This window comes from Pelodiscus sinensis, chromosome 8 (genome assembly GCF_049634645.1).
Source record: "Pelodiscus sinensis isolate JC-2024 chromosome 8, ASM4963464v1, whole genome shotgun sequence".
Classification (NCBI taxonomy): domain Eukaryota; kingdom Metazoa; phylum Chordata; order Testudines; family Trionychidae; genus Pelodiscus; species Pelodiscus sinensis.
This window is the reverse complement of record NC_134718.1, coordinates 17,287,464-17,350,942: the sequence shown is the minus strand read 5'-3', so window position 1 is coordinate 17,350,942 and position 63,479 is coordinate 17,287,464. Positions and strand designations below refer to the sequence as shown.

Below are 63,479 nucleotides of genomic sequence, written 5' to 3'. Positions count from 1 at the left end.
CCTTCTTTGGGTAATAAAATTACAAAAAAAAAATCCCTTAATTTTAGAACTGTGTTCCTTAACAAAGCATGAAGGGAAGGGATTTCTCTCTAAGCAAAGCACCCTGTCAAAATGATTTTTTGGTATATGATATTTATTGAGTCAGCGCCTGCTTTCATGTACACCGGTGGAAAGATGAAGTGAGGTCTCTTCATGTGCAGCTATTCCAGATTTTCATCTCTGTGAGTACAGCATGTGTCCTATTATGTATGTGAATGAAGAGCATCGCCAGTGAGTGAACTTTGGGTGCAGGGGAGGGAAGCCTCCAACCCTGCCCTGCCACCTGGGATCCCCATGGGAGCCAAGCCCCCCCACTGTAGGGGCAGGCCATGCCCACCCATTGATAGGCACATGGCCCCCACCTTCCCAGGGATCAGGAATAGTCCACGGATTCACCAAGGGCAAGTCATGCCTGACCAACCTGATTGCCTTCTGGCTCTGTGGATACAGGGAAGGCAATGGACATCTGACTGTTGGTTCCAAGCAGAGTGCCCCAAGAGTCAGTTCTGGGCCAGTTTTGTTCAACATCTTTATCAATGACCTGGGTGAGGGGACAGATTGCACCCTCAGCCAGTTCACGGATGACACTAAGCTAGGGGGAGAGGAGGGTAGGGACAGTGTCCAGAGTGACCTAGACAAATTAGAGGATTGAGCCAAAAGAAATATGATGAGGTTCTACAAGGACAAGTGCAGAGTCCTGAACTTGGGACGGAAGAATCCCAGGCATTGTTACAGGCTGGGGACTGACCAGCTAAGTAGTAGTTCTGCTGAAAAGGACCTGGGGATTACAGTGGATGAGAAGCTGGATATGAGTCAACAGTGTGTCCTTGTAGCCAAGAAGGCTAATGACATATTGGGCTGCATGAGTAGGAGCATTGCCAGTAGATCTAGGGGAGTGATTATTCTCTTTTATTCAGCACTGATGAAGCCACATCTGGAGTATTGTGTCCAGTTCTGGGCCCCCCCACTATAGAATGGATGTGAACACATTGGAGAGGGTCCAGCGGAGGGCAACCAAAATGATTAGGGGGCTGGAGCACGTGACCTACAAGGAGAGGCTGAGGGATTTGGGCTTATTTAGTCTGCAGAAGAGAAGAGTGAGGGGGGATTTGATAGCAGCCTTCAACTTCCTGAAGGGAGGTTCCAAAGAGGATGGAGAAAGGCTGTTCTAGGTAGTGACAGATGGCAGAACAAGGAGCAATGGAATCAAGTTGCGGTGGGGGAGGTCTAGGTTGGATATTAGGAAAAACTCTTTCCCTAGGAGGGTGGTGAAGCACTGGAATGGGTTACCGAGGGAGGTGGAGGAATCTCCATCCCTAGAGGTTTTTAAGTCTCAGCTTGACAAAGCCCTGGCTGGGATGATTTAGTTGGGATTGGGCAGGGGGCTGGACTCGATGACTCCTGAGGTCTCTTCCAACCTTTGGAGTCTGTGATTCCCACCCCTAGCTGAGTCTGGGGAGGACAGGGGGCGGGTGGTGTGCAGCCCAGAATCATGGGGAAAGCAGGCAGCATGTGGCCCCAGCCTTCCCTCCCCCGAGCACAGGGAGGACCCCTGGTGGCCCTCGCTTGGCCCTAGAGTGCAGGCAGTGCTGGGCCTGAATGTCCCCAGCTCTGCGACAGCTGGCAACATAGCCTGACAGGCAGTCTTGGGAAAGGAGGGGAGCCGCACTGAATGGGTGGACTGGGGGCGGAGTGTGGACCTGGTTAGCTGGGCAGTTGGAGATGGTATTGCCTTCCCCTGCCTCTTATACCTGACACCCATGGAGAAGGGGAGAGCTTCAAGATTTGGTATGGTCAGAGTATTATCTACATAACAGCGGGTCAGTATGACAACACTGTCTTTCTTTTTTGGAAGAGGTATGCAAATAGCGCTCACATTTGCGTACCTTCTTCCATTTTTTCCCCTGGAAGAGGCTTTTCCGCTATTTGACCCCAATTACAAGGGGCCAAATATTGGATACCCCCCTCTTTCCAAAGCCCTCTCTAAACCTCGTTTTATGAGGAAGAAGGGGACTTTCAAAAGGGGGGGGGGAGTAAATGGCTGAAAAGCCTCTTCTGGGAAAAAAAATGGAAGAAGGTATGGAAATGTGAGCACTATTTGCATACCTCTTCCGAAAATGGTGGAGCTAGTTTGCTGTGCTGACTGTGGCCTCACTTCTGAGGAAGTGCAGATGGAGCAAATGCTGCAATGGGCGCTGTTCTACACTGGAGAGCCACACACCATGTATGAACTCCCAGCCTCGTATTTAGTCCATTTCTCCTCATGCAGTCGAGCCACTGTTCTGCTGTGTCCAGGGCCCATTTTGCCCATTGATGGGGCTAAAGGGAAAGTTGAGCCACTCAAAAATGTCAAGTAGCTACAATTTACCAGTGTAAGCCCATGTTCTGGGAAACATTAAGCAATTCCACTGATCTCAGTGGAGTTACAATGGTGTAATATGGAGTAATTTAGCCGCGAATCAGGCCCCCTCTCCATATATTTTTCCAAGAACTGAGAGGTGGCTTACAGTGTATGTGAATGTTTAAATGTGAGATGTCAAACAGCTCTCTGCATAAGTAAGTACAACTTTCACGTCTATTGTGGCGTACGTGCGACACATTACACACAAGAAGGTGTGTGTGCGTTTTATGCCTTGACATTAGACCAAATTCCACTCTCAGTAATAACCAGGCAACTAATATTTATTTTCCAAATGTGACTGTAACCCTAAAGTTTTATGCAAACATGTTCGAAATATCAGACTAGTGAGATAACAAATAACAAATTAACAATAAATACCTGATAGCTCATTAAGGGGTCTGGAGGAAGATATTGCTCAAATAAATATAATGTTTTATTCTATATTTGGACGTTTTTCAAAACACCTGGGGACAAATTCCTCGCTGATGTGATTCCATTGTAATTTGCGGAGAATCTGTCCTGCATTTCCACCATTGGTTGCAATAAGGTTGTATGGATATATCCGAGGGAAGAATTTGGTCCAGATTATTTGGACATCCCCCACCTCTGTAGCTTGTTACAACATGCAGGACAGATGGCATGCTACATGTTAACTGGCCATGCTTCTGTCTTGCAGATTTTTTTCATGTATTTCCATTCCTTCTGGGATTTTTTTTTCCTGGAAAAAGGGAACATATGGCCATCAGTAGCCTATAATGACTCTATTCACAGTCACTAAGTAGGACCAATAGCTTTGTGAAATAGTAATGAAATAATTAAAAGAGAAACCAGTGTTTGTGCAAAGGACCAATTTCTTTCCTTCTCTGGCCTGCCATTTTAATGCCAGGAATTCAAGTTTGCAGCTGTGCCTGCCAAGGCCTAAGGCAGCTAATGCAGAACCATCTGATTGTCTAAGGCAGTCAGGTGGTTTGCTCTTAAGACCCACAGCTGCTCATTGTATGTGTTCATAGATTCTCTGCCACCTACCCCTACTTCTGCCCTGGACACAGCCTTGCAGCCTAGCCCCTACCCTGCGCCGGGCCTTGTTTCAATCCTGTTCTAGCACTCAGCTCTGATTACTGGGTCTGACTTTGACTCAGCCTGACCTCCAGGCCTGGCTCTTACTCTGACCATTAGGCATGACTGCCTCTGGCCCAGTCACCTGTTACTTAGTCCTTTGCAGACTTTTAGGAACTCATTTGCCCTTTTAGTCACCCATATCTCAAAGGGTATGTCTACACTAGCTCCTTAGTTCGAACTAGGGAGGCTAATGTAGGCATTCGAAGTTGCAAATCAAGCCCGGGATTTAAATATCCCACGCTTGATTTGCATCTTCCCGGCCGGTCACCATTTTTGAAATTTACAAGTCCAGACTAACTGCCCACATCTACATGTGGCAAGGACCCGGTAGTTCGAAATAAAGCCCTAAATCGATCTACCTGTTAAACCTCATTCCAGGAGGAATAAGGGTCTCTGCTGTAGTGACCCTTACTGTGAGACTGAAGCCTGTGTATCTTCTCTTTCATGGTACGTCCACACTACAGTTTGGGGTCTTGAACTTGAGTTGGATTGCCAGCTACCAACACTCACCTGATAGCAAACGCCAGCAGGGCCAGCCCACAACATTTTGGCACCTGAGGCGGGGAGCTCAAATGATGCCCCCATGCCCCCTCGCTTGTGTCAAAACTTTGAAAGGTCTCAATTCTCTGGCTCCTGTGGTGCCCCCCCCCACAGTCTGGCACCTGAGGTGGCTGCCTCAGTTTGCCTCATCGTCAGGCCAGCCCTGACTGCCAGCTTAGACACTCTACAGGTGTTTGGAACACAAATAGTTGTGGCTTCTTTTAGATCAAGTCTTGGTTAACTGACATTTGATTTAAAACAGGATCACAAACTGTCACCAAATAAACCTTTTATTGAACCAGCTTCTCCAGGTGAAAGAGTCACGCTTTCAAGCTACGCTGAAGAAGGGCTCTCTGCAGCTGGAAAGCTTGTCTCTTTCACCAAAAGAAGTTGGTCCAACCCTCCTTCGCTGCATCTTGCTAATGAGGGTAAAACAACACTGCAACCAACAAATGCTGGACCGGCCAGAGGTCATCACCAGGGCCTGCTGGGAAATGCTGGTTGGTCTCAAAACCTGCTGACCTCAGAGTCCAATGTCAGGGGCACAGCTGGCTCCTGTTCTAGTGGCCCTGTGAGTCCTCCCCAATGGCTGTGCTTCCTGTCTGAGCAGGGAGCCGGCTACGTGAGCCTTGCTGGGCCAGCAGTACAGCGGGTGCTTAACATGTACCACACTTGCTGCTGTGTTTGCCCTGCTCCTGCCTCCAGCCCTTGTTCTTGTTTTAAACCCTGTCTGCTCCAGCCTAGTTTTTTCCCTCCCTACCCTGCTCCCCATCCTGACTCTGGTCCTGACCTTTGGTTTCGCTTCTACAGCTTGGACTTGGCTTTGCTCGGAGCCTAGTTTTTGACTCCTGGATCTATGCTTGCCGCTACTCCAAACTGCCATTGCAGACAGCAGGCGAGGCCCTAAGCCACCTGTGTGCCAAGAGCTTATACCCAGAACCCGATCTCCCATGTATGGGGTCTCTAATCCCCCCCAACCGGCATTAAACAAAACTTATTTCATATTAGAAGATTTACCCAGTGTCGCTTGGGTCCTTAATTCAAATATGTTTTGTTTCACTTCATGTAAATCATTGCTCTGGGGTAAGGCTGGGGATGAGGGGATCAGTAGGCAGACTGCCCTGGGAAGAGAGGACATCCCCAGCCATCTCTCACCTACAGCATCTTGGGGCCAGGTTAAAAGCACCTGTCCATGGCTGCTGCAGTTGCAGTGGGCACAGCTGGGGGAGAGTTGCATTTTCCTCAGCTGAAGGACAGACACAGACAAACTAACACACAAACAGACAAACTCTCTGAAATAGCTGTCCCTTTCTCCACCCCTGACCCCTGCTTGCCCAATGGGGTTATAGGTGTCTCGATCCCCATCTCAATCTCCGTGCGCTCCCCTGATTATTCTGCAGTATAATTCCCTCCTGCCAGATCCCTTTCATTTATGAGAAACAATTGAAATCCACACACATCCCATTGTCCTGGCACAACCAAGCCTGGACCTTGCTTTAAGTTATGATAAAAGGAAGCTGCATGTTGATTTTGGCGGTCCTAGCTCTTATCGTTTAGGAGGAGTTTTTGAGCAAACGGACTCACAGATGGACAGACAGACAGATGCGCATTTATAAATGATATAGTAAGAAGATTGTGTAGGAGAGCTCATCTGTGTAAAACTATTGAACACTGGCATCCCTGAGTGCTGACTATGAAAATGTGTATTGCTGATGTATTTTTTCCTTGTAAATCTAAAAGGGGTTAAATAATTTTAAAGGTTAGCATTAAATATCATTCAAGAATCTAGTGTAGAGAAATCTACACGTTTAATAATGCTGAATTGCAGAATATTTGGCAGATTGCAGAGCCATTCAGAAGCAATATTTAATGACTGAAATCTACATTCGCTAATTAAAGAAGAGAAAATCTGGCACAAAATCATCTTACTCTTTTAAATTGAATTAATGCTGATGAGAGCTCCCAGATTGAAAGCCCTGCAAAGTCCTGTCTCAATTACCGGAACAGGTGGAGCATGATCCTGCACAGGATAATTCAGGACTATGAGGTATGTCTACACTGTGGCGCTATTTCGGGATACTTCTGGTATCCATGTTTTTGAAACAAGCCCGTTATTTCAAAATATAACGGGCTCACTATTCCGACGTCCCTGTAAATCTTGTTCCACGAGGAACAAAGGACATTTTGGAATAGCACTTTATTTCAAAATTTGGCTATGTGTAGACAGTTCTACACAGAGCCAAATGACAAAATAAGCTATTTCGAAATCAATTTGAAATAAGTGACGCAATTTGTGTAGCTCAAATGGTGTAGTTTATTTTGAGCTAAGGCTGCAGTGTAGATGTACCCTAAATGTTGTGGTGGAAGGCACAGAGAAATATCCCACTGGTCCATACTTAACTGCACTCGAGTAGTGCACAGACTAAGGGTGAAATCCTGCCCTATTTGAAGCTGAAGGGTTTTGCCACTGACTTCAGTGGATCCAGGATTTCACCCTATTTTTTTTTTAAATTGTTGAAACCTTTAAGACCTTTTAGAAATACTCATGGAGGTTGTGGGCAATGCACACGTTACATTTTTACAAAACCTTATGTCTGCCATGAATGTGATCCTGTATGCCTGACAGCTGCTGCTGCTGTTCAAAAACAGCATTTCCAAATGGCTGGTTTCTTTGGGATACACCATGCTGAGGTGTAGCATCTGCTGCTGCCAACATGACTCCATTTGTCAGATCCAGTTGCAGGCTGGAATGAGTTTCCAAGGTGTAGTGGTTCCTAATTGTACTGAAGGGATGTGGATTGTGCAGTAAGTGGATGCATGTCTGAGGATGAAAGCAAAACACACCAACAGGTACAGCCAGTCCCAAACTTACGAATGAGTTACGTATCAAACATTAGGTTGTAACTCGATCTGTTTGTAAGTTGGATTACGTTCACTTACGTACTGTTCGAAAGTGTGGATTTCGTTTGTAACTCGGGTTCCAGCTGTATAGGAAGTTGGTCGTAAATACGAAAGGTCATAAGTTGATGCCTTTGTAACTCGGGGGCCGGCTGTACTTAACTTTTCAATTGTGCTATGGAGCGGGTCTGAGAGTACAGTAAATTCAGACACCATCCCTGGAATATCAAGGCAAACAGGGGCTCAAATTGCAGCCGGGGAGGTGTAGGTTAGACCTCAGGAACAACCTCCTAGCTGTCAGGATTGTTAAGCACCGGAATAAATTACCTAGGGAGGTTGTGGAATCTCCATCTCTGGAGATTTTTAAGAGCAGGTTATACAGACACCTGTCAGGGATGGTCTAGATCAGGGGTGAGGAACCTAAGGCTCAGGGGCCAGATGCAGACCCCAGCTTGCCTGGATCCAGTCCCTGGGCTCAGGGCTCCTCCCCCCAGCACTGGGGAGCCTGCCTGGCACTCCAGGCTTTCTATTGCGACAGCTCCCCCTCTAGACTGCCGCTTTTTGCCGACAAAGTGCCGAGTCGGCAGAACGTGACATCAATTTTTATGCCAATTAGGCACGGGATATTTAAATCCCTGCCTCATTTGCAATGTTGTCCTGCCTAATCGGCATCCCTCTGCCGACAGAGGGATGCAGTCTCGACATATTTCTTTGTTTCCAGCCCCATCTCAGCCATTAGCTAAATGTGTTGCCCCTTTTCAAGCGAGCTAACTAATTTCCTGTTCAAAGCTCCAGGGATTATTCAGTACTACAAGGAGGAGGACAGCGAATTAAAGAGTGTATAGAACTGATTTCTGGCACTTTAGTGCCACCTACTGGTTTGAAATTATAACGGCAGAGCTACTCTTTTAATGATTTTTGACAGCTTTTACTGATGAAACAGGATCAGTCAAATACAGAGCCATGCCAACTATCTGCTTTTGTTAATAGGTTTATTTTCCAACATATTTTCCCATAACACAACCAGTTCATCTGCTACTGTTGATTATCTTTAAAAATAAAATAACAATAAACATCGGCATTCAGTGATTTGCGATTGCTCTCAAAGGAAAGAGTAAAGCTATTGGAATTAAACTTTCGTCCCCTCCTACAGAATGCTGTCAACGTGATTTGGCTCTGTCGAACAGGTGCAGTGTCTTCATGCTATTTGTTCCCCAATACATGATTTTAACTGTATATTACAATTTAGTTTTAATACATGTTAAAATAGTTGAGCCATCCATTATAAAGAGCAAGAATACAGTTTTATTGACCTTACAAGAATATGATCATTTCAGCAAATAAGGATTTTAGGTAGGTGTAGTTTCTTTTCATTGTGAGTTAATCTACTGAACAAAGACATTAAAGCTGTGTCTAGACCGGCCAGTTTTTCCAGAAAATCAGCAGCTTTTCCGGAAAACTTGCCAGCTGTCTACACTGGCCGCTTGAATTTCTGCAAAAGCACTGACTTCCTACTGTAAGAAATCAGTGCTTTTTGCGGAAATACTATGCTGCTCCCGTTTGGGCAAAAGTTTTTTTCTGAAAATTTTCGTGATCGTCACTTTTTTGCGGAAAAGCATGTCTAGATTGGCCATGGACGCTTTTCCACAAAAAGTGCTTTTGCGGAAAAGCATCCTGCCAATCTAGATGCTCTTTTCCAAAAATGCTTTTAATGGAAAACTTTTCCGTTAAAAGCATTTCCGGAAAATCGTGCCAGTGTAGACGTAGCCTAACTGGATAAGCAGTTATATTCAACACCCAAATGACACCAAAAGCTAAGTATCAGTCACTTACAAGCCCACTCTATTAGCCTCATTTAGCATGGACACTATAATTGACTAGTTTTTTCTTTCTCCTCCTCTCCTGCTTTAAATTTGGGGGTCTCTGTACTTCTCTATGCCTCTTTTATAATGGAGATTGCCTATCTCCTAGAACTGGAAAGGACCTTGAAAGGTCTTTGAGTCTAGTCCCCTGCCTTCTCAGCAGGATTAAGTACTGTCCCTGATGAATTTTTGCCCCAAATGGCCTCTGCAAGGATTGAACTCACAACCCTGTGTTTAGCAGGCCAATGCTCAAACCACTGAGCTATCCCTCCCCCCTGAAGAAGTAGGTTGTGCCCACAAAAGCCCATTGTACTATATATTTTTTTGTTAGTCTCAAAGGGCACTTTTATACTAAAGAGGTATTTTGAATTAATTCCCCTTATTTCGAAATAATAAAGTGTGTCCACTCAGGCTGCGTCTAGACTGCAAGCCTCTTTTGAAAGAGGCTTTTTCGAAAGATACTTTCGAAAAAGCTTCTTTCGAAAAAGAGCATCTAGACTGCAGCCTCTTCTTTCGAAAAAGTGAGCTGCTTTTTCGAAAGAGAGCACCCAGGCAGTCTGGATGCTCTCTTTCGAAAAAGCCCTGTTTGCATTCAAGAATGCTTTTTTTTGAAAGAGCACCTTCAAAAAAAGGCGTTCTTCCTCGTGAAATGAGGAGTACCGCCGTAGAAAGAAAAGCCGCGTTCTTTCGATTTAATTTTGAAAGAATGCGGCTGTAGTCTAGATGCAGGTGGAGGTTTTTCAAAAAAAGGCTACTTTTTTTGAAAAAAGCCTGCAGTCTAGACACAGCCTCAGGTTTGAAATAGCTATTTCGAAATAGGGTTAACGTGGATGCTTAGCTGCTGGTATTTCAAAATAATTACTTCCAAGAGTCATTCAAAGTAATTACTCCCCAATGCTCCCTGGGGCTCTAAGTAGAGGTAGCCCGTCCACATTAAGGGTGTATCTAGACAGCAAAGTTATTAGGTGTGGATAGGATCTTCTAGGTTTTAGTTCATGAGATTTCCCCCACCAGGGGGTGCAAATGTATTAGTCATTCAGGGGAAAATCCTGTTGTTTTTCTTCTGAACATGCTGAGTCTGATTCTCCACTGCCTTACACCTGATAGAGTCATTTATACAATTATCAATTCCTTATAAACATGATTATAAATGTGATTCTAAAATTCTTACCACTGGTGTAAGGGTGTGGAGTATTCTGATTTGATTGTATTTCAGGCTCACTTTGCACTTACTATAGAAGGTTCAAGCCAATTTAGAATCAGGCTTCTTCTGGTTATTACGAGCCCATTTTACTGCAGCTGAAGAAGGTAAATGAGATCCTGTGTCACATCCAATGCTGCATCCTATGTTTGTGGCTGCATGACGTCAGGGATCTTGATCCTAATTTCCCAGTTGGCTCTACTTCCGTTATTGAATAAACCCCAAATACTCTGGGCATTGAATTTCTTAGGTGTTTGATATTTGAATGTCTATTTTGCAGTTTATGCCCTTCTCCATTAGTGACACAATCTGTTATCTTGGTTTGTAGATATTTCCCTTGTCTGGTCTATCCTGACGTAAAACTCTGGACTAAACCATAGAACTGTTTAATTTAGCACCTCTAAGATTTGTGATTGTGGTGGGAGTTGTGATTATTCCTGTAATGTTCAGCATTGTCATTTGACGCTATGGTAATGATGAATCGTAGCATAAAATAATTTAAAATACTAAAAAAAGGGAACAGCATTTTTAAATGTGTAATTCAGTTGATTCAAACAGTAGGCCCAATCCTATAATTAGTTCTCAAATTCTGCTATTCTGTCAGAGAAAGGACTGCAAGTTTAGATATGGGAAATGTTTTTCTGTATTCTCACTGATATTACTGAAAATATCTTTCTCATAAAGGTTTCTACCCTGCTATGACAAGATCACCCCCTGCTTCATCCTTTATTAAAGACACAATCATGTGTTTATAATATCATAAGCTATTATCATTTTGTCTTTTGTGATGTCACAGATTCAGCATTATAATTTTACTACAGATAAACTGGAAGACCATCCTTTATTAACACAATTAAAATATACTATGAATACCACCTGAGGTTTAAAGTACTGTAAGATCCGTGGGGAGATATATTTGTAAATTCCTCTTTAACACAGTGTATTTCTATTAAGAGAAAGCATGATAGTGATGTATGGCCAGCGTGTTGTTTTGGTAGCATCAATAGTTACCTTTATTTGCTGCCAACTTGTCAGTTGAGTAACCAGTAATTAGGTTCTCAATGAAATCCCTGGTATTTATACAAGATCACAAAACAAACAACATCTGCTCTGCTCTGACTGCTTAGCATAGATTAAGACGCAGTCAGATGTCTTACTGTAATGCTGCCTATGTAAATTAGTGTTGAGTGACAGAGCATTGAACCCTGGATTTGATTCTACATCACTATCTCCTCACAGTCTAAGGCTACGTCTAGACTGGCCCCTTCTCCGGAAGAGGCATGCAAAGCAGGCAAGTCAAAATAGGGAAATCCGCGGGGGATTTAAATATCCCCCGCGGGATTTAAATAAACATGGCTGCCGCTTTTTTTCCGGCTTGGGGAAAAGCCGGAAAAGAGCGTCTAGACTGGCGCGATCCTCCGGAATAAAGCCCTTTTCCGGAGGGTCTCTTATTCCTACTTGCAAGTGAAATGGTCTGTTAGAGGGCTTTCCCTTTACCCACTCCCTCGGTTCTTGTCATGCAGCCAGAAAGCAGAAGACTTGGAATTCCAAACGGCAGGCAATGAGATGTTAATTGGGGTTAGTTTCAAGCAAGCGTATCCATAGCTCTGATGCCTCAGAGCTTTGTTCCCCAATGTCCCAACCATCCCCCTGCTTAGCAGGCACAGCTATACCTGTAGTGCCCGGTCTTGGTTTCTTAACCGTTTATGGTCATGTTCTGTTTTGGGGCATTATGAGTCTGGGGCCTCTTTTATATCCCCCCCCCCCAATTCCTTTGGCTTCAGTGTTTCTTATATCCCCCCCTCCTATACCAAATATCTTGCCCCTCCCAGTTGGCTGCTTGACAATGCCTTGAGATAGTAGCTGAGGGGGTCCTTAAGTTGCTCTTAAATTACGTCCACCACACCTAGTAACATGTTAACTGTTCTGATCTGTTTCCATTATACTAACGAACCCATGTGGCTAGGCAGAGTCAACAGGCAGTGTCTTTGATCTTTGTTCACACACATTAGTAAGGATATAAGTGTATAAAAAATCAGATGGGTAAAGACACCCAAAATTCTATCTCAGGCCTGAATCCAGCATTGTCATCACTAACTTCCTAACATGGAAAAACTTAAAAAGCGCCAAATAGTCTTAGTGCTGCTGGGCTATTCATTGGTTTTTAAGTTTTTCCAGTTACAGACTAACACTGCTACCCCTCTGAATCTCCTACCACGGTCTATTAAAAGCAAAGACTGCTAATTATCATTATCATTCTTAACCACACACTTTAATTGTCCTCTGATCAGAGGCTGAGAAAACTAGCTACTTCTGACCTTTTGACAATGAACATTTTCTGTGGATATGAGTCCTCCATGCCCACAAGGACCCTCTGGATAAATCCTGAAGTCTTTTCTCAGAGTTCATCTAGTCAAATCTCCCTTTGCATAAGGACTGAGAGCATGCGAAAGAAGGACTTTTGGAACAGCATACTTTCCTGTAACCCAAGACCCAGGAGGAAAAATAAAACAAACAAATGAACAATAAACAAACAAAAAAAGTCAGCCCAGCAGTCATGGATGCTTGAAGGTGGCTCCCATTGCAAATCAGCAGAGCAATCTTGAGATGGAGAAAGTGGTTACTACAAAGATACCCAAAATGCTCCCTCCTCCCAAGTGGCTGAGCAGTCTGTCTTTTCAGCACTGTCTTCCAGCCAAGGACTGAAGGCCCACATCCAAGTCCTTCCCCCCTCATGCTACTATTGGACAGCTGACTTGGGCCTAAATGGCACTTCAGTGTCCTACATCCATTTATAACCTTCTAGTGATTGATTCTTTGTTAGGACTTTGCAATGGTCGTTTTCGACTGTGTGTCCCTGGGCCACTAGTTGCAAAGTTGGGGAAATAAAGGCAAAGCATTTGCAAATGCTATTGGGGCCATTATTGGCCCAGGGCAGGCTATTGGAAGCAGCCTGGTGAGGCAGGAAGTACTATCATTACAATAAAGAGTGTGAAATGGGCAGACTGGCTGTCAGAGTCCATTTCACAGTTATCTCTCAATGCCCTTTGAAGGTACAAGTATGTACTTAAGGATCAATGCCATTCATAACAGTGATAAGCCATGCTAGGTTGTACGTTGCTGAGAGATTATTGCACTTCTCAGGGAATTAGAATTTCTTGGCATCTCTGAGGTGTGTGATAATTATCCAGAAGTCTACTGCCTGCTTTAACTAGATCACATCAGTTCGTTTAACTAGATCACACCGGTTTCTAATTTTGAAAGTTGAAAATATATGGTCAGGCCATTGGAATGGCCTTGGTGTTTGAAGGGCTGGTATACTCCTGGTTTGGGACTAATTGTGGTCTCTTATGGGCGAGTTCTATTTTCATAGAGTCAAAACTCTGCTCGTCATGAGCAATCCATTTCTTCCCCCTCTGCCTCCAATTGACGTTGTCTGTCAGGCTAGGCTAAAATGATATTTCCAAGATGAGATTCTCCAAAGGTCATTTGTTTTTAGCTTGCTGTGACAGAGAGATGTCAGATGGCATTTCACTTTGAGTCTCACCCACTGACTGTCATTCTACAAGAAAGGAAAGGCAGCCATTATTGTGGACATTATAGTTAATTTTAATTTATTCCCTCCTGTTCATTTCTTACGCATTTATGCTTTGGCTCACTAATGAGAGAACACTCATTGTAATTATATTGGCATATTTTATTGAATATGTTTTAAAATCAATAACAATGCCCAAAATAGGGCTCATGCCTGAACCATGATGTATGTTTTGTAGAAACACGGGATTATGTCTTCCCTTCTTTTTCACTGTAGGGAGGAAAAAGCAGAGATGCAGGTTTTGGTCACAAGGTTCCAGGAAATACATCACCAGGGTAAACCTGTCACATGCCAGGGAATTTCAACCTGTACTTCTACTATTTACCTTTAAAACTCCATAGATAGAAAAGTACTTTACAAAGGAGACAAACATTGTTATCCCCATTTTAAAGATGGGGAAACTGAGGCACAACTGGAACTCTGCTATGTAATGACATCATATAAAAGCAGTGAGGCCTATAGCTACAAAATAATTTATGAATAAAGCCGACCTAAGCATTTTCAGATGGATGTTGGAAACTCTTTTTTAGTGTCCAGACCTCACCTGCTATTCTAGTTCACTGTGATCATACCATTGACAAAGATCATAGAGGAATTAGCTATAGTGCTGAGCTTTCCTGTAATTAGTCATGTTCCTTTCTCCCAGTGGAGGGTGGGTGCCTCATACAGGGAATGGAGGGGTTAAAACAGCCTTGGAGAGGCTGCACAGAGCCCAGCCAATGGGGAAAGAGCTCATTAAGAACCAATCAGGAAATATCTTGCTGAACAACCCAGATATAAAGGGTTATGAGGCAGACCAGAGACTACTCTCTTCCTGACCTGCCAGGGTGAAGGCCTGCCTGCCTAGGGGAGCACCTTAGGGTACGTCTAGACTACATGCCTCTGGCGACAGAGGCATGTAGATTAGGCTACCGGACATAGTAAAATGAAGCGGCGATTTAAATAATCGCCGCTTCATTTAAATTTACATGGCTGCCACGCGCTGAGCCGACAAACAGCTGATCAGCTGTTTGTTGGCTCAGCGCAATAGTCTGGACGCTCCCCTGTCGACATCAAAGGTATTTGTCGACCACTCAGGTAAACCTCATCCCAGGAGTTATACCTGGGTGGTCGACAAATACCTTTGATGTTGACACCCGCGTGTCCAGACTATCGCGCTGAGCCGACAAACAGCTGATCAGCTGTTTGTCGGCTCAGCACGGCAGCCATGTAAATTTAAATGAAGCGGCGATTATTTAAATCGCCGCTTCATTTTACTATGTCCAGTAGCCTAATCTACATGCCTCTGTCGCCAGAAGCATGTAGTCTAGATGTACCCTAAGATAGAGCAGAGCAGTGTAGTGGGGCTGAGAGAGCTCTTGACTGACCACAGCCAGACTGAGACGGTGCTAGGGCTATGGTGGAAGGGATTCAGGAAACAGGCAGTGGGTGGCATGCCACTGGCCAGTGATGAGAGTGGCTAGTAACCAGACTGCAGGTTGCCTCTGAAGAGAGATGCTAGAGGAAAGCCTGCAGTTGACGGCTGAAGCAAATGTTGGGACTAAGACAACAGGCTACAGAGTAGCTGGAGGGCTATGCCTTGAGAAGGATGCCGTGGTCGGGAGGTGAGGTAGGTCTGGACTGAGGGAGACAGCAGAGTGACGGGAGTTGAGAAGCCACCTAGAAAATGACATAGCTCTGTTCACTGGAGTAACTCCCGGAGCGACTAGACGAAGGCGGTGCTGCAGTGGTGAGCCGTAACCCCAGTTACACTTCCCCATAAATAGAGCTCAGCTGGAGAATTCATTTGAGACCTCTGTTTTCTAGTTCAGTCAATCAAGCGTCTTTTGTAAAATGTTAATTATTCAGGAATTGTCTGAGCTACCTAGTCACAAAACGTGTATGCTGCTATTCAGATGACCTGTAGAAAAGATCAATTATTGACGCGGTATTTAAACAGGAATGGAGGTTCTAGGAATCATAGAGCTGGAAGACACCTCAGGAGGTCATCGAGGCCAGCCCTCTGCCCAAAGCAGAATCACCCCTAACTCAATCACCCCAGCCAGGGCTTTGTCAAGCCGAGACTTAAAAGCCTCTAGGGATGGAGATTCCACTCCCTCCCTAGGGAACCCATTCCAGTGCTTCACCACCCTCCTAGGGAAATAGTTTTTCCTAATATCCAACCGAGACATCCCCCACTGTAACTTGAGACCATTGCTCCTTGTTCCACGAGGCGTACAGATAGTTCGGAATGGTTTGCTAGTTCGAACTATCTAGCCCGTGCCGCGTGTAGCCGCGCGGCACAGGGTTCGAACAAGCCGGCATTTAAAAATGGCGCCGGCCGGCTTATGCAAATGAAGCCCGGGAAATTCAAATCCCGGGCTTCATTTGCAAGTGCGGTATGCCTACATTACCACCCTAGTTCGAACTAGCGGGGTAGTGTAGACATACCCTAAATGTTCAGGTCTTTAGGTCCTCACCTGGCATTTCAATTCTTCCAGCCAAAGAGAGCTGAATGAGAATTCCTTTGGGGGCAATAAAAGCTGCTCCTTAGTTGATTGTAGAGGGCCTTGCTACCATATCAGATACTGGTTGAACCTCTCTAGTCAGCACTCAGTGGACTGGCAAAACCTGTGCTCTGAAATGGTTTTAGTTAGCCAGATGTTCATTTATCATGAGTGTGACCACGTTTCCCACTGTCCCATAAAGATTGTTTACAACCACCAGGCCTGGCTCTCAGTGTTCTGTGCTGTTATTTAGCTCTAATTTACCCTTAAATGTCTCCTAAGAGCCCAATAAGCAGTGGAAGTGCTGCTAGACAATATTGACCTCTCGTGGTCCCACAAGTTCTCTGGTCTGCACCATTCAGGTCCCAAAGGTGCTGGGTGAGAAGTTCAATCCATATATGCTACTGTTTGAGTTTTGCAATTCCCGTGTATAAAAGCCTAGAGGTAGTCTGTGGTTTACTGACATAAGAGGTTCACTTTCCTAGGCCACTTTCCTCCTTTTTGCCTTCTCAGGGAAGATATGGTCTGAATTTGTAAACGATATAGCGTAGCTGTTAAACTGGCTATCTTGTTATTTCACTGTGGGATCAAACAGAAGGAGAATTTGGGCTGCAACGGAGAAAAGCTTTGTTATTATTATTTATTATTATTAATAATAAAAATAAGATTATTGCATTATTATTATTAAAAAGCAAATTATTATTAGTTTGGGTTATTTATATTGCTCCTTAAGTGTTTGTGGTGATAGGTGAACAATGCCAAACCAATAACAATGTTTTCCCCCAATGAGTTCACAATGTAAGGTATCAGGGGACATAGTGCAGAGCAATACAGGCTGAATCCTGCTTTAGAACATCAAGGAATAGCTAGGTTTCTAGATGTTTTTAAAAGTCAAGAGAGAGGCAGCTTAATGTACTTTATTTGGGTGGGTGTTCCAAGTATAGACCATACCAGCAGGACCACTGGCAAAAAGGAATGTAAAGCTGGAAACGGGAAAGGAGAACACGCTTGGTTAGACCATAGCTATGGGGCATAAAAGGAGAGAAGACCCGAGACCTAGGCTGGAAAAGATTCATGGAGAAATTTGAACTTAAGTAGCTAGAGCAGAGATGCAAAAAGAATACTTGGTGAGGTCGGTGGGAAAGGAAGAACATAAGCTAAAATCCTAGAAAATTACTGCAAAGGAAATTATTTTAAGTCCCAGGCATTTTTTTCTGGTGGTGATGAAAGGTTCTACATATTACTCTTTAGTTCTCTATTCCCTGCACTCCCTATAATAGTAATATATAGAGGGGGTGCGCGTGCATGTGTGTTTGTTATAATACACATACCACCAGCATGAACGTTTTAGGTTTATAAAGCTCACACAGCAGCTGAAAGAGTGTTAGCCTTATTGAGAGTGTCCCCAAGCACATAATAAAATTAAGCTATTTCCTGGGATTAGTCCGAGGTTGTTTTTTTTTTGTCTTAATGGAAGTGTCGACTGATGTCTTAAACAACTTATAGAAACTTACCCTTTACAATCAGTCAGTCTTCAAACATTTAGAGCAAAATTTCTGAAACTCTTGAACCTGTTAAGAATCAGGTGGTATTTAAAACAGTAGTCATACCCAATAGCATCACTGAAGAGTATAAGAAGATTAAACTAACATGTATTTCCTGAGGAAATTGGAGCATAGACAACTGATTAACTAGCTAATTTCTTGAAAAGCATCAATACACATGATGTAAAAGTATTAAATTCTACAGCATGAAAGTAAACATAAGAACCAGCTGTGACTGGAATACACTGAATGAAACCTAGGCCATTTAATTTTCTAAAACATCCGTTTCAACATTGTTTGCTACTTGTAAGAGATTTAGTACGAGACAGCTGATGCACCAGTGTTTTTGAGCAACAAGACAAATATTTCAGGAGACAATGTCCAGGTATTTGCTTTCAAGAAATACCACACAGTGAATAGAAATCTTGTAGTGATTCAGGTGATTCTGATAATTTATAAATAATAATACTGGAAGTTATCTCTCATTGAATACAGTGTTTTTTCTCTATCCCAATGGCTCAAAATATATTTTAGAAGAACACGCAGTAAGCCACAATGTATAACTAGAAGAGTAACCAATGATGTTGTTGATACACAATGCAAAGCAACTTTATCTGAGAAACCACTTTACTTAAATGGGTATAGTTATTGATTAAATATAGGAGCATTTTTGGAATAGGAAGTAAATAGAAGATTTAGGGCACATCTATACAGCAAGGCTAAAGTCAAATTAAGCTTTGCAACTTCAGCTATGTCAATGGCATAGGTTAAGTTGAAATACTTAGTTTAGCTTTTAGCACTGTCTACACAGCACCAAGTCCAAGAGTGCACTCTTCCTTTGATTTCCCTTACTCCTCGTAAAAAGAAGGTTACAGGAGTCAAAGTAAGAAGTCCTCCAGCTTGACATTATTTTGAAATAATGGCTTGCTGTGTAGACACGCATTTTATTATTTTCAAATGACGTCAGTTATTCTGAAATAATGCTCTTATGTAGATGTACTCTTAGAGCCTGATCTTGTTCCCAATCGAAGTAATCAGGAGCTTTACCATTGTCTTACAAATTAAGAGTGGGATTAGGTCAGGGATGGGTAATAATTTTTGATGGGGGGGCCACTCCAATAATTTAGAAATTGATTGAGAGCTGCACTCTTCCATGATATTAATGGAGGAGGTGCGGGGTCTGGGATGGAGATTGTGTGCAGAAGGGAGCTTGGGTATAAGGGAGAGCATTTGGGTGAAGGAGGCAGTTGTTACCTGGGGCACAGGACTGGGATGTAGGGGGTTGGATTGTGACCTAGGACAGGGAATTGGGGTACAGGAGGGAGTGTAGGAGTTTCAGTTGCGAACTAGGGCAGGAGGGGACTGTGATCTGGGGCAGGGGGTTGGTGTGTCAGATCTGGGAGAGGATATGGGTACAGAACGGGGGCAGAGGATTTGAGTATGTGGAGTAGGGGATGGGATGGGTAAGGGAGGGACTGGAGTGCCAGAGGTGGACTATGCCAGGAGACTTACCAGCCAGCAGCTATCCCTGAATTAGCCTCCCTGCCTGCCCCGTCCCCGCACAGGCTGCAGCCATGCGTTCTGGAACCTCTTGTGTTTTGTGGCAGCCTGTTATTGAAACAGGCAGCTTCCATTAACCGGTTTCTGGCTAGAAACCGGCCAATGGGATTATGCTGGGGAGTGGGAGCAGCTTCTAAGGTTTCCCCTTTCCCCTCTGAACTCACAGTTTTTAAAGAAAAACTGCCACGCAGCTGCAGTTTATGAGTGGCGTGCAGGGGGGCGAGGCAAGTGGGGCACCTGCCTGGGGCTCCTCGCAATGTCCATGGGCCGGATCTGGTGGCTTGGTGGACTGTATATTGCTCAGGCCTGGATTAGGCCCCTATGATTTTATCCATTGCCCACTGAAGTCACTGGAAAGATTCTGTCTTTACTTATTTTGTGAAATGCCCAGCACATCTTTGGACGTGTAAAATAAATTAATAAATGAAATTTCTTCCTAATCTCTGTTCTCTCATTTTATTGCCTCCTTTTCAGCATCTTGTGCAGTCAAAACATTTTCCTCATGTTCTTCCCCCTTCTTCTTGTTAGGAAATTTGAAAGAAGTTTCTCATCAGATCAATAAAGTTCTAGAAGCAGCCTGAGTGCCTGTGTTAATCACAAGTGGTTTCGTTTACTTTTGTAACCAACATAAGGCGACTTAGAATGTTGAGCTGTTGTACTATTTTATTTGTTCATTTCCTTATTTTACAAGGACCTGTTGGGGTTCTCAAAATATTTCCATTGTATCGATGTTAATCTTAATATTCTGGTGGATATCCTCCGTCACCCAACCCTACTTCCCCTCTCATTCACAATAGGGATGTAAAATCCCATTTAAAATGTTAACCAGTTAAACTACGTTTAATTGGTTAACCGGCCTGCTGTGTCTTGCCAAGGGTGGGGGGCTGTTGGAGCACCCCTGTCTGAGGTGCAGTGGGCCTGGCTGGGCTGGAGCATCTCGTGGTGTGCGGTAAGCGAGGGGCTGCTAGAGCTGGGCAGGGCCCATTGCACAGTGCTGTGGAAGGGGGAGCTGCTCTGTCCAGGCCAGGCAGAGCCTGCAGTGTCACGGATCGGGGCTGGCCAGGGCAAGCGCCGGTTAACCAGTTACCCCTTTAAATTCCTAATTCACAATTGCGTAACATCTCTGTGGGTATATCTACACTGCCACCCTAGTTTGAACTAGGGTGGCAGTGTAGACATACCCTGAGGCAACTATCAGAATGACTTACATGGAAACATAATAGCAGGGATGTATTTTAGCATACTTAGAGCAGTCTTCAGTGTGACAAATGCAATATGTTTCTGTAGACTTGCATGGTGTTTGTCCAGTAAAGAGCCATAACGATTGCTTCCGACTGAGAAGTTAAGTCTCAAATATGTATAACCCTTTTATTTCTATGTTCCAAATGCTAAGAGAGAAGTAGAATACTGTTTGCTCTGTGCTGAGCTAACCAGGTTTAAAATGAGCTGAATCTGAAGTTCCTTGTAAATCAGCAGTAGGGAAAAATGCCTCTAAGCAAAGAGGTGGCTCAAATATATGTTCTGTTTTGAGTTGTTGGGCTAAGCTGTGGGTTGGAGGGGAGGAGAAGTGTTCAGTCCAGTGAACCCAATAGGGTTGCTCTCAATTCACGCCGGTGTCAGTGAAATCTAGCCTGCTGTGACAGAAATCCCACTTGCTCCCTTCTTGGTTTTACTTGATGTTATTATGGGAGTGCTTAGAGGCTACCTGTGAACAGTGTTCCACTGTCAAACAGAATAAGAGACAATCCCTGCCTCAAAGAGCTTGCAGTCTAAATAGATAAGACCAAAACAGGATGGGGGGAAATAGATATAGATGGAGTATTGGCTTTGTTTGCTCCCCACAGGGCTTGGAATCAAACACAGAAGGCAAACAGGAGCATAGAACACAGACCTTGAAATAAATGGGATTATTCACATACTTAAAGTTAAGCACATGCTCTAGGGCTTTGCTACATCAAGGCCAGAGTGAAGAGCTCTCCATTACAAATGATAATTTCCTTTGACTAGGAAAGCCAGTGGCAGGAGAATTAAGGCATTCCTGCAAACATCTGTCTGCAAGTATTTGTTTGACTTTCGAAACACGTGTCCTCTTGTGTTTGTGTTCCACTAAAGTTCTAGTGAATTAATTTCTGGCAAAAAACGTTTATGGAAACAGCATGTTTTAAAGCAATTATTGTAGGTGAATTTCAAATTCTTATTTAAATGGATAATCCAATTTTAAGAGTTGTGCTCATCCAACCAGGGATCAGAAACAGGTAAGGTAATTTGGGTGTCCAATTAAAATAGGTCAAATTCCCAGTATTGAGATTTGGAACTAACTCCTTGCGACTTAATGATGTGCTAAGAATTGCTATCAGAAAATACTGAGCAACTGTTTTTGAGAAGATGTTTAGTCTGACTAATTAATATATTGGAGAACATAGACTCTCTTTTCATTTGATTATTGTCAATTTACAATTGGCTAACTTTATTAACTACAAATGGTCTGGTAGCACCATTCATCTGAAGAAGTGGGCTGTGGTCACGAAAGCTCATGATACCATCTACATGGTTTGTTAGTCTATAAAGTGCTACCAGACCATTTTTTTTTCTGTAACTGACTAACTCGGCTACCTCCTGAAGCTTTATTAACTACATGATTTGTTACTCATGTTTTGCCCCGTTGAATTGTTCCCAGCAAGCTGAAGAAAATGGGCAGGTAAACACAATCAAATGTACTTTAATTTGTAGTCTCTGCACGATTTCCTGTCTCTTCCCATTTCTGGGCCAGTGTTTACTTAGAACCACTTGTTTTAGCAGTATCAGCCTTCCTTATGAAAGAATCAAGGAGCATCTGAAGAGCTGTCCTGCATAAGCTAGTGGGAGTTCAGATCCCAGAATTTTTGATATATGTTGTATGTTCATTTTGGTATCCATTTGCTACTGCATGAAAACCAAAGAAACAGAGGACCAATCCTAATTTGTTACAGCGCTTTGATTGTGATATTCAAGTGAAGACAGACACAAGAATCTATTTAAACTGCAGGTCACAAATTGATCCAATGGAGCACACACATTTAAGTGGGTCCACCAAGGGGTTTATGGAATTTTCAACGTATTGCCCATAATTCAGTGTAGAGTTTCTATTGCTTATTCTCAGATTCAGCTTGCTCTGCTGAATTCTCTTACCTTCCCCTGCATGAAGGGGAAAGACAACACCAAAGAGGGACCTCAGTCTTCAGAGACTTCAGGCATGCCTTTTATGTGCAGTCTTGAGGTCCACCAGCAAAATCCCAGGTCTCTTTTATTTCTGGGTGCAGGCCCCTTTGTCTGGATGCTGACCACAAGTTGCGATGCACTGACATTTATACAAATTCCTAATTGGAAATGTCCAAGCCCTTTTCTTATTTAAACTGTTAAATGGTACTGCAAGAGAGGTGAAAAAACCTACTAGGCTGCAGCCAGTTTGTCCCAAAAGGAAAATCCTTAAACCAGTGATTGGTCAGACCCACAGCAGCCCTAAAACTCTGTTCTTATGCTATATAACTAGGGAAGAACTCTTGTGCAAAATGGAGTTATACCTCGGAAAAGGCGGTTTACCTACTCCGGAAAAAGCCTTCTCTTCTGCCGTTTTACTGTCGATTTACTTGCGCAAAAGCAAATTTGAGGTGTGGACGCTCTGCAGGTTTTTGCGCAAAAAACCTTGCAGTGTAGACGTAGCCCCAGACTTTACTTTTATTTATTCTTAAATTGTGTCTCTTGAGCTATATAGAAGGTACTCAGACTGGAAAGGCCAAGTTTGCTCTTTGAGCCCTGGTCTGTGCTAGGGAGTTTATTTTTACATAAGCCCCCGTATTTTGAAATAATAAGCAGAGCATCTACACTACCCAGCCTGTTATTTTGAAATCTGTACTCGGGCTTTCCTCAGGGAATAATGCTTATTTTGAAATAGTTCTTTTTAAATAGTGTTAGTGTGGATGCTCTGCTGCTGCTGTTTTGAAATAACTACTCCCATAGGCTGTGTCTAGACTGGCAAGATTTTGCGCAAAAGCAAAAACTTGCCAACTGTCTACACTGGCCGCTTAAATTTGCGCAAGAGCACTGACGTTCTAATGTAAGAATTCAGTGCTTCTTGCGCAAATACTTTGACACTCCCGCTCAGAGATAAGCCCTCTTGTGCAAGAATACTTGTGCAAGAGGGCCAGTGTAGACAGGCACCTTAATTTTTTGCACAAGAAAGCCCGATGGCTAAAATGGCCATTGGAGCTTTCTTGTGCAAAAGCGCGTCTAGATTGGGCACGGATGCTTTTGCGCAAAAGCACTTTTTGCACAAAAGCATCCGTGCCAATCTAGACGCTCTTTTGCGGAAATACTTTTAACGGAAAAACTTTTCTGTTAAAAGTATTTCCACAAAATCATGCCAGTCTAGACGCAGCCATAGAGTAATTCAAACTAATTACTCCCCAGTGCTTCCTGGGGCTCTAAGTCGAGGCAGTGCATCCACATTAAGGGAGCCTGCCTTGGACTACTTTCAAGGCTCCCCCTTAGTGGGGATACACTATTTTGATTTTGTTATTTCAGGAATTATTATTTCAAATTTAGTTATTTTGAAATAATTTCCTAGTGTAGACATACCCTGAGTATGGACAAATGCTTCATCTCCAATCAAATGCCTATAATGTATATGCTAATTCTTCTAGTATCTTTCTGGAAATTTAGAGTTCATTGTTGTTCTTTAAACTCCTCTCGGATTTAGATAATCTGTGACTATTCTGTTTTCAAGTAACACAAGAAGCCTGAATCTGTAGAAACAAAAATGTTTAACTTGTCCTCAGACTGAAAGGAACTCAGTCTACCCAGATGATAGACCTAGTGATAGTAAGACCAGACAGGTACAATTAGCGGTGAAAGTAACTTAACATTTCTTACAGGTTCTGTCCTATTGCAACTCATATCCCTGCCAGAGCTGTGCACCAGGGCGCACCCGCTTACTATCACCTCTGGGTATGATCCTTCCTATGACCACACTGGAAAATATACATAACTTACTTGGATGTAAACCGTGTGAATCAGATGGGCAGGAAGAAGATTCGGGTTATTTGCTGTAGAAAATTAGCATTGTTTACACTGAGGACCCTTTGGCTCCAATTTGATTTCATTCCTTCATGGTTGCCTTGCCTCTGTTTCCTCAACAAAGGAGTTGTGCAATAACGCGTCACTCCTTTAGTAAGTTATTACCATTCATGTTGGCCTCTAACTCCAAATTTCAGACCTATTGTGGATTCAGACTTTTCAGAGTTTTACCATGTTCAGCTTGGGGTTGTGCAAAGAGGCATGGGACAGTTTATGGAGGGCAGGTGCAGAGCTGCACGTCCCCCTCCACTTACCTCTGTCTGTGCCCGTCGCTGCCCTGCGGAGCTGGGGCCCGCTACCTGGGCATAACCCTGCATGTGGGGCTTGATGGTGGGGCAAGCAGCTGAGTAGGGCACAGGGCCAGCAACAAAGGCCCTTTGTGTGGGAATGGCAGCTGAGCAGAGACAGCAGGTGGGAAACAGCTGGAGGGGGGTGGCCTGTGCGAGGCACAGGGACAGCATCCAGGAACCTGGGCAGTGGGGGCATGTGGCTGGGCTTCCTAAAACATTGGGGTACTGCAGCCCTGCACCACTGCTTCCTGCACCAATGGCTTTGTTCATTAAGATAGTCACCAGCAATCAGATTTGCATCGGGTCTGAATTTTGTTTCACAGGTTCTAGTTTCTGAAGGTTCTGTGGCCAAGAATTTATTAAAAAATTGGGAGCCTAATTTTTGGTCTAAGTACATAGGCTTATCTTCAGAATTGCCTGGCACTCGGCAACTCACATTCAGGAGCTGAACTTAAGACTCCTAATTTTTAAAATATGGGTCCAATTTAATACTGGCTGTCATCAGAAGCTTCATCCACTCATCCTAGTGTTACTAATGGCCATGCTGCTGCTGCTGCTGCATTTGCTGGCCAGGCCAATAGCAGTGGCTTACATTATAGCAAATGAGTGCCTCCAAAGACATAGCCTACTATCTGGGCTGGATACTTTTCTATGACAGTCAGTCAGACAAGGGAATGAAGCAGGAGCTCATACACTAGCAATCATACTGCATTCAGCAATACAGACCCAAATTCTGATCACACTCCCACTGACAGAACCTGGGAGTAACCACATTCATTTAGATAGCATTGCTTCCCATTTTCACCCAATTAAAAGTTTATTGCTCCTGCTTCACTGAACTGTGAAAAGAATGAAAGTCTAGAAGACAGCAACACAGAGAGAATTTGCAGCAGATCTTGTTAAAACCATGGCTCCCGGACACAGACCCAACCCTGTGCCAGGAAAAAGGAAAAGGTGCCCATTCAGGAAAGGTGTGGCTACATAACGGGAAAAAGCAGCCTGGAAAAAAATCCCAAACGTAATTCTATGTTGGGAGAGACCTCACACAGGGTGTGTCTATACAACACTGTTATTTCAACTTATATCCGATTTTTCTTGACTCATTTGCCTTTTTAATTAGCATTCAGTTTTTTGGATAGTTTTCTCCTTTACAAATACTAATAACCAACCCCTGGATGACTGGTCTGTGTCTCCTCAGTTGTAATGGTACACAGACGAGAAGAGTTCTTGTTTTTATAGGAAGCAAAACTGCCTTTTCCAAGCAAATGACAACCCTTTCTTTTGAGGCCCAAGCTATATTGGCTTACCCAGTCTGTAGAAATTTGAGGAAGTTGAGATATAGATCCAGAGCTGGATCGGAATTTAGAAGAATAAACAAAGTCCTAGATCAAAACAACCATGTGCCTTGAAAAGGTTCAGGTTTGCATCTAGATCTCAATTATAGGTCTTGGACCTTTCTGTAAATGTGAAAGGTTTGAGTATCTTTGTCCCTAACTTTCCCTCTCCTTTCTGTAAAATGGCCTTTGTATTTTCAGCTGTTAGCTTGGACCAAACTGGGAAAGTGCTGAGAGATCATGAGAGATATGTTTTCCCCATGCTTTCTGGCCTGATGAAAAGCATACAACAAAGTTTCATGAATAAACATGTCCTTGTGAGACTTCAAACCAAATTTTGCAGACTCAATCACTGCAGATAATGTGCATGAGCACCCAAAAGTTTGTATTTGTACCCTGCTCTGTATTTATTCAAACTAACTCCAACCCTTTTGAGAGTCCACAACACCTTATGCATTTTCAGGTGTGATGTGTGACTCTTAGACTGTTACCGGCTCATAGCAGGGTTGCCATTTTTCTAGAGGCTTATAGAATATTGTGCAACCTTAAACACAATAAATATTAAAACTCACCCCTCAGAGCTTTCAACATACAGTATATGGATACATAAAAACTAAACAAAGGTTACTGTAGGCACTGTTGAAACTTGTAATCATGCAGGGAGGTAAGGAACACAAAATAAGCTCTGTCCCATATCAAATACCACCCTTCCCACTCCTAAAATTTTATCACAATACACAATGCATCAGATTACTTTAAAAATGCACTGAAGGCCAAATTGTGAGGTCTTTACTGAGCCATGTTCCTTTTGAAACCAATATGAATTTACCTGTGCGTGGGATAACTAAATGCTGGGTAGGCCTTAGAATTTAGTTCTAAGCACATAAACATAAACCTTTGTGTTCCAGGATGGAAATATGTAAGAAAAGTTTTCACAGAGAATACCCTTATGGAAAATACACAGCTTTGTTTAATGATTTATTCTCTAGTGCTGCACCATTCTACCTTTCTGTATCCCACTACTCAACACTCTCCCCCTTCCAATAAATTGTGCATTGGAAATGGCAACTGTGACTGATAAGACTTGTCTTTCCTTTGATTAAAAAACTGTTACTTTAAATGTTTGGAAATTAACCATGAGCTCCTCCTAAGAATCAATTGGATTTGAGTCTCTGTACAAACAATCGCTCTTTCATTCTAATGTGTCATGAAACCGATTTTTGTAAATAGGTCATTCAGAGACACATCTTGTGATAGCTAGTGATGTCTAACTGCCAGCTTTCAGTTGTACAAGCATCATGAACAACATGATGAAACAGAAAAGTCTTAAATTCACATACAGATCATTCACAATACATTTTAATAGCCCTCATTTGGGGATTAACTGGCTATTTTCCCACTCAAAACCTTTGATTCTTCATTACTCACAATTGCGCTCAGTTATTCCAGAATAAACACTGCAGTCAGGGGATTTCAGTGACAACAGGGGAATTACTTCAGATTTACATCCATATTTCAGAACAGAATTTGGCCTAAATTCTCTTCCAGTCTCTGTTCAGTGTTTGAGAAAAAAAATGTAACAAGGTAATGAAGTAAACCGATTACTTGACTGATTGTCATGGTGAATAGAACAAGTGAAGTTAAATAGGAATCTGAAAGATATGCAGTTTGATTTGGTTAAACCAAATAGAGCACAATCCAGTGCTCCTTATCTAGAAAAAAGAATCTGTTGAAGTGACCCAAACCTGACAAAATAGGGATAGTATATTCAGGCCCTAAAATGGCAATCTTCTGTATTACATGAAATTAAAATATACAGATGAACATGCCATTAACAAAACATATAGTATATAAGTCTAGATATTTCTTTAATCTTTTGGTTACCTGAATACAAATTAATACTGGTAGACCTCATGGGACAACCTAACCTCCAACATTCATTTTCTAAACTTAGTTCTTAGCCCAGCAGAAAAAATATACTTCACAGCACACAGTTTATTTGCAGTGACATATAAAATGAGACGGACAACAACCAACACTGGTTTAAGGCAGCTTGTTTGACAAGCAGCTCATGATAGATTGAAAGAGAAATGCAACAGTTATCCACATGACTTTCTTTCAATATTTCATTGCTTGTAGACCACGCAGAACCTTTCCAATGTGGAACCACCTTTAATTAAAGTTAGCGTACGTACATGGTGTCCTCCGCTGGTTTTGCTTTGCGTCATGTGTCTGCATTTATTTAGCTCAAAGCTGTACCGTGTTACTTAGTTTTGTTATCAACCTCTGCTTTCTCAATCTTCTGTCCTGTGAGAAACTGCCAGATTCCTCCTCTGTAGTTCTCATTTCCCAGGGCATAGACAAAGGCATTAACTGTTGGCACAGTCTTGGCAATAATGGCAGGAATCTGTTATAAGACACATGCACACAACACAATTTTAATTTAACGTAAAAATGTTGTAAGAATCAGCAAAAACTGTAGTGAGGATCTAATGAGCTTGTGTAGCTTCACCACTGTCTAGCCCTGAGAAATGCAAGGTTTGCCACTTCCCAAACCACTTCTGTCTGGGTTATTTTTTAAAAGTGAATTTGGTGCTTGGGATGAGTTTTGAGTCAACTAAAGGTGAGACCTTCACCCACATGAAAGGAACGATACAGACTAGAGAAGATGCTCCCAACTGCCTCGCCACGGCTCTCTGGCTAGGAGGGGACCAGCTCCAAAGTGAGGAATCAGTTCGCTGTTTGTACTCAGGATTTTACAGTGGAGACAAAAAACAATGCCCAGTTTCTGATTTAGGCATCACTCTAATGTGAAATCAACTGAGACCACAAACTCATCTTAGATGGGATACTGAACACCAAATATATGGTATTAGCTTTTGCTTACCTACAAGTTGGGGTGGATTTTAACCAGCAAGCTACAGCTGGAAGGCTTCATTTGTTATTACTGAACCTATTCACAATATAAATGTTTTGTTTTGAAATTGAATAATACAATACTTCATGCACTTTTCCTAAACAACCATCCTTTCTATATTTTATTATCCTTCTTGTTTCTACAACTATGAAACAAAGAATCTAGAGAAAACATTAATATCCCCCCTCCAAGTTCAGAACAATATTTATTCAGAGACGGATCTCTGGGAAAAGTAAACCTTTTAAGAGTGACAGAGAGGTAGCCATGTAAGTCTGATCTTGGTAAAACAAAAAAAGCAGTCATATAGCACTTTAAAGACTAACAAGATAGTTTATTAGGTGATTAGCTTTCATGGGGCAGACCCACTTCTTCAGATCAGGTGGGTCTGCCCCATGAAAGCTCATCACCTACTAAACTATCTTGTTAGCCTTTAAAGTGCTACATGACTGCTTCTTTTGTTTTACCTTTTAAAAGTGGTTTTACTAATTAAAGATTCGCTTAAGAAATGAATGCCCCACACTGGAAAACAATGGGACCAAAACCAGCTCTGTAGAGTAATACTACTTGAACTTAGATAAAAAACTAAACAACCGAGTAACACTCAGGCCACAGATCGAGAGCTAAAATCAGCTATTGAAGCAATAAGTGAAGTTTATTAAATTGTTCGCAGTGATGTGGGAGGGGTGGCGGGGGGGAGAGGGGAGGAAGAAAGGGGGCAAGAGAATTGACAGGTCCCTGGGCCAGGTATGAAAGAGGGCCTTGACTCCATGCTCCCGGAAGGGGCAGGATCTTGGATGGAAGGGGCAGGGCTGGAGCCAGTCTGCCCCTGCCCACATGGCAGCCCTTCAACGCTGACCGGGGCTCCAGAGGTGATTTAAAAGTCCCAGGACTCCAGCCACCACCACTGCCGCCGCTGCTACAGTAATGGGGTCAGTGTCTGGGAGTTGTCCCCTTCCTCCTCTTCCCCTGTTGGCGGGCCGGGTTTGCAGTCACTTGTGGTGATCTCACTAATACAATATGTAACTGTCATTGCTATACGTAGCTGCTTTTAATATCATGGCTGAACAATTTGCTATGTAGAAATCATTTGCTTATTTATATATCCTGTGTCCAGCTATTGATTGGTGAAATATCATCACGTGGTAGGAGCATGTCACAACATAGCAAGCACAGTGTGAGGGCTTTTCAACATACCATGCGGAGTTTTGGTGAGATGAAAGTCACATTCTCAACTGCAGCATAGAAGCATAAAAGGGAGTAGGGACCCCAGCAAATGACCAGCGTCTTCACTGGTAAACTTGTATTGAACTGAAAAAACAAAACCCCACGCTCATTCTATTACACAGTTATACGCGGATTTAAACAGCCTGGACAGACTCAGTAACCTCATATTCCTTGCTCAGCATCAGCAGGGGAATTTTAAATAGAAGACACACGTGGTAGAGACTGTCTTCACTTAGGGCTGCCAACCTTCTCATCCCAGAAAACTAAGCACCCTTGTCTCACCCACGGTCCCACCTCTGCTCCACCCCTTCCCCAGGCCCCACCTTCACTTCCTCCATCCCTGTTCCCTCCCTTGATTCCGCCCCCCTCATGTCCTCATTTTTACTGCAAGACCCAAGCAGACATATTGGGGTTTTTGACAGCTTATTATGCTAAGTTCGGGCTTTATTTGTTGCACGACTCTAGAACTGGCAGCAAAATAGTCTGGAAAGGTAGTTAAAAAATGAAGTTTCTAAAAGGTTTTAATGATTCTTTCCCTCCCTTCTTCCCATTTTTCATAGCCAGCTCGGTGTGTTTTGTTCCCTAAAGTAAGTGCAATTTTATGCACGGAATTAGCATCACATATTATCACAACTGTAATGGGTCCATTAAAGGCTCACTCCTGAAGCCCGAATGCAAATCCACAGCGAAACAACCACAGAAATTCACCTCGTCCATATACCTATATACATCAATCTGTAGAAACTGACTCCCACATCTACATGCAGCTACACATGTACACATCTTGCATGCACTGGCATATATACTTTCAAATTATTTATTACCACAATTATTATTTAGTGCCTAGAAATCCCAAAAAACACGGGCACTACAGGAGAGAGGCACAGCAGGTGGGTAGGAGGAGGTGTTAGGAGAGGGTATGGGGAAGGGTGGCTACAGATTATCAGAGTGGAACTAGAGGAGGAGTGGACACAGGAGAAAGGGAAGGGCAGGTGCAGAGGTCAGAGAAGATCGGATGGGGGGCAGGTCCCTAAAGGACTGAGGGGAGTGAGAAGGGCAGGAGCCAAGACAGGAGAGGAGGGTGAGGGATGGGGGGGCAGCAGCAGGCACCAGGGAGCAGATGGGGGAGGAGAGGGTCGGAGACATGGCAGCAGAGGGGAAAAGGGAGAGGTTTATAACTTGGGTGCCATAGTGCCACATTTGTTCAATATCTTTATTAATGACCTGGATGAGGAGATGGATTGCACCCTCAGCAAGTTTGCAGATGACACTAAGCTAGGGGGAGAAGTAGATATGTTGGAGGGCAGGGATAGGGTCCAGAGTGACCTAGACAAATTGGAGCACTGGGACAAAAAAAATCTGATGAGGTTCAATAAGGACAAGTGAAGAGTCCTGCACTTGGGACAGAAGAATCCAAAGCATAGTTACAGGCTGGGGACTGAATGGGTAAGAAGCAGTTCTGCAGAAAAGGATCTGGGGATTACAGTGGATGAGAAGCTGGATATGAGTCAACAGTGTGCCCTTGTAGCCAAGAAGGCTAATGGCATATTAGGGTGCATTAGGAGGAGCATTGCCAGCAGATCCAGAGAAGTGATTATCCCCCTTTATTCAGCTCTGGTGAGGCCACATCTGGAGTATTGTGTCCAGTTCTGGGCTCCCCACTACAGGAAAGATGTGGACGCATTGGAGAGGGTCCAGCGGAGGGCGACCAAAATGATTAGGGGGCTGGAGCGCATAACCTATGTGGAGAGGCTGAGGGAGTTGGGTTTGTTTAGTCTGCAGAAGTGAAGAGTGAGGGGGGATTTGATAGTAGCCTTCAACTTCCTGAAGGGAGGTTCCAAAGAGGATGGAGAGAGGCTGTTCTCAGTAGTGACAGGTGGCAGAACAAGGAGCAATGGTCTCAAGTTACAGTGGGAGAGGTCTAGGTTGGATATTAGGAAAAACCATTTCCCTAGGAGGGTGGTGAAGCACTGGGATGGGTTACCTAGGGAAGTGGTGGAATCTTCACCCCTAGAGGTTTTTAAGTCTCAGCTTGACAAAGCCCTGGCTGGCTTGATTTAGTGGGGGTTGGTCCTGCCTTGGGCAGGGGGTTGGACTTGATGGCCTCCTGAGGTCTCTTCCAGCTCTGTGATTCTATGATCCGAAGAAGCACACATGAACTCAATTCTGAAACACAAGCCAAAACTCACTCTGCTTGTAGGTGGAAAATCTAAATTTAATTGGGCGAGCTTCTTGTGTTATGTTAGTTAATCAGTAAATAACATTTCCTTATTCCATTGTTCCACACCATTCATGATTTTATAGACTTCTAACACATTCCCCCACCCTTTAAAATATAGGGGGATATACCTATCTCATAGAGCTGGAAGGGATCTTGAGAGGTCATTGAGTCCAGCCCTCTGCTCTCAGAGCAGGAGCAAGTACCATCCCTGACAGATTTGCCCCAGCTTCCTAAATGGTCCCCCTCAAAGGCTGAACTCACAATCCTGGGTTTAACAGGCTAGTAGTCAAACCACTGAGCTATCCCTCTTTCTTTTGCCAAGTGTTTTAATCTCTTCTCATATGGAAGCTATTCCTTACTCCTCATTATTTCTATTGCCCTTCTCTGTACCTTTTCCAAATCCAATATATCCTTTTTTCAGATGGGGTGACCAGATCTGCATGCAGTATTCAAGATGTGGGCATGCCATGAATTTACATAGAGGCAATATGATATTTTCTCCCTTCTTATGTATCCTTTTCTTAATGATTCCCAATGGCCTGGTCAGTGGTGCTGACCAGAGGTACTAGGATCCCTTTTTGACTGGATGTTCTGATCCAAACCCAGACAGCTGGTCACCCTATTCTCATTCTGCTCTCAGCTCTCCCCTGGATGTTATTTGGATGACATTGTGTGGATGTGGCTGCCAATTTTAAGAGCCCCCCTGCTGGGACAGCAGTAGCTGTTGGCCCGTGAGGGCTATTTCTAGAGAGTGGACATAGATCATGGGGTGACAGAGCAAGATGAAGCATGCAAGGTCCCTTGAAAGCCCTGCAGAGATGCTAAAGAAGCAAAACAACAGGGTGCAGGGCAATGGAAAGCTTGCAAAATGACAAATGAAGGATGATGTGTGGTTTTTTTAACATCTCTAAGAGGGCATTAGAAACAGGATGAAGCAAATATAACAAATAATACAGAAAATTAAATAAGATCATTGATATCAAGCCAAACACATAGGCTGGGTCTACATTGGCACCCCATTCCAGAAAAGGGATGCTAATGAGACCAGTCGGAATTGCAAATTCCGCGGGGGATTTAAATATCCCCCGCGGCATTTGCATTTACATGGCTGCCGCTTTTTTCCAGCTCGGGGTTTTGCCGGAGAAAAGCGCCAGCCTAGATGCGATTTTCCGGAAAATAACCCCTACTTGAAAGTAGGAATAAGGGATCTTCCGGAAAAGGGGTTATTTTCCGGAAAATCGCGTCTAGGCTGGCGCTTTTCTCCGGCAAAACCCCGAGCCGGAAAAAAGCCGGAAAAAAGCGGCAGCCATGTAAATGCAAATGCCACGGGGGATATTTAAATCCCCCGTGGATTTGCAATTCCGAAGTGTCTCATTAGCATCCCTTTTCCGGAAAGGGATGCCAATGTAGACACAGCCATAGTGTTGCCATTGTCTCTCTATATTGCAGGCCTTTCTGTGGTTCTCATGGCCATAGTATTTGAGTACCTCACATATTAATATCTGTGTGTATATTGAACTGTATTTTAATGCCTATACATTTCCTGCATCATAACTCAGATTACAGAACACCATATACTATTGTACACCATCCTACAACAGACATAAGCTATCAGACTCTTTCATAAGCTCACTGAAAAAATATGGTGATCTTTGTTAAAATAATATGTTGCTTATGTATATATTCTGTATCTTACACAATAATCTGCTAGGACAAACCTTTATCTCAAATTTTAACACGAGAATGAATTTGATAACGGAGGGAGCTCTGTCTAAACTAGCCAGTCAAGTGTAAAGCCCACTGACGGTACCATATGTGCCTGAGAAAACAAGTTACATAAGCACATTACATCATCACAAACCTAGCCTCCAGAACATTTCTGAAGAAACATTTCCTTTGTTTCCACCTCATAAAGATTTTTGATTCATCCTACCCAAGGGTGTACAAGTCACATTTGTAAAGCCAGCCTCTCCGCCTGACCCCATTTGGAAATTGAGTCCTCATAATGTTTCCTTTTCAGTGTTGTGGCCTCAGAGACTTTTCTGTGCTAAGACTTAAGTAAGTAAAAATGAGTTTTCATGAGCAAAGCTGCTTTGGATTGTTATCTATATCCCAAACACCCTTTATTCAGTCTCAGCATGCACGTGTTTTAGCATGTAACCTGGAAAGGACTTTCGCAAGGGAGGGGGTTGTTCCAAAATCTTGGTCAAAGATACTGAGGATGGGAGGGACAGTGTGTTTTTACCCTCATACCTCACACAAGCAAGCTTGCTTTGGGGGGAATTTGGAGAATCCTCCTTACCTTGAACTGTCCACTTTTCTTGAATTTCTGCTCTATAGATTGGTAAGCTGTCAGCATGATGAAGATAGGAATCACAAAATTGAAAATGGCCATCACAAAAAGGAATGTGACGAAATTTCTGGTGGGTAGAAGAAAAAGTCCCCATTAATCATTTTTGGAGGTTGTTTGTTGTTTATAAAATGCACTAATCAGAGTGTACACCAGCACACATGCAATATTTGAAAGAGTAATTAACAATTCTATATATTACCTTACTATAAAATTATATAAGATTGCAGGGAAAAGAAAATCCAGACCTCTTGTAATCTTTTCTCAGGTAAAAGCCTTAAAGTATTTATATACTTATATTGGTAAAAATGCAAAGAAAAAAAAGTTTTAGGGGAAGCAGGCAGGCTTTGTGGCATGTTCTGAAGCTCAGTAAAGTTGCACTTGCATGGACCAGCTGTGGAAATGGACTCTGGCAAGCAGAGATTCTCAGTGAAAACACCCCAGCACCATCTCCTCCTAATTTAGCCTTAGGTCCTATTGGCTCAGGAGTTTCATCTATGGAATACCATCTGTTTGCTGACATCACAGTTCATGTCAAAATGATAATGTACTTAATATTGTGTAATATTAATATCCTCACCCTCCCACCTGGGAGCAGCAGGACTGCCAACACTGGCTGCCCTAGGCATGATAGGGGGGCACCCTGAGGATGGGGAGGGTCCTGGAGCGGCCAGCAAATTGGCCTGGGAGTGCAGGTTGGTTGGCTTGAGTCCCCACCTCTGGGAGCAGCAGAACGGCCAACACTGAAACTGGCTTCTGTGTGGGGAAGGCAGAAACCTTTAGGGTGTCCCTTATCTGGGCTTCCTAATAGGGCAGATGGTGCTGGGGACTCTTACTGGGTGGGGCTTGAGCTCACACTCTTTGGGGCCCCAGGCCTAGCCCCTAAGCCACTGCATCACCTAATGTTTAGGGTGTCCCTTATCTGGCCTTCCTAATGGGGCAGCTGGTGCTGGCTGTGGGGATGCTCCCCGGATGGATGGGCCTTGAATCTAGTACTTAGTGATAGTACCTGGAATCCAGCACTGACTGCTGGTCTTGTCCTGCATTTCACAGAAAACTGAGGGAAAAATACCATGGGGATCCTCACCTGTCTCCTTTGGTATAGTCCAATGTGCAGCAAGTTCTTAGGGGCTCATAGTCATATTCACCCCACCCCAACAGTGGCATGACAGACCAAAATGCAGAGAACACCCACACAAATATGACCATTGTGATAGCTGTGCTCCATTGGATCTTACTTCCTGCAATGCAGAGAAAAAACAGAATCTTAAAATATGAACAAGGACTTTTAACTTTCCCTTTTCTGGGATGGGTAGGCAGAAATAAGAAATGCTATTTCCCATTTAATGCGATTATCCAGCCTTCACTCATTTCTGTGAAACTACTGCACCCCACATGGTGGGCCTCCTGCCTAAGGGCTATAACCAATCCCTATACTAGGATAAATAGCCAGGTTTGGGCAGAAGGCAGATGCCAGTGGTGCTGATGGAAGGAATCCCTCCAGGGGATACAGTGGCATTGGAACTACTCTGGCTCTTAGAGCAACACTGCAGTATCTCAGTTCACTCCTCCTCTAATGTCACTTGGCCTATATGACCAAGCCTTTCTGTGTAGTGACACACAAATGGGGGTGCAGCACCCCCATAAAGGCAGCTCAGATTCTAACCCTCTGCTTCCCTCCCTCTGATTGGTAGTGGAGGGGTGAGTTTTGACTCTAAGAACATCACCTGACGAGTCAGGTACCATCTTCAAGCTAAGGATACTGTTGCTGGGAGGAAAATGCCAAGGTGCAATTTGTTGTGCCTCAGCCCTGGCTCTTCAAAAAAACCCAGTGAATATTACAGCCTCTACTTAGCCTCTTCATGGGCCATTTGCACATTGAGACATGATGGGTCACAGTGAGTGAAGGACATTTCTCTAAATGGTCTCTTCTTGCTTGGATCAACCCATCTTTGCCAAGGTGACTTTTGGTCCTGGTGTCTGTGTGGGGTTGTACAGAGCCAATGTTGTCTAGAATCCAGGTGCAAAGTAATATTAAAAACTCAGGATATGATCCAAAGTGAGTAGTAATTGCTTTGTGCCATATTTTACTGCTTGATGCATAGATGCAGGGACATCAGGCTAATTTAGGCGGAATTACACTGGCATAAAACTGTAATAACACAGTGATACATCAGTACAGGACTTCAGGAAGCAGGAAACTACTCTCTTTTTTGGCATACTTTTATCAGACATCTAGTGCATCACTGCTCAGCTTTCCACAAAACAGGAGGTACATGTGGTACTGTAGTTAAAATGTTCTTTTTTTTTAAAGCATCTCCACTAAAGAGCTTTTCATGTGTTTTAAAAATAAGTTTTAAGAATTTGGTCAGGCTAGATACCTGAAGGAAATAAAAATCCCATACAAACAGAGGGGCCAGAGAGATAAAATGGGATTAAAAAAGTGAGTGTTCAGCACAAAATGGTGTTTTGGTCAGAAATAATAGAATCATAGAACACTAGAACTGGAAGGGTCCTCAAGAGGTTGAGTCCTGTCCCCTGCCCTCGTGGCAGGACCCAGTACCATCTAGACTATCCTTGATAGATGTCTATCTAACCTGCTCTTAAATATCTCCAGAGATGGAGATTTCACAACCTCCCTAGGCAACTTATTCTAGTGTTTAACCACTCTGACAGGAAGTTTTTCCTAATGTCCAACCTAAACCTCCCTTGCTACAGTTTAAGCCCATTCTTGTCCTATCCTCAGAGGCTAAGGAGAACAATTTTTCTCCCACCTCCTTGTGACTCTTGAACACCACTATCAGGTCCCCTCTCAGTCTTCTCCTTTCCCAACTAATCAAGCCCAATTCTTTCAGTCTTCCTTCATAGTTCTCTAGACCTTCCTTCCTTCATGTTCTCTAGACCTTTAATCATTCTTATTGCTCTTCTCGTTACTTTCTCCAATTTCTTGAAATGTGGTACCCAGAACTGGACACAAAACTCCAATTGAGGCCTGATCAGCGCACAGTAGAGCGGAAGAATGACTTCTCATGTCTTGCTCACAACACTCCTGTTAATGCATCCCAGAATCATGTTTGCTTTGTTTGCAACAGCTTCACACTGTGGACTCATATTTAGCGTGTGGTCTACTATGACCCCTAGATCCCTTTCTGCAGTACTCCTTCCTAGACAGTCGCTTCCCATTCTGTATGTGTGAAATTGATTGTCCTTATTAAACTTCATCCTATTTACCTCAGACCATTTCTCTAGTTTGTTCAGATCATTTTGAATTATAAACCTATCCTCCAAGGCAGTTGCAACCCCTCCCAGCTTTGTGTCATCTTCAAATTTAATAAGCATACTCTCTATGCCAATATCTAAATCATTGATGAAGATATGGAACAGAACCGGTCCCAAAGCAGATCCCTGCGGAGCCCCACTTGTTATGCCCTTCCAGCATGATTGTGAACCGTTAATAACTGCTCTTTAAGAATGGTTATCCAGCCAGCTATGCACCCACCTTATAGCCCCATCTAAGTTGTATTTGCCTAGTTTATTGATAAGAATATCATGCAAGACCATATCAAATACTAAAGTCTAGATATACCAGGTCTACTGCTTCTCCCTCATCCACAAGACTCGTTATCCTATCAAAGAAAGCTATCAGATTGGTTTGATATGATTTGTTCTTTACAAATCCATGCTGGCTTTTACCTATCACCTTATTATCTTCACCTTATTATCTTCCAGGTGTTTGCAGATGAATTCCTTAATTACCTGCTCCATTATCTTTCCAGTTTTCTATCTAAACTGACTGGTCTGGAGTTTCCTGGGTTGTTCTTATTTCTTTTTTATAAATGGGCATTATATTTTCCCTTTTCCAGTCTTCTGGAATCTCTCCCAACTTCCATGATTTTTCAAAGATGATGGCTAAAGGCTCAGATACCTACTCTATCAGTTCCTTGAGTATTCTAGGAGGGATTTCATCGGGCCATGGTGACTAGTAGACATCTAACTTTTCTAAGTAATTTTTAACTTGTTCTTTTTTATTTTATCTTCTAAACTAGGGGTGGCCAACCTGTGACTTGAGAGCTGCATGCGGCTCTTCACCGCAGTGTGGCTTGAGAAGCGTCCCCCCCCCCCCCCGGCTTGCAAAGCTGCCTCTGGCCCCCGGTGCTCACCAGATGCTCCCTGTGCTGAGCTGTCTGGTGTGGCAAAGCAAAATGGCGCCAGCAAGATGGCCGCCGGGAGCTTGATGTGGCCAAAAAGTCAGACTGGAGTTTTCATTTAAAGGGGCAGCATCCTTTTTTTTTATGGCTCAACTAAATGCAGTGGGTGGTGGGTAGTGAGCGGCGGGAAGTTTTTTTTGATCAACAGTTTTTTCCCCTCGACTCTTTGCGCTATGTCTACCACTATTTTGGCTCTTTGCCTGTGACAGTTTGGCCACCCCTGTTCTAAACCTACCTCCTTCTCACTAGCATTCACTATGTTAGGCATTCCTTCATCAGACTTCTCGGTAAACACCAAAACAAAGAAGTCATTAAGCACCTCTGCCATTTACAAGTTTCCTGTTATTATTTCTCCCTTCTCACTGAGCAATGGGCCAACCCTGTCCTTGGTCTTCCTCTTGCTTCTAATGTATTTGTAAAATGTCTTCTTGTTACCCTTTATGTCTCTAGCTAGATTGAGCTCATTTTGTTCCCTTGCCTTTCTAAACTTGCCGCTGCATACCTGTATTGTTTGCTTATATTCATCGTTTGTAATTTGTCCTAGTTTCCACTTTTTATATTACTGCTTTTTATTTTTAAATCATATAAGATCTCCTGAGTAAGACAAGATGGTATTTTGCCATACTTTCTATCTTTCCTATGCAGTGGAATATCTTGCTTTTGGACCCTTAATAATGTCCCTTTGAAAAACTGCTAACTCTCTTCAGTTGTTTTTCCTTTTATTCTTGCTTCCCATGGGACCTTACTTACCAGCTCTCTGAGCTTACCAAAACTGGCCTTCCTGAAATCCATTGTCTCTATTTTGCTGTTCTCCATTCTACCATTCCTTAGAATCACAAACTCTGTGATTTCATGATCACTTTCACCCAAGCTGCCTTCCACTTTCAAATTCTCAATCAGTTTCTCCCTATCTATTAAAATCAAATCTAGAACAGCTCCCCCTAGTAGCTTTTTGAACCTTCTGAAATATAAAGTTATCTTTAATGCAGTCCAAGAACTTACTGGATAGTCAGTGCCCCACTGAGTTAGTTTCCCAACATATGTCTGGATAGTTGAAGTCCCCCATCACCGGCAAATCCTGCGCTTTGGATGATTTTGTTAAGTTTTTTTTAAAAAAGCGTCATCCACCTCTTCTACTTGGGTAGGTGGCCTGTAGTAGACCCCCTAACATGACATCACCCTTGTTTTTTACCCCTTTTAGCCTAACCCAGAGACTCTCAACACATCGGTCTCCTGTGTCCATCTCCACCTCAGTCCAAGTGTATACATTTTTAATATATAAGGCAACACATCCTTCCTTTTTCCCCCACCTATCCTTCCTGAGTAAGCTGTACCCTTCTATACCAATATTCCAATCGTGTATTATCCCACCACGTCTCTGTGATACCAGCGATGTCATAGTTGTGTTTATTTATTAGTATTTCCAGTTCTTCCTGCTTATTACTCATACTTCTTGCAAATGTGATTTTATAAATAACATTTTGGGCTATTTCTTTACTGTAGGTCAAATATTCTAGAGCTCACTTTATTCTTGCTCACTTTATAAATTATATTTTTTCTAGATGCAGACATAACCTGTGATCTGAAGTTATGTTTTTTGGAGGGGGGAGGGGATTGTGCATCATTACCTATAATAAAGTTTCTTCCAGATAAATTATTCTGTCTTCGGTAAGTATAATTGTGCAGCCTGGGCTAGAGATGGGTTATGAGAAAATTGATAGAGGTACTTGCCCTTCATAATTTTATAGTAAAAACTGATTACTCATGCCTTTGTGCCTAGTACCATAAAAATCAGAGGAATGGGTTAATAAATTAAATTAATGGTTGGTAAATTTAGACTACATAGGGAGTATTTTTTCAGAGAAGGCAGGCAGTCCATGGAATTTGCTGCGGTGCAGGTCAATGAGTCAAATACTCTGGCTGCTTTTAAAAAGGGATGGATAATTTTCTTATAAAGATTACCATTTATAGTTATGCTGAGGTAAGGATAATCAAATCACATGCTACAGGGCATAAACTAATCTTCACTGAGGCTGGAAAGCAACCTTCTCTTCCTCAGTTGGCTAGGAACATTCTGGGCTATTTTCACCTTTGTTCGAAGAACCACGAATTGAACACTGCCAGAGGTCTATTATTGGACCTTTTATCTCATTTAGTAATCTTGAGTTCCTATGTTTTTATGACACATGGCATTCTGGGAGTATAAGCTGGAGACTAGGGATGTTGTTATTAAAAAACATATCACAGTAACCTCAAGCAGTGGCCCCCAAAACATGACAGATCCCCCATTACTGTAGCATACTGTCGTACTTTATTTCTACTCCCTCTTCTTCTTTTAAACACATGTATTGGGCAGGAAGCTTTCACAAGAAGGGGAAAGCGAGGTTTGAGTGGGCTTCAAACCAGTGAAACTCTGAAGACTGACAAACAATTTCAAACAACTCCCAAGTTGACTTTTAAGGAGCAGTTTAGGATGTAGATCAGTGTACTACCTGATTAATGCCAAGAAAGGTCCCCAGTCATATAAATAATGGCTTGCTATTATGTTAAAAAGAGTCTCCCATACAATTTTCCCTTTTAGCCTATGACAAATTGCATTCACCAGAAGGACGTGTGTTTACAAATGGGAGATATATGGGACTAGACAATCTATTAATTTGTTTTTCCTTATGAACAAAATTGCTTCCTCCATAACCAAATCAAGGAAAACAAGCTCATCATTTAACAAGCAAATTCCCACTAATTGTATTGAATGGTAACATACTTACTGAAAAATGTATTGAGGATATAATTATTTGTGCAAGTGATAAGGTAGAGTGAGAGAAGATCTTGTGTGGAAAAGCTGGGCAGTTCTCTTGAAATTTAGAAAAAAGCCCTTAGTATCAGATGCACCCTACTCCCCTCCAGAGGCAATACATTTAATACTTTTATGATCCCATTGGTTTTAGAAAGAAAACATTTGGCCTGAATCAACCTCTCCCTCCGGAATTGGACTGAGGTTATTATATAATATATTATATATATCCCATATAATATCTAATATGGGATACAATACCCCACACCCTCCCCAATGGTCAGCTTTCTCCTTATGCATGAGAGACATGTTTTTCCTCTTTCCGTCAATAAAAAGTGACATGTTTGCAGAGTTTCACCGCAGTGAAATAAATCAACGATAAAAGCTTTTACCCGTCCCTGAACTGGCAGTGTACCCAAATGAAACTGAAGCAAAATACAGGACTATGTAGCACTTTAAAGACTAACAAGATGGTTTATTAGATGATGAGCTTTCGTGGGCTAGACCCACTTTTGATCTGAGGAAGTGGGTCTGGCCCACGAAAGCTCATCATCTAATAAACCATCTTGTTAGTCTTTAAAGTGCTACATTGTCCTGCATTTTGCTTCAGCTACACCAGACTAACACAGCTACATTTCTATTACTATTCCAAATGAAACTGCTCACTGCTAGATGCCTAGTTGAACCCCCGTTCCTTCACTGCTGTAGGGAATAACTTTCTCTGTAATAATAAAATCATTTGAAATCACATCTAATTTTACCCATTTTCTTCCTAACTGTCAAGAAAAAGTTCCCTTAGGTTTCCTTTCTTAAAATAAAAATTCTTGATCTGTGGTTACTTCTCTTGGGTTTTGGGAGAAAACAGTTGCCCTGAGTTCTTAATCTGTGCAGAGGAAGGTATAAAACTCCTGAAGTATCAACTTTCTCCTCACATGTGACAATCACACCGTTTTCTTTAAAAACCAATGTTTGCTGATTGAAATTCCTTGCTTTATACATAAAAGCTTAGAGCAGTGGTGGGCAACCTGCGGCCCACATAGAGCCCCATTGGGGTTCTCTGTATGTCCCACTAGACATTTTGTTTACTGTTGCCCATGTGTAGGGGTGCCAGATTCCGCTGGTTTCCATCCTAGTTATTTTCCTATCAGTATTACTAAATTGACAAGCACATAAGGCAAGGACATGTGAGGGGAGGTGTAGTATGCTGGTTGAACACTATATTGACTGAGCGCCATGCGCTCCCTCTGCATTTAGTCAAAGCGCTGCTATGGCTCACCCTGTGAATTCTAGGTGCATAAGCGCAGTTAGCAAAACTACCCTGTCTTGGGAGACTGCCTTCACTGTGACAATCGAGTAGCCTGCTAAGATGAAGGAAGGCCACTCATGCAGCCACTCACTAGTCTAGGTCCCCCATCACTGGCTTAGAGTTTTCCACGCATCTTGGGGAAAAGGATGATTTGCCACTTCCAGTAGCCTGGAGGCTGATTAACCACTTTGCTCCAGAAGCGGCTGGATGAAGGGAAGATCAAGGTTCAACTCTAAGGGTTACCTTCTTACTCCTGTGTTAGCTGAAAGGCTCCACTGCATAGAACAATCAGATGAATTCACAGTTTTAATGTCCTTTTCACACTAAACTTAAGAGTCCCCAAAGAAGATGAATTTAGAATTTTTTTTCCTGTTTTTTTTGGGGGTGGGAGGGGGCGTGTTTGGTATTTTTGTTTCAACCATCTGGCAACCCTACCCACCATAGTACAGGCATGCAGCTCACATGAATGGTAATGGGCAGGCCCGGCTTTTGGGCAAGGCGAGTGAAGTAGTTGCCTTGGGCCCCGCATATTCAGGGCCCCGTGCTGCCCAGCTCCCGGCCCCGTCCACCTGGCCACTCACTCATTGCCCTGGCTGGGAGCCACACAGCTGTGCGGCTCAGCGTGCTGCCTTGGGCCCCGCGAACTCTTTGGCCAGGCCTGGCAATGGGAGTTGAATTTTTGGAGTGAGGGCATGATCTGAACTAGAGTTTTGATGTATCAGATTTATAGAGAGCAGGAACAGTGAAATACTTTTCCTCACAATCAGAATGTGAAATCGTCCTGCACTACAGGCTTTTAAAACGACTCTGTTCTTTTCCTTTTCCTTGAAATCTACAGTAAGAGCATTGCTATTGGCTATCAGTAAGTAACAATTCAAGCAAAATAAAGAAGTTTACTTGTGTCCTAAGGGTCCATCTGCCTTAGGTTTTGAGAGAATACTGAACTGAATGGGTAGGGGAACAAAGCATGTGCAACACACTCCACAAAAGGATTAGTCCAATATTGCAGACTATACATTGTCTTTCCAAAGCTATATGAGTCCAGCTCACTTATCAAGTGGTGGTGTTGCTGTTCTGATTCTAAATATATTTCAGTGTCCAAGGGATATTAGTATGCATGCTGCTAATGGCTGGTGCTATCCCAGGGCCTTTGTGTGGGCCTGAAAGGAACACTTTTCATAGCCTGAGCTGAATTCTTGACAAAAGCTTCAGAACAAAACCATAGCAATCCTTTTGCAGCCAATGGAGTGAAGTTGTCCTAACAAATAGCTCATGGCATGCTCACCATTTGCTGTTTTAATCACAGAAATACTGTGTTTCTCAGACTTTGTGATTACTAAGGTAGCTGTTTGCATGGGAATTGGGGAGGAAGAGTCTGTTAACCAGCAGTTCATTTTTGAAGACATTTCTTTACAAAAGGATCTCTGAAAATAGATGTGCCTAGATAATATGGTGCAGTGCTTTAGTACAATAAATAAAGGGATCAATTCACCCATGAAAATAATCAGGGATGCAGAAACCCTGATTGCAAAACACCAGTTGAGAAGGATGTTGTGGCAACTCCATTCGGTGGTAGGGTTCATAGCTAGTTTTTGAAATCCCAAAATGGAAATTGCTGACAACTTTGTGGTGTTGCGAGGTAACGAGAGCGTTCCGGCATATCCCATGGGCAGTGTTGGCTTCCCCAACTGCAGACCTCCTGTGGCTAAGGAGTGTAGGTCAGCGTTAGGAGACTAGACAAATGGTTCAGAGTGTGGAATTTCCACAGGAAATCCCATTTGCAATTTCTTGTTAGCCAAAAGAATGTTGAAGTCTGGGAAACAAAGATTCAGCTTTTCATGTTCTTTTTCCTAGATTTGTTTTCTAAAAAAAAAAAAAAACCTTAATCTTAGGATCCTCTTGAGCATCACTCAGCACAAAATATGAAGGTGGCTTTCTCTTTGTACCTTCTCCACTCAGTAATGGGGCTCTCTGGAAAGTGGTTTGGCTCCCAGCACAAATTATAACAACCTCTGCATAGCTGTCTCCACTTAGAGCTGTACAAGCCAGCACACATTAAAACTGAAATCCTATGCATGCTTGCACAAATTTAAAGGGATCCTGGGAGATGACCTAATTCAGTAGAAATTTCCACTCACTTTGCAGATGCACATGAGCACAGTATCCATAGAACATAGATAGTTTTATAATCAAAGCTTGTTTACATCCTGATATCTTAACCAATTCTGAAATATTTTTTACAAGACCACCCAAAGGTATTTGTGCTCAGAAGTATTTAGGATCTTAATGTCCACTGATATCTATTTCCCTGTCAAATACTGCATTGCTATCATTTCCAACTGAGATGCTAAATCTTGGTTAAAAAATGTCAGAATTTCTTTTTTAGCAGAAAAACAGAATTTCCTTCAATTTCTCAGAGTTTGAAAATGGCTCAACAATTTTTGCTGAAGCTCTTGGGAAAACTTTGCTCCCTGACTTATTGACATGTCAATAAGAAAGAGGACAATTGAGAAAGGTGCAAGAAAATGACTCTGTAGTCTAGAACATAAGCACTTGGGTCATCTTAATATGGGCATAGATTCATAGAGCTTAAAGAGACCTCAGGAGGTCATCAAGTTCAGCCCTCTGCCCAAGGCAGGACCAATTCCAACTAAATCAACCCAGCCAGGGCTTTGTCAAGCCGAGACTTAAATACCTCTAGGGATGGAAATTCCACTACCTCCCTAGGTAACCCATTGCAGTACTTCACCACTCTCTTAGTGAAATAGTTTTTCCTAATATCCAACCTAAACCTCCCCCACTGTAACTTGAGACCATTGCTCCTTGTTCTTCCATCTGTCATCACTGAGAACAGCCTCTCTCCATCCTCTTTGGAAGCTCCCTTCAGGAAGTTGAAGGCTGCTATTAAATCCCCCCTCACTCTTCGCTTCTGCAGACTAAACAAACCCAAATCCCTCAGTCTCTCCTCATAGGTCATGAGCTCCAGCCCCCTAATCATTTTGGTCACCCTCCACTGGACCCTCTCCAGTATGCCCACATCCTTTCTGTAGTGGGGGGCCCAGAACAGGACACAATACTCTAGATGTGGCCTTACCAGAGCCAAATAAAGGGGAATAATCACTTCTCTATATCTGCTGGCAATGCTCCTCCTAATATGCCATTCACCTTCTTGGCTACAAGGGCACACTGTTGACTTATATCCAGCTTCTCATTCACTGTAATCCCCAGGTCCTTTTCTGCAGAACTGATACTTACCCATTTGGTCCCCAGCCTGTAACAATGGTTGGGATTCTCCCGTCCCAAGTGCAGGACTTTAAATTTGTCCTTGTTGAACCTCATCAGATTTCTTTTGGCCCAGTCCTCTAATGTGTCCAGGTCACTCTGGACCCTATCTCTGCCCTCCAGCGTATCTACCTCTCCCCCTAGCTTAGGGTATGTCTACACTACCACCCTAGTTCGAACTAGGGTGGTTAATGTAGGCAACCGGAGTTGCAAATGAAGCCCGGGATTTGAATTTCCCAGGCTTCATTTGCATATTGCCGGGCGCTGCCATTTTTAAATGTCCGCTAGTTCGGACTCCGTGCCCGCGGCTACATGTGGCACGAAGTAGGTAGTTCGGATTAGGCTTCCTATTCTGAACTACCGTTACTCCTCGTGGAACGAGGTGTACCAGTAGTTTGGAATAGGAAGCCGAATCCGAACTACCTAGTTCGTGCCGCGTGTAGCCTTGGGCACGGAGTCCGAACTAGCGGACATTTAAAAATGGCGGCGCCCGGCAATATGCAAATGAAGCCTGGGAAATTCAAATCCTGGGCTTCATTTGCAACTCTGGTTGCCTACATTAACCACCCTAGTTCGAACTAGGGTGGTAGTGTAGACATACCCTTAGTGTCATCTGTGAACTTGCTGAGGGTACAATCCATCCCCCCATCCAGGTCATTAATAAAGATGTTGAATGAACAAAACCGGTCCTAGAACAGATCCTTGGGGCACTCCGCTAGAAATCAATTGCCAACCTGACATTATATTCTGTCTATAATACATTCTACCTATTTCTAATATGGACCTCTATCCGGCAGCTGAATGTGTGCAGAGTGTAATTGCAATCACTTGGGCATCACCCAGGTATGAAGGGCTGCCCATGCAGATCAGATTGGCAAGTGGTGCCCAACTGTACACATGAAATTATATGTATATAAGGGTTTTGGATAGCTTAGGTAATCAATGCCATTTTGATCAATATTTGCAGGTGAGCTGGATGCTGTCATACACCTATGCTACGAAATATGAATCCAAATCCATGTTCAAGCACTTACTATTTTCCCTACATGGTCAAGATCCCATCATCACATATTTTATTGATGTCTCATCTTAGACAGATGTTAAAAGGTTTTAAACATAAATTGGTGTATAATTGTATTTTTTCAATGTCTTCCTATTATTGCGATTAAAGGTTTTTGCATCTAAACCAGGCCTATTGTAAAAGGAAAAATCAGTCAATGGATTTTTGGATTTTACATTGTAGCACTTACTGGTACAATAGTGATGATACCGGTCCCAGGCAACTGCAGCAGAAGAACTAATGCTTGCCAGTGCTGTCACAAAGCCCTGAAATCCATGAATCTGACAACCATCAGAACCATAGGGCCAGTACCTGCCGGCAAATACAGAAATAATTCAAAATACAATAGCAATAGGTGAGGCATATTTGACAACTGAAATAATTAGGAAAAAATAAAATACATAATTGTTTTCCTGTTTGAAATTTGTAAATGCTATTAATAGCACGGTCACCATTAGACAGGCTATAGTTGCCAGTACTTACTACACAGTGTTGTCTGATATAATTTATTTTTTCCCTGTATTGAAAATAGACCCCCATCTATTGTTGTGGTGTTGGTGAATGGCGACTTTGTTAGCAAACAATCTACATATCATTCAATTATACAGCATCAAAAGATATATGCACTGAGGGCGTATAACTTGTCAATATATTTATTAAGCCCATTTAGTAAAATTCATACAAAAATGGAAAGCAGTAACAAAAGCTTTATAAAGTGAAAGGAAATGCAGTAGAACCTCATTGAATGGTAATGTGCGCACAAACATCATAGTCACAATCAAAGATTTTTTAGGGCTACATTTTAATCTCAGCCTTCATCACTCCTGTTTTTTTGTGGATGTACAACTGCAGGCAGAGTTGAAATCACTGGGTGACTGCACTTTCTATGTGCTCAGATGATCCCTAACACCATGGTACATGAGCTGTGCTACTAGATGTTTCTAAATCCATATTTAAATACTCAAATAGCAGTGGTCTGTCTTGGAGATACGAAATAACTCAGGTTCCATTTCAATTATTGGGAACTGTAAGTGCTCAGCAGCTGTGAAAAGAGGCTCCTTCTATTTAGGTACATGAATATGGATTTAAGAGCTTTGCCTTTTGGAAAATGTGGTCCTGTGCTTGAACATCAGGCATTGACCTGGCCATCAAAGTGATGGCAATTGCGGGCACAAAAATGTGTCTGCAATTATTTGTGCTCACAATTTGTGGTACAAAAAGGATTGTCAGCTTTCGCAAGAATAGTTTTGAATATTGGACTTTTTAAGTATTTGGTGTGCAAACCTTGCACCGGCTAAGAAGGGGTAAGCAGACACACTGGGTCCAGGCAGTTCCATGCCACTATACCTGCAAAGCATGTGTGGCTTAATGGGTAGCTTTAATGGGGAGCAGGCCTACTGGGTAAAGTAGGCGACTGTGGAGATGAGCTGGCCTACATTCTGAACTCCTGAGAAAGAGTTCCACTGGAACTTCTGTGCCCTGATACCTTACTGTGGCATGGCTAAGTCCAAAAGGAAAAAGCTTGAGATCTGTAGATGATCTGACACTTTACCTTTGACTTCCACTTATCTGATGTCTTTATCCTCTGGAAAAGAGGGAATGGGCAGAAACTAACCCAGGGAACCAGCAGTATAGCACATTAGTGGTGCGTCTACACAGCACCCTTTCCTCAAAATTGCGTAGCTTATTTTGAGGTAATTTTGTGGAATGAGGGTTACAGGGATGCCAGAATAGCGTGCCCGTTATTTTGAAATGTATGCAGAAATAGCTATTTCGGGATAATTCCGGTATCCTGATATAGCTCCACAGTGTAGATGTAGCCTAGTAATGTAGGGTGCAGTTGTCTACATTGGGCCCTGGATTGGAATCTGGTGGGGAAGGTGTACTTGGGTCCCCCTACGAAGGGCAAGCCGGCTGACAGGCGTGAAAAATGGGGCAACTACACTGGGGCCTGGTGAGTCTAAGGGGCCCAGGGCTCTTGACTGTTAAAATGTCACACGGCATGCTCTAGAAAGCACTGAGGGCTGGGAAAGAGGCTTGCTATGGTCCAGGTTGTGGCCCAACACTCTGGTCATCTGAAGAAGTGGGTTGTGCCCACGAAAGCTCATGATACCATCTACATGTTTTGTTAGTCTTTAAAGTGCTACCAGACCATTTGTTGTTTTTTAAGAATTCACAAGCAGTCATTTATAGTTATTGTATTACTGTATTGTGAAGTGAAATTAAAACTAGACTACAGTTTTTGAAAGAAATCAAAGAGGTAAATTTTAATGCTGACTTTATTTTATTTTTAGGCTCCAAATCAGGGCAATATCCCTATTTGACTTCAGTGAGATTTAAGTACATACAATATGTGCATACGTACTGCTTGCAATAGGGATGGACTTAAAACATATTTAAGTGCTTTTCTGAATTGTGAACCTTATTGTTCCCATTTACTTTGTTAGTTTGCAAAATTCATTAATATACAGGTAAATTATAAGCAGGGAGCCTAGTTTTTCACGATAAATCCCCTACATTTTCCAATAAAAAGTATAAACATCTACATTTTTCTGCTATTAAAATGAAAGGCTGAACTCAGTTTTCTAGCCACAATATATATATTGATATAAGTTAACACAGTGTCTTAGTGATATGGTAGAACCCCATTTACCTGAACCAACATTATCTGGCCTCCATATTAGCTGAAGCACCAGGATTTTGGGGTGACAGAGGCTAGGACTCTGGCTGTCAGTCCCAGGTGGCCAGGTTGTCAGCCCTAGACAGCTGGTGGTTTGGTTAATGTGGAGAGCTAGATCTGTGTTTCTCAAACTTTTTTTATAAAGCACCCCTTTACAAAAAAATAAATTATAAGTACCCCAGTACCTACAGTTTTCAGACACACAGGTTTTTTTTGTTCCATTGCAACACATTTGTTTAAACAACTTAATCGTAGTCAGACGGACGATGACATTTTTGGGTATAAAAAGTACAAAAATAAGAAAGTGCTGTAAAACTTAAAACAAAAATTCAATTTTCTCCAAATGTCAGTTGTGTTGATGATCCCCTCAGACTTCTCTCGAGTACCCCAAGGGTACTCGTACCACTGGTTGAGAAACACTGAGCTAGATAATGGAGACTTGGATAAACAACATTCCATTGTAGGTATTTTTATTTATTCACCAAAATGTACAAACTAAAGATTCTTTGGCTTTAGGTTATTATTTTCAGTGATCTGAATGGCAATGCTGAGATCTCCTTTTTCATTTGAACGGTGAAACACTAAGGCCTACATTGACAAAGGTACTCAATTTAGTGACAGTTACTGACTCTAATTTCATCATTTTCTAGACACGGAAAGGTGACTGGATGGTGTAGTAGAAATGGGCTCGCTTGATTAATCTATTAGGTTTAAAATTTTGTTTTTTATGTAGTCCCCTTAAGGTTTTTTTAAAAAGAAAATTTCATAAGAAGAAAGTAGAGATGTAAATACCTTAGGAAGCTGGAAAAAGCAGCAATGAATGCATTGATGCAGATCCCACAATCAGCCAGTGCAACACTGAGAACCAGGAAGTTACTGGGAGTTCGGAGCTCTTTGATTTTGTGAAAAGAAATGATTGTCAAGCCATTCAGACAGAACCCAAGCAGAGCTGAAAAACATCATCATTTTGGCTAGAATCAACTGAAATGGGAAACACAATGAATACCACTGTTTTCTGTAATGAGACAGACATAATTGCTATGAAAATATATACACAATGAACAATTGGTGACCCATAAAGTATTCCCAGAGTCGTCAACACAAATAAGTAACAAAAGGGTTTTCAAGGGAAGAAGACATGGATGACAAAAGAAGCCATCTCCAGCGTCATTGGCATGATTGCTCGTATGAAGCACAAACAATTTTCATACATATTTCTGTATTTCACTCTTTCTTCTCTAAGAGCAGATTTTTGTAACCAGGTTCAACATAGAAATTCCTGAGCCAGAGATAAAGAGACAGTTTTAGGGGGACCAGCCATTGACAGACATATTGACAAACATAAAAGATCCTCAATTGTGCCTCACATTATATTTGGCTTCTCTCTAAGATTAACCTTGACAGAGCCTTAATTGTGTCAGCTCAATTTTGTTTATGCCTGTCCTCAATGGATTATATATGGAAAGGAATAATCTAATTTTAAAAAAATCACTGGTGGATTTCAAAACCAAGCTATTCTGTTTCCTAAGAGGTTGGCTTCTGGACAAGCAAGACAATCGGAGCTATCAATCAGGAAAGATAGGTTACAACTTTCTTTGAAATCAATTCCTTACAAAGTTTAAACTCAGAAGTTGGATGCGGGCAAATCAAAGAGCTTTTTACTGCCCTCTCAAATTAGCTTGATTTTTTTTCTTACAATGATATGGTTGTTTCCTGACTTGACGCTGCTCGTATTAAAATTTCAAATAGCAGATGCCACCAAATGTAACTGAGACAATATATAGTAGACCTTTCTTTTTTCTTTCCTAAAGAGAAATGGAGCAGCACTTAAAAATCTGTATGGAATAACACTTAAAAATCCTTATTAACCTGACTCCTTAAAATAGTAAACTTTCACCAATTGTGTCACAGTGCTATTGTAGAGACTGGAGATTTCTGCATTGTAAGCAATCCCTGTTCTAGTTCAATTATCCTAATCAATGGTGGCATAAATTTACTAAAAGTAATCCTTAAATCTATATTCTGCTACAAATTAGATACAAAAGTATTTCAGAAAAGAAATATATACAATGCTCTTTTGCTTGATCTATAACAATAGCCAGGGGAGAATTTGAATTCTCCTGCATCCCTCAGTTTTCCCCACAGCAGCTTACCTTCCACCAACAAGACAGTGCCAAAACCAACCATCTCTAATTCAGTGAAGCCTACAGGCAGAGGATGTGAAGTAACCATATTTGCAATGGTAACACTGACTAGCCCAAGGTTTATGTCTTTCAAGCAAAACTTGTCAGCTTTTTTCATGTATCAGAAGCCCAAAGCAGCTTTCTTCCTAATGGGCTAGTTCTGGTGCACACTCAGACACATGATGTTAAAAAAAAAAGCTTTGAGTTTTGAAACACTGCAATTCTGTCCAATTAGTGATGTGAATGAAAACAGACACATTCTCCATCCTTTCTGCTAAAGGGATTGGCAAACCGCAGCTCGGAAAAAAAAAGAGGGCTTCATTGCACTTACAACAACATCTTTGTAAAGATATTAACCCTTTCTTATTTAAAATTATGGAGTTTTATAACTGATTATACGCATTTCATTTTTTTCTCCAGGAAGACAATAACTGTAAAATAATACTTCAAGATACCTTAGTGACCTGTAAAGCAACCAAGGACTCAGTCTAAAACAGTGTACTGTATAAAAATTCTGAGGTATCACACCTTCATAGAATTGTAGGGCTAGAAGGGACGTTGAGAGGTCATCTAATCCAGTCCCCTGAATTCAAGGCAGGACTAAGTATTGCCTAGAGCATCCCAGACAGGTGTTTTTCTAACTTGCTCTTAAAAATCTCCAATGCCAGAGATTCCACAAGCCCCTTGAACAATTTATTCCAATGCTTAACCACCTTGATATTTAGGAAGCTTTTCCTAATGTCCAACCTAAACAGCCCTTGCTGCAATTTACACCCATTGCTTCTTTTCCTATCTTCAGAGATTAAACAAAACAACTTTTCTCCCCCCTCCTTGTAACAACTGCTTATAATTTCAAGACTGTTATAATGTCCCCTCACGGTCTTCTCCTTTCCAGTCTAAACAAATCCAGTTTTTTTTCAGTCTTCTCTTATAGGTCACGTTTTCTAAAACTTTAATAATTTTGTTGCTCTTCTTTGGACCTTCACCAATTTGTCAACATCTTTCCTGACACGTGGTGCTCAGAACTGGACACGATACTCTAGATGAGGCCTAATCAGCATGGAGTAGAGCAGAAGAATTACTATTTGTGTCTTGCTTACAACATTCTTGCTATTACATTAAAGAACTGTGTTTGCTTTTTTTTGCAACAGGGTTACACCGTTGATTCATATTTAACTTGTGATCCACTATGATCCTGAGATTCCTTTCTGCAGGCCCCTCTTTTCAGTTGTGTTTACTCTAATAAATGGTATCAGATTAGATCTTAATTTTTAAAAAATCTCCAGCATTTTAAAAGGTCTATTTGAAGGTGTATTTTCATAGAATTTGTATTTTGTTTGAGTTTCAGTCACAAAGTGGATTGCACGGAGTAATACAGACATACAGTATTCTCTTTCTGTATGTGTGTTTTATTACAGATTTATCACAAGAATGGTGAAAATGAATTTGCATTGCTGTGGAGAGCTCTGATTTATGCAGCATCTACCATGGTGAAACCTTCAGAGAGGTAGCCGAGTTGGTCTGTAATCGGAAAAACTTAGAAAACAATGAATAGTCCTGCAGCACCTTAAAGACTAACAAAACATGTAGATGGTATCATGAACTTTTGATCTGAACTTTTAATGCTTCATTCATCTGAAGAAGAGGGTTGTACCCACGAAAGCTCATGATCCCATCTACGGCTGTGTCTAGACTGGCAAATTTTTCCGCAAAATCATCTGATTTTGCAGAAAAACTTGCCAGCTGTCTACACTGGCTGTTTGAATTTCCGCAAGAACACTGACGATCTCATGTAAGATCGTCAGTGTTCTTGCGGAAATACTGTGCTGCTCCCGTTCGGGCAAAAGCCCTCTTGCGCAAATCATTTGTGCAAGAGGGCCAGTGTAAACAGCACAGTACTGTTTTCTGCAAAAAAGCCCCGATCGCGAAAATGGCGATCGGGGCTTTTTTGCGGAAAACTGCGTCTAGATTGGCCACGGACGCTTTTCCGCAAACAGTGCTATTGTGGAAAAGTATCCTGCCAATCTAGATGCGCTTTTCCGAAAATGCTTTTAACGGAAAAGTTTTCCGTTAAAAGCATTTCCAGAAAATCATGCCTGCGTAGACGTAGTCTACATGTTTTGTTAGTCTTTAAGGTGCTGAAGGACTATTTGTTTTATTTAAGTTTTTCATGGTGAAACCATTAATGGTATATAGATCAAATTGAAACCCTAGGTTGAAACCCACAGATTGAGGAACCAACTTTAGGCAATTTGTTAGATACATACGCATGTGTACTTACTACTATGGCAGTAGCTTAACTGTTAAAACTACTGACTTGTTAATTTAGCAACCATCTTAAGATAATTAAGGTGTTAACTTGGAATTGAAGAAAAAAATATAATAAATAGGGACAAGCAGTCACTGATAAAATAAGAGCTAACCCACATCTTTTCCCAGAACTGGAATCAAACACTTCTGAGGGGGGTCATGAAATATTTCTAATGTTTGTACATCCCTTCACTTTTTGGTTCAAAGCAGACTCCAAAACCTAATCCCTTGAGTGTACACAGAAAAGACTGAGAGAGTGCTAGCCAGAAGAGACCTGTCCTCTGAAACCCTATCACTGGAGCATGAGCAGAAAGCAAAGGCTACTGTAGGCCAGAAGAAAAAAACATGCATTCTGTCCCCTATTCCAGATTACAAAGTGCAGGAAGAATCCAGTCCTATGGTCAGGTTGGGTGGGTGGATATATTTCTGATTCAAAGGCAGGGGAACCTCATGGGTTTGACTGCTCTCTCTTTGCCAATACTTGCTTCTGGAATATTGGTTCCTTTTTTTCCTCCCCACATTCCCTGAGAATGGGCTACAAAACAAAGGATCTTTTTTCCTTGATGGCACTTATAGTTGGTCTCAGAATCTCAGACCCAGTGCACAGCTCTAGGAGGGAGATGAGAATGGGACCCAAAAGCGAGAGGCCTGCACAGCTGCCTGCTTTCCATGGGTTGAAGTTGGCTCCGAACAAGGCCAGCAGACAGCATTTGGGGATGCTCAGATGAATAGTTTTCAATGGACCCCAAAATACATATTGACTATTTACTTATGGTCAGAAGAAACTATACATGTTCTCATAGGAGCAGCCCAACAGAGCTTCTTGGCTAAGTTACATTAGTTGAGTCTGTTTTACCAGGAGTCCAGTTGCTAACAATGTTCCAGCTTTTGGGTCTCATGCAGCTATGCTTCTGTTCTCTACCAAAAAGCTATTCATTTCAATTACATCACATTCGTTTGAATCTATTGTAAGTTATAAGGCTAAATTTTGACTTCTCTGATTTTAAAATGTCCACCCGATCAAACAAAACATGAATACTAAATGTTAGCTTGGTATCCTGAACCAGTTCAGCAACCCTTCCCCAGGGAAAATTAAAATAACACTTAAAATCAATACAAAAAAACTAGCATTCCCTCTACCCATAGTTGATTTCTTCCTAAAAAGGCAAAATACAAGCACTGGCTCTCTAAGCAATGTAGTTACATGTACAGAAGAGTTCTGCTTTTCAAGCAACCTCCACCCCACCCATCCTCTTATTTTAATCACCAGAACTACTGATATGTAGCCATAGAAACCAGAGCCACCCTGAAGTCTATGTTGCTATATTGGAAATGCTTCTCTTTGCTCCAATTTTGTATTGTTTTTTGAAAACCCCCATTTTGCTAGACTTTCACAAATAACAATGGAGAAAGGATCTGATTCCTTAACACTCCCCCCTGCTTACCTTCCACCAGCAGGGCAGTGCCAATGCCAAACACCTCTAATTCAGTGAAGCCTTCAGGCAGAGGATATGAAGTGACCATACTTGCAATAATAATGCCACCTAGTTTGGGCTCTGTACCCCACCACCTAACAGTCTATCAGCCTTCTCCCTGGATTCCCCTTTACCAGTAACCCAAGTCAGCTTCCTTCTTAAAGGGCCAGTTCACGTGCAGACACATGCAAGTTATTATGTAAAAGCTTTGGGGTTTTAGTTGAACACTGCAATCCCTACAAGAATGCCATTAATGATGTGCATAAGAGCCCCCCCCTTCCACAAATCGTATTTGCAGACCTATTTGCAAAAGGAAATCATTCATTGCATTTACAACAAGGTCTTTGTAGAGACAGGATTAAGTACACTGTCCAGTTAATTCTGCAACACTGAAAAAGAATTAAATAGTCTGGAATGAAAGAATCAAATGCAATATATAATTGGGAAGTGAATTGAAAAACAAAGGGACAGTTATTGAATTTCTAATTAGGAAAAAACATACATGGGAATTCCTGGTGTGTATAGTTTTTCCCATTAAGTATTATTAAGAAATATGAAATGTATATTTTTGACAGCAGTGGCTCTAAATCTAATCCTTCCTCATCCTCTGCCCCCTTGTAACATGTTTTTAAATTCTATAGGATTACATTAAGATACATAACTATTCTAGAAAAAAAAGTATCTCACTGGCTCAGACCGAGTGAGGACAAGCACATGATAATTAATTCTTATAAACTAGGAACTCTATCTCGCAAACACACATTTGAGTCATTTTTTTTGAGTCTGTGGAGCTACTCACATGCATAACTTTATGCATGTATGAAGGTGTTTGCAAGAGTAGAGTCTTGGCATGATGGGCCAAACTTTGTGGAGTATGTGAAGCTTAAAAAGTGATTACCCTCTGCCTGACTCCTCTGCAATAATAAGTTATCCCACAGAGTCATTCCAGTAACTGCTCTTGTAGGCATTGTGCTGGTATTGGGAGTTCTGTCCTTTCAATTTCCTACTTGGTACAATTAACTGCTTAATATATTGCTTTGGAAAGTTGTGACACATACAATTGTCGTCACCCACTTTGATTGTTCTAGTGACACAAACAATAAGCATTTTTGAGACACTAACAGGCCAATATTTCCCTTTAGATTATGACCTTTGTAATGTTTCACAAACACATATGGAGGTCACCATTAAAGTCAATCACTTTGACATGTTACATGAGACACTGTCATTTTGCCCTATATTCGCACTAGGAAATAACTGATAATTGCTGAGTGATGTTTTTAATGGTGATCACTTTAGATGTTACATTTGTCTGCTCTTTTCTTTTCTTTTCTTTTCTTTTCTTTTCTTTTCTTTTCTTTTCTTTTCTTTTCTTTTCTTTTCTTTTCTTTTCTTTTCTTTTCTTTTCTTTTCTTTTCTTTTCTTTTCTTTTCTTTTCTTTTCTTTTCTTTTCTTTTCTTTTCCACTGCGGGTATGTCTAGTCTTCACCTCTCTGTCAACAGAGAGATGTAGATTGGGCACATCGAAATTGCTAATGAAGCAATGATTTAAATATCCTGCGCTTCATTAGCATAAACATGGCCGCCGCTTTTTTTTCGAAACAGGGCTTTTTCAAAACTCCCCCCCGGCAGTCTAGATGGGGATCTTTCAAAAAACAAACCCTTTTTCGAAAGATCCTGTATTGCTCAGAAAATGAGGTTTGCAGGATCTTTTGAAAATGGGTTTATTTTTCAAAAGATCCCTGTCTAGACTGCTGTTTTTTTTAAAAAGCTCCATTTCGAAAAAAAGTGGTGGCCATGTTTATGCTAATGAAGCACAGGATATATAAATCCCTGCTTCATTAGCAATTTCGACGCGCCTAATCTACATCTCTCTGTAGACAGAGAGGTGTAGTCTAGACACAGCCCCGCTACTGCAAGGACCTTCTGTCTAGTATATAGCCTCTATTAGCATGATACCTTACAGGCTTTTCACCCCTTTGGTGTAGGGAAGTACTGTAACCCCCATGGTACAGATGGGTATATGAGGCAAAGACATTCAAATGAATTGCTTTACTTTTATTTACTATGATTATACCCCACAACTAAGCATCATGAATGCTCAGCGATCTTCTACATATCAATAAAACATCCACTTATATTCACTCTCCATTTAAAAATACTTCACAAGTTTATTAATTTGTCTAGACTGTTGTAAGGGACAGAGAAAAAAATAGACTAGCAATGTTCCTTTTGCCAGATTTTCTTGTGGCCAGAATAGGACAAAATGTATACGTTGGCACATCAGCTGTAACAAAATATGCGTAGTGTGGCTAAGTTCTGGCTGTGTCCCTGGGTCCTGCACCCACTAGGTGGTTATTATATGTCTCAGGGGCTTGCTGTGACCCTATACGCTGCCTCTTGTGTTTCTCTAGAGGTCAGGATTATAGCTTATTGAGCCATTTTCATCATTGGCAAAGTCAATGAATGGGGGAGGGGGAGTTTCCTCTGTGATCCTGCACTTCCTTCTCCCAGAATTAGTTCTTTCTGTGGTGTGGGGAGGATGGGGGAACCTGGAACCACAGACCCTAGGCAGCAGCAATTGCTCAGGTTATCACTCTACCCCTTTTCTCTGGTATCTGATTGAATTTTTCCCTTCTCTAAAAACACACTTCCTCCTCTATCCATCCCTCTTCTCCTTCCCCCTTCCTTACCTAGAGGAAACCTTTTAAAGCAGCACTCCAGGCTTTAATTGGCGGCAGGTGCTTGATTAGCCTGCTCATTCAGGACAGCTAGTAAGTAGCTTCAGGTATCTGCCTGCCTTAATTACAGGGCAGCAGACTCTGGGACTTTATTCAGGGAATAGAAAACTGTTTATCCAGTGCCTTGTGTACCTGCCCTCCATTAGAGTGCAACAGCCACTGGGTGCGTCACAACGTCTGGGTGCGTCACAATGGCTACAAACACAGTGAAAAAGGTACACTACAAAATGGAACACTCAAATACAGGCATGAATTGTCTTTAAATAGTCAAAGCTGATTGACATATTTTATATTCATGGCAGACCTTAGTTAAACTGATATATGTTTATTTTTCTGTCTTTGTAATACTTTCTTCTGAATCAAGCTCAGCCAAATTGTCTTTCATTCATTTTATTGAAATTGCAACGTTTTGTGAAAGACCATCTCAGAATACAAGCCTGCTGGAAGTTAGTCACACAGACGAGCAGTAGCCTTGGCTCGAATTGGAAGTGCTCCATCTGATTTAACTTGGCCAGCTCAGTTGGCTATGATTTTCAAAGAGTGATTGGCGAAATGTTTTAGACAGTTTTCAGGCATGTGATCTGTAGTGGGAGCAGAGATGTAGAAAGATAATACTGCAGGGCAGATGGTACTAAGGTTAACAGTGTCAACCCTTTGAACGTGTTTGGAGCCTTTTAACAGTAATTCCATTCAAAATAACAATATCCTGAATGTGTGCGTCTAATCTAATTCCCTATCCCCTCAGCCTCCATCAAGACTTCTTTAGAGAAAGAAATAATAATGAACACAAGAACTTCAGGTCTAACAGTAGAAGAGGAGGCATATGAAGCCTTTGGAGTTGCAATTGTGAAGAACAGTTAACAGTCTTTCTGTCTCAAGAGCTTGTTCTCCCTGAGGGGCTATAAAGGGCAGAACAGCAGTGGTGACCATCCATGAGTAAAAATGAAGAGGATGGGGATGAAGGACTAACTGAGCCTGTCACAAAAAATCAAAGGTGCAAAAATCTTAGGTTAATTCTCCCCACCTTTTATGGATATGGAGCTTTTGGGCCATGCACAGTTCATGGTTGGTTGCTTCATTAGGTTTAATACATATCAGCTTGCACAGACATTTCTTCATGTGATATGGAAACAATCTGTATGAAAGAATTCATAGTTCCTAATACCTCTCTTCTCCCATGTGTAGGTATGGAATGGATAAAATGGTGTGAGTTATATAAGAAGTGATCTGACCTAAACATGCATCCATCCTGAGCACCAAGCTCAAAGGAAATGTACACTGAAGCTCTGAAATGCTCAGATTTTTCTCTTCATTTTTATACTTTTATAGATTACCAACATCTTTTAGGAGCTAGATATGCAGAAGTGGCCTGAAAAAGAGAGATTTTTCTCAGAACTCTCATTAGATAAGAAGTACAAATCTTATGAGGAAGCCCATTATACAGAATGAAAGGTTTTGGATAGTTCAGGAAAACTTCTGGATCGAAATGTTTGGATGTTTTTCTGCAGTTAATTTGAACTATAAAACGTCTAGAGGTTTTCCCTATACTAATGCAAGCAGCATGGTCACTGTTACCAGAGGCCCTAGGACCGACAAAAACAGAGAGTTCCTACTATTAGAAAAAAATCCATGCTGTTAGACATAACAATTATCGAGTTTAGGGCTGGATTAAGGCATAAGAAAATACCCAAGTCCCCCACTTTTGGAATAATGTGTTCACTTCAGAACAGCAGCTTTAAATTAAAATAATGTTTCTAGCCCAGGTGGTTATGAAGGGAACCTTAACACTGTGACCTGCACATTATGCTGAACACATTTTAGATACAGGGGCAGATATAGGGCAGGGCGAACGGGGCGGCCGCCCTGGGCCCTGCGCTTCAAAGAGCCCCGCGCATGCGCCGTGGCAAAGGGGGGCCCCGTGAAATTATGCTGCCCAGGGCCCCACAAAATGTTCATCTGCCTCTGTTTAGATACATATAAATGATAACTTTTTTGCATCAGATCTATATATGTATCACGCAGTAATTAAATATATTGTCAGCTCTACACAGAACAATAGAATTCAGAGCATTGCAGGACAGCTTCTGGTTGAAAAAGAAATCAGTGTTGTGGGGTCTGAATATAGTCTTATATTCTTTACATTACAGACCAGTCTTTGGACAGAGATGATCAGAAACAGCACACAAGCAATCCCTCCTTTCATGAATCACAACACCCATGACCAATTCCCAGGGAGTAACTGTGCCCCAACAGTGGCTTAGAGAGAGATTTTCTCCAGCTCACCTGATGACATTACATAAGAAAATGAACATACAGCATGTCTTCAAAGACAATATAAGACTTACAGGCTAAGAAAAAGAACTTTTAAGATTATATGAAACAAGGTCAGATGACAAAACAATATTTTACAAAATATCTGTCCTTTTGGGCCATGTACACCATGATTATTTGTCTCCCTGGCAACCCCACACATTTTATTTTGATACAAGGCACATTTTTTGGCCATTCCTTGAGTCACAATTCTCCCATCCCTGGATTTGTATAGCTCCCATTCAATGAAAGATATACTTGTAATTTAGTGGCAGGTAACTTGGATGATTGGTTTTTCCTCTTTTCTAAAGTAATATGGTCACCTCAGTTTCTCCCACCTACTCTCTATCGATGAGCTTTTTTCTCCTCTTGCAAACTACGAGTTAGTGGAAGTTAACATATTTCCTGTTGGCCCTTATTGTGACACCTTAAATGCATCTGACTGTTGGGAGGATTTGATAGAATTTATTTCATAAGCTGTGAAGTGTCTTTGTGTTTCCATTTCAGGTATCAAACGTTCGTTACAGCTTTTTACAGGGTTGCCTGATTTTTACATTCTGTTTTGTCTCTCTGGGTCAGAGTAATGAGTAAAGCTATGGCTACACTACAATTTAAGTGGACATAAATTATGTTGTTCAGGGGTATAAATTCTCCACTTCTCTAAACAACATAATTTATGCCAATTTAAGCATCCATGTAGACCAGTGGTTCTCAAGCTTTTGGCTTGTGATTCACCCTGCTCAATGCAGACATATCCACAGACCACCAGCCAACCACTCATGGTGACAAAGTGGGTGCAAGAGGCAGTTGGGGTGCAGGGTCTGGTGGGGAGGTGAGGTGCAGAAGTGAACTGAGGATGGGAGGGTCTGGGTAGGAGGGAGGGTATAGGAGTGTACTGAGGGCGTGGGGGTGGTGGTGTGGGAAGGAGGGATGAGAATGAAAGGGATGGCAGTGCTTACTGGCTCTGTGTTGCTTGCCGCTCCCAAGCACCACCCCCACTGCTCCCATTGGCTGTGATTCTGGCTAATGAGAGCAGCAAGAAAGCCTGTAGGGAAGTGGTTTCCTGTGCTGTCATTTCCCCAGCCAGGGGGAAGGGTGCAGCAGCACGATGAGCCACTCCCTCCCCACAAAAGCTGGGTCCCCACTGGGCTCCTCTTTCCCTACAGCGGGAAGCTAGTGCTGGCTCTTCAACACCTGGGGGGCCCCAGTCTCCCTGCTGCAGCGGGGGTGAGCCCCAAGACTGTGGCTCACCTGCAAGACAGTGGCAGATCACTAGTGGTCCGTGGACCACACTTTGCCAGTGGGAGAGCTTTTCTCACTAACACAGCTCCTGCTGCTCACAGGCGCTGGGGCAGTTCAGCTAATGGGAAAGCTTTCTTCCCATTGCTTAGGGGGGCTACATTAGACAGCCTCAAGCAGCACAGCTACAAGCTCTCTAGTGTGGCCATAGGCAACCTAAGCAAAATGCTCAAACTGAGCTCCCTTTTACATTAGAGAGTAGTAACACTTGTGCAGATCCAGCTGCATGGTATTATAAAATGGAATTAATGATGATGAAAACAAAGATTCTGAAATATCCTAATTGTATTTGTTGTCTTCTCTATTGTGAGAAACATTGGTGATGTATTGACTGTTGTCTGGATAGCCAAGTAATAAAAAGAGGATTAGAGTTTTTCAATACTTAACGCTGAAAAATTGGATTTCCAATTTCTGCTATGCTCTTTCCAGCTACTTTTAATATTGATGAAAGTTTTTTTCCCCTTCTGCCAAGTCTAATTAGTGTCAGAATAGAGTCTTTACCAGATGGAATCTCTCCATAAAATGGAAGCCTTGACTAGGAAGTTTCTTCCTGAACAAAGAAGAAAATAAAATAAAATAAAAAAAAGGTGAACCAGATATTTCAGAGGTACCTTTAAAGGCAATTTGCCAAATTGGAGCAAAAGAGAATGCCAAAGAATCAAAATGTTCTTTTCATTTATAGTCCCCTGCCTAAACAGGGTGAGCCTTAGAACTCATTATATAAGAGATAAAAGCAAACATAAATATCTCTTTTTAATACTCTAATGGATGCATTTACACAATGAGAATGTAGAAATCCCTAGAGTTAAAAAGGTGGAGAAATTAAATACGGCCGTTGAGGGAAGAACTGACTCAAAATCAGACAAAGACATGAGGGGAAATGTTATGCTGTAGTAAATTTCTACAATGTACTGTTAAAATTCTTAATGCCATTTATTCATAGAGGAGGAAATTTATATACATGGACAGAATCTGCACAAGGCCCTGGGCATCATTTAATTCCTACCCAAAGTCCTTTTACTGGATTATGAAATTCATTCTGGAGTAAATTTCACCCAGACAGAATCTTTATATAAAAAGTACTCCTGCTGTTGTGCTTTGAATATCACCTTTCTTCTTTGGTGTATCGGAGATGGTGG

At 42.1% G+C, this 63,479-nt stretch overlaps 1 protein-coding gene across 3 annotated transcripts; it reads right to left on the bottom strand.

Moving 5' to 3' along the window:
- Positions 1-26,726: 26,726 nt before the first annotated feature.
- On the bottom strand, positions 26,727-56,090 carry RGR (retinal G protein coupled receptor). 3 transcript variants are annotated; one of them, XM_075935770.1, is made up of 8 exons: positions 55,962-56,090; positions 52,177-52,275; positions 50,816-50,972; positions 47,534-47,655; positions 35,781-35,934; positions 34,646-34,763; positions 30,093-30,206; positions 26,727-28,388 (listed from the first exon to the last, which is right to left on the bottom strand). In XM_075935770.1, the coding sequence occupies exons 1-8, from the start codon at positions 56,038-56,040 to the stop codon at positions 28,245-28,247; spliced, it is 987 nt and encodes a 328-aa protein (XP_075791885.1). In that variant the 5' UTR covers positions 56,041-56,090; the 3' UTR covers positions 26,727-28,244. The 3 variants fall into 3 exon arrangements, with proteins under 3 accessions (XP_075791885.1, XP_006112450.1, XP_006112451.2); XM_006112388.4 differs by lacking the exon at positions 52,177-52,275; XM_006112389.4 differs by lacking the exon at positions 55,962-56,090 and having other exon boundaries at positions 52,177-52,364.
- Positions 56,091-63,479: the final 7,389 nt, after the last annotated feature.

What these genes read in the sequence shown, in the direction of transcription:
- RGR (XM_075935770.1), bottom strand. Translation starts at nt 56,040, where the DNA reads ATGGTCACTTCATATCCTCTGCCTGAAGGCTTCACTGAATTAGAGGTG. An exon ending in CACTGCCCTGCTGGTGGAAG is followed by an intron (nt 52,276 to 55,961) that starts GTAAGCAGGGGG and finishes ACCTTGGGCTAG; the next exon opens with TCAGTGTTACCATTGCAAAT. An exon ending in GACTATACCAAAGGAGACAG is followed by an intron (nt 34,764 to 35,780) that starts GTGAGGATCCCC and finishes TCTACCCACCAG; the next exon opens with AAATTTCGTCACATTCCTTT.